This window comes from Henckelia pumila, chromosome 3, assembly GCF_033568475.1.
Source record: "Henckelia pumila isolate YLH828 chromosome 3, ASM3356847v2, whole genome shotgun sequence".
Taxonomy (NCBI): domain Eukaryota; kingdom Viridiplantae; phylum Streptophyta; class Magnoliopsida; order Lamiales; family Gesneriaceae; genus Henckelia; species Henckelia pumila.
The window spans coordinates 35,847,392-35,919,480 of NC_133122.1; the positions used below are offsets into that span (position 1 = coordinate 35,847,392).

Consider the following 72,089-nt stretch of genomic DNA (forward strand, 5'->3'; position numbering starts at 1 on the left):
TCCGCAGCAATATGTTTGCTTTTTTCTAGACCGAAAGGTCTTTTCCTCTGCTGGATTGGTTTTATTCGCTGATCCTCATTAAGATGATGAATTGCTAATTCTGGAGGTATACCTGGTAAAGCCTCATCTCCCCAAACAAAGTCATCGACATTATGCTGCAAAAAGTTTGTCAAAGCCTTTTCCTTTTTGACTGGCAAATTTGATCCGATCTTTAGATTTTTTTTTGGATGTCCTTGCACTATCTCTATGTATGTGAGGCTTTCTGTGGCTTTCATTCTCTTTTGTTCTTCTGATTCTCCCTCGATAAAGTGTATGTTGTTTCCATCCTTATCACAGTCAAGCTATTGCTTCTTTCTTTTCAATGAGTTGTCATAAAGACCTGAATGTCTACGACTTCCTGTAGAGTTTCTTAGGATAGATGCATGGCATTCTCGCAAGCCGAATATCTTCGATCGCCTCACCGATTTCGTAAAAAATTTGAAAATTCAATTTCATGTGCTACGTAGATGCTATTACTTGAAATAGATCCAGACTTGGACGTCCAAGTATGACATTGTAAGGCGAAAGGGCCTCAACAACTAAGAATTTCACCATTTTGGTGGTTCGTCGAGGATATAATTCTAGAGAAAGTGGTAGTGTGAGTTCCCCTGCTGCTTCAACTGTCTCTCCCGCAAAATCGATGAGAGGAGTTTTCACTTGCATCAATTGTGTGTGGCTTATTTCCATTTTCTGGAATGCCCCGTAAAAATGATATCTGCTGAAATTCCGGAGTCCACTAGTATCTTTTTCACCCAAAAGTTAGAAATTGTGGCATAAATTATTAGGGCATCGTTGTGTTCATCTCGAGAGGTTTCCAAGTCTGCACTTCCAAATGATACCTCTTCACTTGGTCTTGAAATCTCATGTACTGTTTGGGTGAAGACTGGGTGTGAGTATGCATGATCTCCTCGGCTGCACGTGCCAAATTTTTTCGAGCATGATTTGTATCACCGCAAGCAGCCCTCCGGTTATGACAGATATTGTGCCTCCTGTGGGCATATTCACTTCTCTCTGGTCGGATTTTTTACTTGTATCCCCTCACTCTTTATGTTGTTTGCGTTGACGGTTGTTGTCGTGGTTCTTGTTATCTCATTGTTGACTGCGAGATTTATCCACGTAATCGGCTAAGAGTCCTTGCTTGATTAACCTTTCTATCTCAGCACGGAGGCTGAAACAATCTTCAGTGGTGTGCTCTTCTATCCTTGTATAAACGACAATACTTCTCCGATCTTTGTCGTTTAGGGTTCTCCTTCATCGGGCGTGGGGGCTGCAATAACCCTTGTTTTTCAGCCGCAATCATTACATGCATTCAGGGGGTGGACTGGAGTTGGGGGTTTGAGGCGTTCTCCTATCATCTTTCCTCTTATTTTTTGGTTTCTCTTCCTCCCTTCTTCTCTTTCCCAAGTACCGTGGCTCGATAGACTCTTCTATGCGGATGTATTTTTCTGCCCTTTCCAGTAATTCTTCTAAGGTGGTTGGAGGCTTTCCTGCAATCGAATATTTGAAATTTCTGTGTCGGAGGTTTTGTTGAATTATTCCTGTTAGCAAGTCATGGTTAACATGAGGAACTTCATGGACAGCTTGTGTAAACCGTTGTACATAGTCCCGTAAGCCTTCTCTTTCTTTTTGAATGATTGTAAACAGATATGCTGCGGTTTTCAGATACTTTTTGTTGATCGAAAATTAATGGAGAAAATGATGGGTTAACTCTTCCAGGTTTTCAATGGTTCCGAAAGGTAGTTTGTTAAACCAAGATAGTGCGCGCCCTGACATAGTGGTTCAAAATATCTTGCAGTAAGCAGCATCGCTTATGTCATATAAATTCGCTTTCACATAAAATTTTTCAAGGTGATCTTGTAGATCACCTGTCCCTCATATTATGGAAGATTGGCGATTTTCATTCCCTTGGGCAATGATTCAGCTAGGATAGCTGAAGTGAATAGGTTGCGTCTGGCAAGTAGAACTGCCAAGGATTTTTCTTCTTCATTCATTGGGGTGCTTTGAGCTTGACTCTGGACCTCATCCTCTTTATGGGTTGTCTTCTTCTTGTAATTAAGTGATGGAGTTTTTGTTTCATTTGCTGTTTTCTTTTGGGCGTTTTCTTTCGGGTTAGCGGTGGATAAACCATTTTCGTCGGCTATCTTCTCGGCCTTGTCATTTTGTTGGGACTCCAAGAATGTTGCCAATGCTTCACTCGCAGCGCGGGCGGCGGTCTCCTCTAACATGGTTCTCAATTCTGCCTGTGTAATCTGCATTGTCGGTTGATGTGGTAGTCCATCGTTTTCAGTGCCTTGAGAGGTGTGAGGCTGATTATTCATTCTCAGTAGCCAAAAAATACAAGTACTGGTACGTAAAGTCTGCAGGCTGAAGCAACGTAGGTACTTAAGTAGCGTAAGTTGAACCTTGTAGCGTAAGGTAAACGCGTAACGTAAGGTAAACGCGTAGCGTAAGGTCTATCTTGCAGCGTAAGGTAACACTTAGTGTAAGGTGTACCTTACAGCGTAAGGTAAACACGTAACGTAAGCTGAAACTTCGTGGATCGTCACCTGCGTCACAAACAAACGTCATAGGCGCCGGGCGGTTCTCCGGCGTAGGTACTCCGACTCTCAAGTCAGCAAAGAGCATGATAATCTCCCAAAATAAGAAAGCTCAAGTTAGGGAGAAAAATGAGAATATACCTTGGATATAAGAGAGACACATTTATTTATTTATAGATATTTTAGGAGTGCTTCGCGGGCTTAGACCCTTGTGTCTTGGGCTCATAAATTTGGAATTACTTTATTAATTAGCAAATTGGGTTTCCATCCCATCAATATATATATCACAGAAAAATGAGTAAGACTATAGTAGTGCGGGCAATATGAACAATTTCAACAAAAATTGGATTTAAAATGTGAATAATTATATACTAACAGAAATACATGCTATACATTGAGATGATATAGAAAATCATGTATGTTGATATATATATATGCAAGTTCATGATAATCCAAGTAAATTGTAGCATTAATACTGTTTTGGATTAATTTATTCATGATCTAATTCTAGCTCTACAATCCGTGCCCTCCTTTGAGCTGCTTGATTCCTGATAAAGATGCCCCACCGCATCGCGGCCTTAATCTTCAGCCAACCCACGATTGCCCTACCAATACCAGAATCCTCCCTGTAACTGAAGCTAGTAGATGCACCTTCATCAACATTTATAATATCATCCAAGCTGAATAATGCATCTTCCGAAAAGAAGTCGTTAATGTCATTTTCTTCCAAAGGATTTATATCAGCTTGGAAGGAATATGGCTGAGGGTCAGGAGCAGAACATTGCCTTTGATACGAAAAGTTTATCAATGGCTGGTTGAGTTGACTACTCCAGGAGGCCGAAACCAAATCGGTACTAGTGTAACCGGAGCCTCCAATCAGCATGCTTGGATCTTCTACTAAAGGCTGGGAAAGAACAGGCACTAACGATCCCTGTGGAATATTGTAGTTTTGAGGCGTGCTTGAGTAGTACTGATTGATTTGCTGCTCCATGGAAGAATCTCCATCATACTCCACAATTTGATTCCAATTATCATAAGCTTTCTTCACCCATGTCTCCACTAGTGCCTTGTTGTGGCTACCAGAAAGGGATTCTGCTGGATAATATCCATCCTCTGTTTTGAGGGCTCTAACCTCGAAGATGCTGTTAAAAACAACACCTACACTTGTTGCATCATCGGGATGATATACAAAAAGCTTTCCGTTCAATGCAAAACTCCTTGCGTGCTCTACAAGGGCTTCCCACATCTTATTCGACATACCACTGCCCAGTACATCCCTCAATTTTTGCCGGTCCTTCGCCAAAAGTCGAAGCAAGTCCTCCACAGTCGATATCCCCTCGTCGTTGAGCCTCTTGTGGAACGGTCCATCTTTCCCGATCTTCTCCAATCTCCACACCTCATCATTCAAAGCAGGCGGGTAGTGTTTCTTGTACAATTCTCCCCGGTGATCCTTCACAGGAAAGGCTTCTGTCTTGGCTTCGCGCACGCGAATCCCCGACGACGACGACGACGACACCTTCAGCCCAAGTCTAAACTGCTTGCTTCGAGTCCAACTTGAATTATCAGTGAACTTGAGATTTCCCAAAGTTCCAACTCCTTCCTTGAGGGTGAGCTTCAGGTCCCCAGCCAACAGAGGCCCCTTCCCTTCACGCACTTTGACGACATGACTTTCGAACTCTTCCCGGCTCCAATCATCATCATCATCGAAGTCGCCTTGCAGAGTAACTAACTCCAATTTCGCACAAGATTCAGGGCCGGTTGCCACCACGCAACCGATGTTACGATCGATCAGCTCGACATTGATCAAAGCACCCTGCTCCCCTTCTAGTTTACCCCCTGTGAACAGAGGCAGAGAGATCCTGGACTTGAAGTGAAGCTGCAAGTTTCTTTCATCTCCCCCTTGTATTCGTTTCGGGGACGACCTTCCTCCGATTCTGGCACGTTCAATTTCTTGACGAACCACTCTCTGAATTATGGGTTCCAGGTATGAGCAAAGCTCCTGGAGGCTACCCACCTCGAAAGATCTCACCGTAACGCTAGATAGAGCAGATTTTTTCCTGTTGGGATTCTGTTCTTCATCGTCACCACCACTGTCTCTCAAACTCCTTTTCCCTCTTCTCCCTCCTCTCATTGAATTATTTCTCTCCATTTACCTCGTCTGAACTTTAAACTTGCCCAAGAATCACAAGCAGAAGAGTGGAAGTGAGCAGAGTTCGTTTGGTATTTTCATCAACGTGATTTTGTCGGAGTATTTGAAGAGAAGAACAGGGGAGGGGAATGCGGAAAGTAGAAAGAAACTTCCTAGGTCCATGGGCAAATTGGGAAAATACACCCGTTGACTTCTTTTAAAAAAAGACCTTCTGTTGGCTAATAACCACTAATACACGTTTACAACGAAATTTATACATCAATTTATACAAAATAAAAAATTCAATACAAAAATGTTATTTATCAAAATTTTATGATACATTGAATACAAAATATCACGATATAATAACAAAATCTCACGATATAATTATTGTAAATATCGTTGTACACGATATTTATTGTATTTTTAACTTTTAATCATTATTAAAAAAAAATCCTCTCCTGGCATTTTTTTAAAAAAAGAGTGACTCACATATACGTCGAAATTATTGAAAACGTGTAGTTCATCTGACACCAAAATTTCAACGGGTTCTCGAGTTTAAAAAAAAAAGGATTTACTCAAATATACGTCGAAATTATCTATAACGTGTAACTCATCTAACACCAGTCTCAAGCATAGAACGATGTCTGAGTTCAAAACCTAACTGTGACACTCCCCCCACTCTATATACGTGGGAGTTCAATTTTTTTTTTAAGATTAAAAAAAAGTTAAACAGATAAAAATCCTTCGTCTCCTCACTTATAGAGATTTTGATTGATGATTTTTCCAAATTCAATATTTAATTTTTTGAACTTCATCTCATATTTAATTATCTCCAAATAAATTTTTTATAAGAATGTTTCGTGCATACGCATACCTAGGGGTATTCAAACGGTTAAAACCGCCCGAACCGAACCGGTTTTTCGGTTAACCGGTTTTTTGGTTTTCCGAAAAACCAAACCGAAAACCGAACCGAATGGAGCGGTTCGGTTAGGTTTTTAACCGAAAAAATTTCGGTTTTTTGGTTCGGTTTTTCGGTTAACCTTTTTCTTTTTTTTTTTTGGAATTTGGTTTGGTTTGGTTTGAATTTTTTTTTTGATGAAATGATATTTGAAAAAGTGAAGAACAAATTATATCGACTCAAATATATGCGCTTAAAATTTAATTACTTTGCAAAATATATTTTGACGTAAACCGTTTGAGATTTAATTTTTAAGAACAAAAATTGAACAAAGATTCCATCATGACGTTTGGTTAATAATAATTTATGAATTTATAAAAATAATATTATATATAATGTAAATATATGCATACATATAATTTTATAAAAATTAGCTTAATTAATTTTTATATTTCTATTTGAAAAAACCATAAGTCCACAAATGTTTTATGGATATGTTCTTTTAAAAATAAGTACAATTTGAGTTTGAGTTATGTATTTTCGATTACTCTAAATATACTACAATAATACTTATATAAACTAATATTTAAGTATTAATCTATTTCCTTCAACTTGGCTAGAAATTTGAAATAATCCTAATCACTAGTCACTACATTAATTCGAATTTAGAAACATAAAAAAAATTGACAAAATCATTGGTTAATATTTAATACAATTCAAATATAATCAGAATCCACAAACTCATACCGTCATACATTCAAACAAATATTTTTTATTTAATGCTTCAAAAAATGTATTTGAAAATAACTGCACTGAGAACCAAAAAATGCTAACGTTTCTAATTTCAATAATAATAATTTATGAATTTATAAATAATGTAATATATAATGCAAATAAATGTATATATAATATAATAAAATAACTTAATTAATTTTTAATTATTTCTATTTAAAAATCAATATTCTTTAAAATCATTAAATCAATACATTTTTCAAGTTGAATCCACAATTGAAGTCATGTATGTTTGAATAATTAGATAAATAATTAAACCAATTATGTTTTTTTTAAAACTAACAAATTATGACTTTTGTTCTTCCATTTTTTCCATAAAATTAATTTTTTGAGCTCACATTGATGCCAATATTAATTAATTAGTAAAAAAATTTAAATACCAAAAACAAAGAAAAAAAATAAAAAATATATAAAAAAATCGGTTTTTCGGTTCGTTCCGGTTAACCGCAGGAAAAAAAACCGAAAATCCGAAAACCGAAAATCCGAAAACCGAAAACCGAATCTAAAATTCGGTTTGATTTTCGGTTCAAACCGAATTTTCGGTTTCGATTTGAATCGGGCGGTTATCTGAACCGTGAACACCCCTATACATACCGATAAAATTTGCCACAAAATATTTGAAGAGAAGAACAGGGACCAAGATCCTCTACAATGGCCTACACACGGCATTCGGTGTTGTGACTTGTGACCTCAAATTGGTACCATATATATTATATTATTATTATTATTATTATTATTTTATAGTAATTCAATTCCTTAGACTAACCGATTCAAATCACATCAAAAATTCTTTTTATTTTACCCTTAAATTTAACACACATCTATTTTATGTTAGATCTTAAATTGCTAAATTATCCTCGCTTTTCTCTAACAATCTTATCTCCTTTTATTTTTATATTTTTTTTCAAATTTCATCATTTATCAATTCGTATTAAATTATTTACAAAATGTTTTTACAACTTCTTTTTAATTTATTTATCAAATTATCAAACACGTAAAAAAAATATATGCCACAGTCGCTAATATATATTATATTGCACCAACTTTGCGGTCACTAAGTATATATTAAGTTTTAATAATGATCATGCTATTCCATAGTCACATCTAAAAATATTTAACCTTTAAATATTATTTTTGTTTAGATTTTATTTTTTAAGTCAATATTTATCATTGAATTATTCTATCCATAGAATTTTGGTTTCAGTTAATTTCTCTGTATGTTTTTCTAATTTTTAATTGTAATACACTTGGCATGAACTAATTGATTGTTTTAATATTAATTATTATTTCCATTGACTTTGTCGTAATTAATTAATTTAGCAAACAATTAAAAAAAAGATATGCAAATAATAAAATAATCGAACCTTGTATAGTATTTCCTACAAAAAAAAGTTGAATGAATGAGAAAATAGAAAAACGAATAAACGAAAATTTAATATGATATATTATTTTTTTAAAAAAATTAAGATAAAAAAAATTAGCGAAAGACAAATAGAGTAAAAAAACAGACAAAAAGCGCAAAATATAATAACAAAAACACTTAGCCAAACGGTATCGTTTTGAAGACACAACACAAAATGCTGTGTATAGGCCACTGCAAAGGATTTTAATACGAAGAAGAACAGTGGAATGCGGAAAGTGGGAAGAAACTTCCTTCCATCGACCATCGGCCCGTCGCTTTTAGGCTTTGATGATTTTTTCCAACTTCAATATTTATTTTTTTAAATTCCCTCGCATAATCCATTCTCTGTGTAAAAAAAAGGTTACATTAATTTTTTGTTTCGACATTTTTCATTTTATTTTTGTAGACACAAGACAATATCCTTTGTAAAACATATTTACAAAGATTAAGTTTAAGAATTTACTATATGTGTAATTATTTATTACACAAATTTTAATTTTAATTTTTTTGAAAATGAGTTTGGGAACCATTAAGATTCGAAAATTAATCGAGCATTACTCGTTCGATAAAACTGAAAATTGAAATCTATGTTTCGAGGAGATAAGTCTGGAATATTAATTTGCTCAAAATTGATTTCGGGTAAATGAGAAATTAATTATTTAATATTGGTGTTCAATAATCAATTGATGTGTTGTAAATGAAATGAGACGTGTCCACATGGAAAGTTTAATACTTTCTATTCTTACAGATATCCTGTTGTGGATTGATTAACTACATACTTCAAGCCAAATCGAAGGTGAGGATGTGCAACACACCAACTTAGTTCGAGAGCGCACGACGAAAATAACGCATTGATGATGAACTTTGTACTTCGCACCTAGGTTAAGTAGGAAATGGTGATGATGATGTGGTGGGTGGTGACATGTCATGTGATCCTAGTAAGCGGATATGTGGCGTATGACTGGATGTCAATAGACGCGTGACATGGAGGCGGGTTGAGTGGCGATCGAATATATATGTTGGATCCCAAAGCCAAGATGAAGGATTGTGATGATGCGTGGATCAAAACCGTTGGATGAAATTTGAATGAATGTGAATTGCTAGATCAGGTTGTTGAGATTTGGTGGATCAAAGGTATAGGATCGAATGCTTACCGTTTTACTAAAAACTATAGATAGTAGTAATGGTGCAACTCAAATCTTTTAAATCGCACAACAATCCAAGCATTATGGTTAGACTGCTCTACTAGCAAGGCCAAGACAATTATTGCACCACAACAATCTCTCTCTCAATAATTACACTTGCAATCAATGTGAATCAAATTCATGACCTTATCACTAATATCAATTGCAGGACAGAGTGTTTGCCGTTTTACCAAAATTTATAGCTAGTGGTAATTGTGCAATTCAAATATTTTAAACCGCACAACAGACCAAATGTCATGGTTTGATCTCTCTACTAATAGAATCAATTATTCCACCCAACAAAAGATCACATCTAAGAGATGTGATCGTCCAGAATGGGAGATCATGAAATGGACACACTAGATTTAATCCTACCATCCAATGATTGAGATCAATTACTCTCATTTTGTTGCATACAATTTAGTTCCTCATTCGAAAAAGTTCAAATAGAATCTTCATGTTTCCCTGATTTTGTAAGGGTAAAATTCATTTTAGTATTATGAATAATTGATAAAATGTCAAATTGATACATGAATTATTGAAAATGGTTTGATTGGTATGTGATCAAGTTATAATGTCAATTTTACATTTCACTTAAATTATATTTTAAGTCCAATATTTTTGTTAAATTCAAATAGATACACATTTTATTTTTTCAAAATTATTTTATTGATTAAAATTATAAGCACAATTTTATATTTATTTAATTTATATTATAAAACATATCATATCATTGTACGAAAATATTATAAATATTAATTAATACAAACAAACACACACATATATATATAACTAATAAATTATATATTCAAAAATAATATATATTAAAAAATATTTATAAATATATAATAAAACGATGTTTTCTCTTTATCTATGTTATAATATTAAAATTTATATTAATAAAATTATAATTCATCAATAAATAATATACATAATTTAAATATAATTTTATAAAATAAATATTTTTTATTTAAATATTTAATTAAGAATAAAATTTAAAAAGTAATGTAATTTGTCATGAATTTCTAAAAAAAAAAAGTACAAAATTTTTTGGCAATCTAAACCGTTCAAATCGTAATCCATGTGATGTTGTGTTGTTGTTCTGATTTTTGTAGATTAACGATTTTTTTTTCCAAGATATATATATGTGTGTGTGGGCGAGTGTGTGTGTGTGTTTTTATTTATTATATATAAATTTCACATTAAATACTTTTTCAGATGTATGATATCTAATTTTATTTTTATTATATAATAAATATCAATTTATTTTTACAATTGTAATCAATACAATATTGGACTTTCTCGTTCGCACGTATTGTTGGAGATAGTGATAACTATAAAACAAATCGAATTCAATTGTTATTAATTATTTTTGAGTATGTGTCATATGAAACGGTCTCACGAATTAATAATTTTAAAATAAAAAGTAATATTTTTTATGAATGACTTAAATAAAAGACGATCCATCTTATAAAATTGACTCATTAAACCGTGAGTTTTTGTGTTTAATAATTAATATGTCATTTGAATCTGAACGTTTCTATCCCAAAAGATGTTGGTTCAAAATAAACACGTTTTTTTACGTCAAGCAGTCAAGGGATGAACTTTTTTTTTCTTTTGCAATTAAGAGACTTCTCTTTAACGAAGTGTTTAGGTTATTAATTGCTATATATATATATATATTTGTATATGATGGACATGGAGTTGAGCATGATTTGTGGACAATATAACAAAACTCATATATCTATATCGCAAATTAATTATTTGTTTCTTATCTTTGCAAATTCGAATATTTGAATTAAAGAAATAAAATTATGAGTGTTTTGGATAAGGCTTTCACGCCTATAAACAAGAAAGAAGGAGAGATCGTGTGGAGGAGATAGAGAGAGCTTTATTGAGAGCGACTTCAGCGTGAGAATTGAGAGATCTTGAATACACAACTGAAGTTCTTCCCTACAGCCGTTGGTGCTAGTCAAGGGCGGATCTAGGATGTAAAATTTGGGGGGCCGACGACCAGAGCCGTACCTGTGTTTGATGGGGCCTGAGGCGGAAATTTAAAAATAGGCCCCTCTTGTTGCGATAAAAAACCATAAAGTTTTGTTTGCAACTAACAAATACACTAAACAATAAATTATATAAAAAAAGCAAGTCGAAAAATATTTAAAATAATTACATAAATATTACCCTTCTAGCTGTTTTAGAGACAAAAATATTTATCAAATCTGTATAATTCAATTGTCGAACCAGTTCTTTCTCAATCGACAACATAGCTAGCCCATTTAGTCTATCTTGTGACATTGTTGATCGAAGATAATTTTTGATTAACTTCAACTTGGAGAAGCTTCTTTCTCCTGATGCAACTGTTATTGGTATGGTTAACAAAACTTTATAAGCAATATAAGTATTTGGAAATAAACCATTTAGTTTCTCCAAACACTATAGCATATCAGTTGCTCTTTGTTTATTTGTTAAATAACATCTCACGACCATTAACTCTGAACACAGCTCATCACCATTAATGTCTGAACGTCCATCGTGGCTCAAAAATTGTTGAAGCTCTATACAAGACTTCATCAAGCTAGTTAAAGACTCACTCTTTAACTTCTCCAAATTCAACAAAAACCCAAAAGTCTCTTGATATTTTTTAAATTGTTCAAACCGAACTTGAAGAGAAGATCGAGCTTGATCAATTATAAATAGAAAATATTCAACTCTAAAAGATTCTTTACCTGATTGTGTCGCATCATCACTGCCACCCTCATCAAATTGTTTTTTTCTTCGAATGATGCGTTCCATTTCACTTGCCATTTGTGTAGCCTCATCCATGGCATTAGCAAACCCCAGCTCTCTAAACTCATCAAAAAATTGAACAAGTCCTTGTAAGAGTTTGATTGCAATATCAATATCCATTTCTTCAGATTGAATAAACTTACTCATAACATTTATTGCATGCAACAACTTATACCAGATCGTCATTCCAAGCAAGAACTCAAAACTCTCAAGATCATATAGTGCCAAGGTCTCAGCATCACTCTTTGTTTTAGAATCTTCAGCAACTTCTGCCAAGTCAAGTAAAGCATCTCTTATTTGTACATCTTGCTCTTTTATGGCTTTTACACTCTCAACATGACTTTTCCAACGGGTATGTGACAATGGCTTGACGGTCAAACCAGACACTTTATCTTTAAAAATTTTCCATCTTTTCGTAGATGATGAAAACAATGTGTAGATGCGTTGCACCACTCCAAAAAAGTACTTGGCTTTAGGACAACATTCCACCATATCAACTAAGGCCAAATTGAGACTATGACAACCACATGGTATGTAAAAGCTCTAGGATTTATTTCAAGCAATCTTTTTTGTACACCTTTGTGTCTTCCACTCATGTTGGATCCATTATCATACCCTTGTCCTCTTACGTCATCAATGTCCAGCCCAACTCTAGTTAACACTTTCAAAAGTTCACTTGACAACCCAAGACCTGATGTGTTATCTACCTTCAAAAACTCAAACCAATATTCTTCTACCTTTGGTGTATCTATTGAATCATCCACGCATCATAACACTAAAGACATTTGTTCTTGGTGACTCGCATCTGGAGTACAATCAAGTATCACAGAAAAATATTTTGCATGCTTAACTTTTGAAATGATTGTCTTTTTCACTTCATTTGCCAAAGTCTCTATCAATTCATTTTGAATTTTGGGACTTAAATATGTATATTGAGATTCCTTTGCCTCACAACGTCGAACATGCTCTTCCATCACTGGATCAAACTCAGCAACCATTTCTATCATTTGTAAAAATAACCTATTGTTCTCAACATAAAGCTTCTCATCATCTCCTCGAAAAGCCAAAGTGTTTTTTGCAAGTCTTTTCACAATGGATATTATTTTTGTTAACAATTACCTCTAATGCTGTCTTTCTTTGTTGATTTGAAGTTGCATATTCTCATCAATCGTTTTATCTTTTTTCAGTGTATTTTCCAATTTAAACAAGGAAAACATGCAATCCATATGGTCTCTACCAGCTTCATGATTTTTAAAACACCTATGCACATTACGCCAATCTTTATGTCCCTCATTACCCAAATTCCCTACTCTACACATTGTTTGTTCAGTTTTGAACAACTTGCAACAAAATCAAAATATTTTATCCAATGAAATAGAATATACAAGCCATCTTCTATCAAATGTCTGTCCATTTGCCATTACCCGTGTATAATGTGATGAATCAAAATGTATGTTGTTACTATCTTTAGGAAACAAGAAACCATCCACTCTTTTTGGACCCATTTCTACTAAATAGTCTCTCATTTTCTGACAAATATTATTCCAATTTTCAGGATCTTCCAAATTTAGACTCGAATTTAATTCTTCAAGTTGGGAGTCATCTTCCAAGTTCTCGTTCAATTCAGCCAAATTGACTTCTTCGTTCGATTCATTCAAATTTCCAGCCTCGGTCATTTCTTCATTTTCATTATGATTTTGTTGTTCTTCAATCATCAAATTATCCACTAATTCATCTCTTTCTGTTGTGCTACTCCTGCTAAAATATTTATTGATATCTCCGGCTTGACTTTGAATTAATGCCACTTCTCTTTGTTTCATTTTTCTTTTTTGAGCTCCAGACCGATATTTAGGAGGCATTTTTCAGTTTCTTTTTATTGTATCTACAAGATATTATAAATGAATAACTCAAATTTTTCAATCAACCAACAAAAAATTAAATTATGTATTAAAAATTTAAAAAAACCTAAAACAACATCAAAATTTAAAATTCAACATGGTTATTCTAGAATCTACTATCTACATATCTCTTCAAAAACATTAGAAACTATATATATATATATATAAACCGTAAAAGTTAGAACACACCATTTATCATATACAAACAAAAAAATTGTGATAAACTATCATAACAAACAAATAAACTATTAAATGATTTAACATAGAAAAAAAGTAATAAAACTTACATTAACAGCCGCTATGATAGTAAGATTGGTGGGTTGCGTGTAATAGCAAATTCCAAAATACCTGCAATTCAAATACATAAATTGTTATTGTTCTTCAACCCTAAAAGTTAATTCCTAATCACACGATATGCTTGAATGATTGTATTAATATTAATAAACTATCAAAGGAGATAAAGTTACTACCTTTCGCCTTTTGGCTTCCGTTAGCAGATAAACAAGCGGGTGAAAGTGTGAAAAAATGATATCATGCCAACAAAGGTCAAAGATTTGGGGGGTAAAAACTAAAATATCACCGTGAAAAAATTAGAGTTATATTGCAGGCTTTTAAAATTTGGGCTAAATTTTGGAGTTGGACTCAATATATATATATATATATATATATACTAAAATAAAAAAAATTTGGGCCCTCCTTTGGACCGGGCGCTGAGGCGGTGGCCTACCTTGCCTAATGGAAGGTATGGCCCAGCCGACGACAATGTGTGGCGATATTAGAGTTACCAATTTCCAACGATAACTATTAATTTCGCTTTTTTGATTTGTGGTTTATGCGTTATTTTTTCTTTGAGTGTGAGATATAAATGGAAAAAATTGAGAAAATTTATGTTCGGAGGCCGCAAAGATCTGACATTATTAACGAAATCAAATTTTAATTTAATAAAACTCCTAATTTTTTGTCATTTTATATTTAATTTTTTAATTTTATTTCAAAGTTCAGAAGTATTTTTTTTTAAACTAATTTTTTAGACCTTTTTTAATACGAGAAAAGTGAGGTAAAATAAATTTTTAGAAGTAAAGTTTTAGTTTTATAAGAAATACTCATGCTTAACGGCTATATGTGGAAAAAAAAAGTAATTCAATTTAATAAATGGTTAAAAAAAGACATTAAAATTGTCTCAATTAAAAAAAATTGAAGATGTGTAAATTAAACCACGAATCCAAGACAAATAAATAAAAAACATTAATTCATGAGTCCAAGACAAAGAAATTTAAAAATTATACATGAAAAAAAAAAGTAATTCAATTTATTAAAGGCTCAATAATAGACATTAAAATTGTCTCATCTAAAAAATATGAAAGATATGTCAATTAATCCATGAGTTCAAAAAAAAATAAATTAATATTTAAGATATTTCAATTAACTCATGAGTCCAAGACAAATAAATTAAAAAATTAAAAAAGAAAACGTAATGAGGGGGAAGGAGGTTCAACCTTGGCCCATTGCCAAAGTAGAATTGTGCATGCCATCTGGGCTAAAGACTAATTGATATAATAGATAGTTATTAAAATAAATATATGTGATTTAAAAAATATTCATATATAATACTAAATTTTTTTAAAATTTTCACCCCCCGGATCCTCACGTAGATCCGCCCGTGGTGCTAGTTTATTTGATCACGATGAAGGTTTGGAGAACACTTGAAGATTGGTTCGAAAGCTTGTGTTGCTCTCAAGTTTAGGCGTCAAGAATCAATCTGACATGTTTTGAGAAACTTTTTTTTTACAATAATTCGTAGTTTTAGAGTTTTGTAAAACTCTTTATTATTTTTCTAGTGAAGCTTTTTGCCCTGAGACATTGCACGAGTACTTTATACGTGTGCTTAATTATTAATTTGCGTATCGTTATTTAATTGTTGTTGTATTATTCACGCTTTTTAATACTTCAGCTGTATATTATGTCAGATATTGTCAACATCTAGTGACAATATCTGAATCTGATATTGTTTGCAACTATTTATTCCTTACAATATGTAACTATAATGTTTATGTCACGAAATCAGAACAACGATCTTGGATATTGACAAAAAAAAATATTTTGTAGATTGTAGAACTCAACTAACAAAGGTGAGAAGAAAACATCCCAATTAAAGCATTGATTTTACCAATTAAGAATACCAATCGACTCAAATTGGATATACAAACTATGATTTTTTGGAATTTCTTAGTTCAGAATGTTAATTAAAATAAAAAAATACATAAGGCCAAAACGTCGATTCTAAGTTTTTATGGCACGAAGACTGCATCCCAATTTATATTTGGATTTGTCGACCGAATCCCATGTAATCTAGCTGAATCTAAAATATGTTCTCGTAAAGTCCATTTCTTACACAAACACGTAACGCAATTCAGAGAAAAATTGGCACAACCCCATTTCCATGTAGCCAAGAGAAAATTATATGATTCGATTTTGATTTTATTTGATGTTCAAGATGTTCTAATCGTACACACACACACACAAAACAGACTTTGTAATTTTTTGTGTGCGAGTGAAAACCAACTACAGAAAAATTTAATAAAGCAATTAAATAATATACTTTCTTTTGGTCGAGTGAGTCAATAGTTAAACTATTTGTCCTTTGATACAACGTTGCCCCGATACAATGTTTATAGTTCATGCCAATTTCTCTCTGAAATTACAATGATAATTATTTTTGTGACATTTACCATTCAAATTTCAAAATCCAAGGACGACAAAATATTTAGAGCACATTCGATATGTTCAACATTATAAAAGATAGTGTTTGGAAACTCTAATAATACGTGATTGTGTTTTTTTTCTTAATAAAACATAATTTTAGAGTTTGCAAATACTACTTAATTCTCGTGATTGATTTTGTCCCATTATTTAAGTATTCGCGATTTTAAGATTTTAAGATCAAGCATACAAATTCGATTTAATTCTCTACGACCTTGTCTTCCAAAAGCAATAGCAATTTGTTGTTTCCAAATTCCAAGAGAAGGGGAAAAAAATAGCATACATATTGGGCTTGGGCAATGGCAAATATATGGGTAAGTAAACTTCAAAAGTTAAAATAAATAAAACCTGGCCAATATTCTTTCGGTCCAAATGGTTTGGAGCCCATGAATTCATTTTTTGAAGTCCGAAAAGTCAATTTATTTATCAATAAGATAGTTATATTTACAATTACTTAAAAAACTAAGTATTTTTTTAAAAAAATTTAATTAATTTTATTTCAACTGATAATGTGATTAGTGGGAGAAAATAAATAAGTGCATTATTTTAGCTTAATTATATATGATCTATTTAATTATATAATTTAATGACTATGATGTGTTGAATATTGGATGACGACGAGGCTACGAGCATCGAACAAATGATTTTAGATGAATGATAGTTTTTATATTATTTTATTATAAAGAGCGGAGAATGGTCTAATGATGATTCAGGAAACTATCAATTATCCATATTTAATTTATTTATCGAAAATATAATGCATGCTATTTAAAGATAGAATCCTTGATAATATTACTATTTAACAAATCATGGACACAATGTTTATAAGCTTAAAAAAATGCCCAAAGAAAAGAAAGAGTGGAGAATGAAACATCACATGCTAAAATGTTCCTTTGCCCTCCTAAATGGCAAACAATGTCATGCTACATTCATTTTTAAAAATAAATCATTACAAAAGATTTTGGATTTGATCAGTCATAAAAGTATGCAATAATGATATTTTTTTTGGGGCAAGTTTCTTGTGAAACGGTGTTACATACATTTATCTGTGAGATAGGTCGATTTGATCCATTTATAAAATAAAAAATAATATTTTTAATATAAAAAATAACATTATTTTTTCATTAGATCAAGCTAAAAATTCGTTTCATAACATTAACCCGTGAAATAATCTCACACAGAAATGAAGTCAAAAAGAAGGGAGACGGTGGGTGCGACTGCCCTCTTCAACTCCTCTCTGTCTCTTACCCCTATTTTATTAAGAAATTTTTATTTTATTTATTTTATAATTTTAACATCCTACCTCCCTTTTAATTTAGCTAAAACTTCTCATAGTTCTACTAATTTTTTTAAATACATGTTTTTAAAATTAATTATTTAATCTTGTAAAAAACTACAGGTCCACTCGATCCACGTGCATAGTTGTAAAATAAAAATTATTTTACTATTAATATTTATTTTAATAATATTTTTAAAAATAACATCAATAAAATTCGCCCACCTCGATGAAACTTTCTCGCTACATCTCTGGTCTCCGAAAGCTCTTGACTCTTGTGTAATTTTTCCAATGACCTGATAGAATTAAATCAAAATTTGAGCGAATAGAACTAAAATTCAAAAAAATTATAGGGGATAAAATTATTATTTTACGCAATGACTAAAAATATATTAATTGTTCGAAAAATTCATATATATATATATGTGTGTGTGTGTGTGTGTGATCTGTAATAATCTATATTTCGAAAGTACAATTAATTTTTTATTGTAGTCATACGTACGATGCAGCTTCCACATGCATGCACGAGAGGTTAAATTAAATATCAATCACCTCACCGATGAGTAATCTTGTGTCAGATTAATAAATGTGATATTAAAGGCAAATAATTAATAAATAGTTTGATATCAAAATTCAACTCACCTCCTTTGTTTGACTTTACGAGATCTTGTCACCATTTTTTAAATTTTTTTTTAATAATCATGAGAAAATTCAACGAGTATCTTTCATTTGCATCTTGTCGGAATTTAGATTTTTGTGTCTACGTAGAATAGTTATTCTATTAATTAACGGTAAGAAAATCCAGAAATCCGAATTTTTTGCTTTTTTTTTTTTGGACAAAATTTTTGCTTTATTTTTTAGCAGATCGAAAATAGTCCGTTGTATCATGTCCAGACTTTTGCATGTATATGGATATTATTAGATTGAATATTGATATCAATTTGTAATATGATCCCTAGATATCTGTTTTGATCATTTTAGAATTTCTCAAGGAATTTATGATGTTCAGAGGGTCATATATATATTTATATAATCTTTATTTTTTATTTCATTTTTTTTAATTTTAACATGAAACTAAAATCATGGGAAATTCGAGCACTAGATGCATGGCTAAAATTATAGGAATGTATATTAATTTTGATTTGTCTAAAGTTTTAGCTTTTGAACTTTGCATTTTAAGTATAATTCATTTAAATATTGAAATCATAATATATGCAAATGCTAATCAGATCGGATGATACACATGGTATTCAATATGAAAAAAGCTGATCATATCTAAAATTTTAAATATCTTACGGTGAATAGATGTTGGTTATGATTTTGGTCGTTTAGATTGTTAAAATACATTGGATAAACTATGTGCGCGGGTTCGTCTAAGAAAATATTGATAAAAGAAATCTAACTCTTAATCATTGGTCAAACACTCATCTACTCCATGAACTCGACTGTGAAATTAGTCTTTTAAGTTGAGCTCATTCCTATTTTGGTTATTTAGATCGTTAAATTTCAACTTTATATAGCTCATCATATATATATATCAAGCTAATTATTTTCACAATTATTTTTGTACCTTTAGTGGGAGTATAACGCCATATCACTAATATTATAATGATCGATTATATCAACGTCACATCAACACTTCGATAGAAAAAATGACTAAAATTATAAAAACAAATCAAGATAATGGACTAATACCAAAATTTTATCGTCATCACATAAATGATGCTAAACTGGAACAAAATTATAATTTTTCATAATATTTTATTGATACTAAAACTTTGGATGACTTTTATTTATATACGTATAGACTTATGATCACCGAATAAGCAACTCAATATATTTTTGGTAGGCCTTATGTGAGATAGTTTCACGAATTTATTTTCGTAGAATGGATCGACAGTGATATATAAAAAGATACTTTTGGCTTAAAATAATTAATATTTTTTAATGAGTTGAGTCGAGTAGAAGATCAACCTCACAAAATTAATCTGCGATAAAGTCTCACAAGAATTTGTTGGGTGAAATAATTATCCCCACTGAGTAAAACAATCGAAATGTGGCATTTGAGATGCTGCACGGTTTAAAAAATTTAAGTTATACAATTATCACCAGCTATAATTTTTGGTAAAACGTCAAGCGAGATCGGTCTTATGGAGTTTTTGTTATCTATCTATATTATTATAGTACAGAGCCTTTAACTAACTAAATTTTAATTAATTGGTGAAATTTGTGGTGAAATTACGATTATATCCTAATTTAATTCTCAACAAAACCAAAACTATTAGAAAAATTAGTCATTTTATATAGTTTCCTTTTTTTTTAGCCATGAGATTATATTTTATTTATGAAAATGACATTTCGTTATCTTTTTTTGTGTTTTTAAATTTTTTAGATTAGATAGTTATCACTTTTAAAATTTTGAATATCTAATTCATCACGTGACTTTTAAAAATAACATAAAATCAATTAACATAAAAAAATTATATATATGTATGCATCGCGTGCAAGAGACGCTAGTACATCTTTAAATACATGGTATATGTATACACTTACTTTATGCATGATCCATAAAATTAATTATTAAAATAATTTACAATATATCAATCTTTGGTAACATGCATGAAGTACACTATATCACCGTCTCATTAAAATAAATATATCTGAATCTACAATAAAATTCTTTAATTTCCTGAAAAATCATATAAAATAAAAAGGAAGAAGCTTAAAAAAAAAAAAGAAAAAAAACAAATAATTAATAAGCATTTGAATATCAAGGTGAAGGTAAGAGCACATGCCTACGATTTCTTCCTAGCAATATCGCACTGATTCCAATTCAAATAATATATTAATCCACCCATCTTGAATCTTGGCTTGCATCCTTTTATTTGTCTCGGATTACACCCCCAGAAGAACATAATATAATATTGTAATTGGCAACGCAATTAGCATTCCGAAAATAACCCTGTAATTAAAATTCAATCAATTATAAGTTCAAATTAAATTTAAAAAAAATCATTTTATGATAAATATTCATATATAAACAAAATATTAAAACTTACGCAGTGCTAAGTATGTCGGGATGGACGTTGTATTCTTTTGCAAACACAAATGGAACTATTCCTTGAGGAAGGGCAGCCTGTTATCATCATATCCAATAAATTTTGTAAAAAAAATTAGATTTTTTATTCAAATTATTTTGTTCGATTGTTCTAACTTATTCCTAACAATTCATTTCCAGATTCTCGGTTACGCCTCTAATTCAGAACCCGGGCCGTAACAAATCAACAAACAAGAATGTAGAGGTAGGTACCTGAACAATGGCTACATGCAGGAGAACTCCTCTAAGACCAATGACAATAGAAGTGGCAGCAATGACCGCTGGACCTGTCAAGAATCTCACGGCCATAGAAAATGTGGCCACTGATCTCCCACAAGCTATCAACTTTGGCTGCAAAGCCATGAATAAACCTAGGCTGAACATGGCCATGCCGAGGCCCGCGTCGGATAAAATCGATATCGATCCCTTAACAATCGTAGGCATTTCAATGTTCCACCTGTGTCATTGATCAATGGCAACTAGTTAACGGGATCGATCGGAGTAGGGATTCACACTATACGATGATCGGACTGAAGTTCGAGGATCGAGTTTGAGCTATACCTGAATGAAACAAGGGACCATATAAGGCCTATAAGGCTTGAATAAGTGTTGGGGTTCCTTATAAGTTTCCTCCAAACCATGATGAGTATGAGCCTAGTCATGACACTTGCAGGAGGCATTTGTGTTTTCTTCTCTGATCCTTCATCAACTTTCTTGTGGCATGAATAAGGAGAAACGCTGCTCGGAAACTTCGCGTCGTCCTCGATCTCGATCTCTTTGTGATCTACACTAATCTTCTTCCCTGCAGGGCTTCCATTATTTTCTGTCAGAAAACCAAGTACTATTAGAATCATTAATACACATATATACACAGTAGAAGTGATCATAAAAATGAATAGAAAAATGTCTCATAAGATCATATATATATATACCCAGAGATGAAACATGATCAGTGGTTGGAAGTACTTCATTTGAAGCTGCAGGTTTATTCACAGCGTTCTTCATATTATCCTCAGAAACAGGGGAAGCACTTGAACTCCAAACAAACATATGAAGCTCCTTGCTTGGATTTGCACTGCTACTGTTAGTGTTCCCACTTTCCTTCTTCCTCGGACCAGAAAACATAGGATTCGGAGGTGGATAAGAACACTGCAAGCCTCCATGATCACTCGAAAGCTCGGTGCTCGGACCGGATCTCCTCCTTCCAAGTTTCGTCATCTCCTCCTCCAAGTTGGACGTCCTCGGAGTAGGCCCTTTGGAAGACTGCAGAGAGTAAACATCACCTACAATATGTCTAGGACTCGCGGTTTTGTTCGAAAACATGGCGTAGAAGTCTGACTGGTTGAAGCTGGAGGCACGGGGAGTCGGCTGCCGGGACGATTGGACAGAGTAAATCTCCACACCGGTCAGGTTTGATGCTCTAGGTGTGATGGTCGTAGAGTGCATCCCTTTGTTATAAGAAGAGATCATGGACGCAGAAGTCGACCTCCGAACCACGACGTGTAGCTTCCCATCATCTCCTATCTCAGCATCCGCCTGCAACGGCTCGAGCCCGTTGAGCGAAATCACGTCGGATTCGACTTTGAAGGAAGTGATGGAGGCAGCAGTCTCAGGAAACTGATCTGTTATGAGAAGCTTTGCTCCCCTGTACTCAAACATGAAGAGCATTAACGTGTACCATATCACGCTTTGCATGACCACAATTTGCACCATTAAATCGCCTGAGAAATCTCCATACATGGCCCTGAGTAAAGGGATTCCCATGACCAAAGTGTTTGGGAGAGTGGAGAGCGAAAAAAGCGTGATCATCCATTCTAAGCTGCCATTTTTGCTGAAAGCATGCCACAGGAAAAGGGCACAAAGTATGACCACTTTCTGCAGCGAATCCGCCGCGATGAAGCGGAAGTTCATGGCGTAGATGTTGTTTGTGGAGATGAAGTGGAAGCTTAGCAAGGGGACCGCGAACACAGCGACGAAACGGTTGATTCCGGAGCATTGATCCGGGGTGAAGATCTTCCACCACCTCACTGAACCGTAGGCAAGAATCATGGCTGCATATAATGGGACGATTGCTGCAAGAACATCGTAGATATCTCGTCCGGTGATCATGGTGGAGACGTTGTACAAGATTTCGAGTGCGAAATATTGCAGAGAATCTCAGGGAAGATGAGTGGAGATGGAAGAAGAAGGGATAAACAAATGTAGAGTGAAAGGCAAGCACAGATCCTAAGTCACATGCAAGTCAGGCAGCAAAAAATGGTATAAAATATTTGTTTGCCGAGGTACTTGTAAATTGTAACGTGTGTTCAAATATAATTTTTCACCATGAAAATAAAAATGGGATTTTCAGTAATGTGCAATCTTTTTATCAGATCAACTTCGCAAGTTGTACTTTCTTTTCCATTTTATTGAGGAGACAGAATAATTTTTGAGGATTTCCAACTCTGACCATCATCAAATTTTCCTGCTTTCGTTTAGGAGAGAGCCCCTTTAATACCTTTTTTCCATTTTATTCATGAGGACTACCCGGCCTCTCAATTAATTTTTCGATTTTATGAGAACCTAATGTTGCGAATCATTGTTTTTAGGATCGAGATCAGTAGGTTCGATCGTGAACCGGTCACAGATTCGGTTCGAAATAATCCCGAAAATCGTTTTTCCGGTTAAATCGATCGGAACCGGTCAAACCCGATCAAAAACCGGTTAGACCTTGCCTTGAACCGGTAAACCGGTTCAACTAATTTTTTTTGTTGTTGAAAAGATGTAATTATTTCTTATTTCTCATAAAATAATATATATTTTCATATTTAAAATTTAAAAGTTTATTTTTGTTAAATATACATAATTAATATTTTGTTTTAATTTTTTTTAAAATAATATTTTAGCAGTGTTTGAGATTATTTTGATTTATGTTTTGTTTATAAAATATATAACAATTATATTTCATATTTTGATCGATCTAGAATTTAAATTTTGTTAAATATATATATTTATATTACAATATATTATATTATTGTTTTATACAATATTCCGCGCACCATCGGAATTTCGAACCTACCCATGGGGTATTCCATGGGTGGTGTGGAGCGCCGTAATTGGTCTAAATTATGTGGACCCCACACAATTTATGTGAGATCCACATGATTGGATTAATCAAATACTTCCACACCACCCATAGAGTAATATCCCGGAAAATTCTTAACTGCCCTCCGGGGTAGTGCCCGGAGGGCAATCCAACGGCCCGGGCATTGTGCACATCACCATGATGTGATGTGCACAATGGCCCGGGGCCATTGGATCTGACAGACCGGGTATAGCATAGAATTTTCCTAATATCCCATGGGTAGGATCAAAGTCCCCATCACCATCCCAATGGGATAAAAATTCTCAGTGTGGGTTAGGGGTTGACCCATAGAAATTAAAAAAATTTATAGTTAATTAAAATTTTTATTTCATAAATAATAAAAAAAATATCAATAAAATTTTTTATTATTGATTCCGCAAGAATTTTTTTATATAAAATAATTAATAAAAAAAATTTCGCAAACTTCATTAAAAAAATACATATAAAACCATATGCTGTAAAAAAATATTATTTTCCTTCTAAGCCCGTGAATCAACCCAAGCCTATATTTAATTGGATTGAAAAAATTCAAATTCAACTCACTCAATTATTTAATTGTGTGCCGGAATGAAACGACCCGACCTAATAGACTCAATCCAAATTCAAGGCCCTACTCACATATAAATTTTCATGATACCATAGATTCTCAAAACCAAAATATTATTTATGACCGCAATTAATATTTTTTTTTTCCTTCCTTCACTTTCGTCTCTAGCCAAATTCTATTCATCAAAAACTTTTAATTGGTAATGAATAATGAGATAGTAAGAAAGGCCTTTAAATATAAATATATATATATATATATATATATATATATAGTAAGATATGTTTGATTTTAATTTTTTTATTTCATTAATTTTTTTTACAAGAAATTAGTATAATTTTTAAAAACAAATAGATTATTATTATTATTATTATTATTATTAATAATATTATTATTGCAGCTTATTTTTACAAACTTTTTTTTTAAAGGAGTTTTTACAAACTTTTAAATAACACAACTTATGTTAGTTTGTCAAAATTAACCGATACACACCACACCGCACACAAATTGACCGAAGTCTTGTGCTCTCCTCAATGCAGTATTTGACAACGAATATTAGCATTGTTCATGTTTGATTTATTTTTTAAAAAAATGAGAAAATGACGTCAAATACTCCAGTGAAATTATCAATGAGCTGATACTATGTAACAAATTTGAGCATTTCAATCCCTGTCTTTTTCTTTTTTGTGCTCACTTTCCCCAAAAAAATATTTTGGCTCATAAATATATGAAAAGACGAAAGAACCCTCAATTTAAAATAATCTATCATCTCAATTCCAGAACATAAACATGTTTTTTAGATACTTCCGCTTAAATAATTTATCTTAGTCTTCTCTTTAAACTTTAGTCATTGGCCCAATTAGAAAACATAAACTAAGGTAATGTTTGCAACCTCTAAAAATAAGTGATTATGGAGATTCTTTTAACAAATTTGTTAAAAAAATCTTCATAATCACTTATTTTTAGAGGTTGCAAACACTACCTAAAAGTGCTACTGACGATTCCCAAGCTTTCATCGTTATTTTCTTTCTTAGTTCAAAAATCCCATTTGCCTACAGCATGCCCTAGCTTTTGAATAGGAGAAAATCAAAACCAATAGACCAGAAATCGAAACTTGTGAATCTCACGTAGCTAAATCTTATTCTCAACTATTGTACATCGAAAAATTTCTCTCTAAAGCAGATGAGTTTTATATTTTTGTCACTTAATTATTAATACATCATTTTCTCAATTGATATATTATATATTTGTTTCCATCGAATTAATCTTGCAAGGATTTATTTATTTATTTTTATTTTTATCACTTGGAATCATACAAAATGTGAAATGATACAAATAACATCGATTGAATTCTTTTTTTAATTATTATTATTATTATTATTATTCTTATTATTATTATTATTAACTACATGTAAAAAAATCTGATTTTTTTTTTAAAAATACAATGTTGAAATACACATTATGCAGTAACTGACACCAAATGAATGTTTTTTTTAGTTAAATTAAAATTAATAATTATTAAAAAGAATATATAATATGTTTGATATGTTTTCCCATAAAAGTGTGGATAGTATCAAAACACGATTCTTAAAAAATCTAAAAATAATGACTAAAAATATACGTTTCATAAAAAAATATTTTTCTATTAAAAATATTAAAAGAGAATATTATGTAATCTATTTTACCCATTGTGTAACAAATTTGAGCATTTCAATCTCTGTCTTATTTTTTTTGGAATTGTATTTACTAAATACATCAAATACTTGCACATCCAGGAGCGTGCATTCACAATTGAAAAAGGAGAAATTTACATGCTCCAAAAAAAAAAAAATAGAAATTAAAATGCTCAAATTTGTTATACAATGGGTATCAGCTCATTAATAATTTCACACGGCTAATTGGTGCAATTTCCTCTAAAAAAATATATATATAGTCCGGCATTGTAATAAATCAAACACAATGTGTATATGGGTTTTTTTTATTATTAATTTATAAAAATGGCAAAAAAATAATAATTAATAAACCGTACGGCTGAAGTCTCAATCCTTGCAAAGCCAAATGGCAAAAATTTCATACGTTTAATCTGTATAAATCCACCATAATAACATGATACAAATTTGATAGGATCTTATCACGATTTAGCGTGTCATCGAGCCAAATTTAACTTCGACAATCGATAATTAAAGAATTTAATTAATTGTTTTTATTATTACTTCTACACGTTATGTTGATTGTTTATTTATTATTTATTATTTATATGGTACATGAATAATATGATGAACTTTAGAACTTTATTCTTGTTGAAAATATATTATATTATATTAGAATTGTTGAAAATTGAGTTGTATTATTTTGAAAATTAGTGTGTGATGATGTAGATGATGATGATTTAATTTTTGGACTAATCTTCCATTGAGATCTATAAATAGGTCTCTCCATTTGTGTAGAAAAACACAATTTGAGAGAATAAATTTAAAGTGTGGAGTTTGAAAATATTTTGAGTTTTTGAGTTTTATAAATTTTACTTTTCACAACACGTTATCAGCACGATCGCTCGAAGGTTCTCTATAATTTTCGACGCTCCAAAATACAAAAAAAAGTCAAAAAATATTCAACAAGTAAGAATTTTTATTTTACTGTTTATATATTTTTATTGTGTATATATTAATATATAATATCATGTTATGAATTTTTTTAAAAAACTTGTTATAAATCCTGAGAGGATGTTAAGACGACATCCCACACTCCCGGTAAGGGATACGACAAGTATAAAAGCCTCTAAGGTTTTTAAACATTATAATCATATTTGTATAATGTCATGTTATTATAGAAAAGGTTGTCTATGACACCGATCTTATAATAATGTGATATGATATACTATACCTGACTTTATACTAACTATATTGGTATAATTTCATAATATTATATAAAAGGCTGTCTACGACACCGATCTTATAATAATGTGATATGATATACATAATTATTTAATTATGATTATCATTATATGCATTGTATCATTATCACAAATTTTTATTCAATACATACTCGATTTTTCTTTACCCCCAACGGTCACAAACGGCTAGTTTTTGGCCTATAAATATTTTCACTCAAACTCATTTTCAATCACACCAAAATTCATTCTTCATCTCAAAACATTTTCTCCTCGGTTTTTTTCGAAAAAGAAGAAGATGGAGTTTTTGGCTTTTTTAAGGATATTTTTCATAAGGATTATGATCATCATGCTCACGAGTTTTGCACTCACCAGCGATTTTTCACCACATGCTTTTTCTCTATTTGTACAATTACTTGTACTCATCGTTTATCCATTATTTTGTATTGTCATATTAATGAAAATTAACTAATAAAATGAATTGTTATTTTTCTAGTACCACCATGTCAAACTTGGCAAAGCTTGAATTCGTTGCACTCGATATCACTGAAAAAAATTATATGCCATGGACTCTTGATGTTGAGATGCATCTTGAGTCATTGGGTCTAAATGAAAGCATTAAAGAAAATAATATATCAACCTCACAAGATAAAGCAAAAACTATGATTTTCTTGCGCCGAGTCGCCGACATCTTGATGAAGGGTTAAAATGTGAGTATCTCACCGAAAAAGACCCAATGACTTTATGGAAAGGGCTGAAAGAAAGATTTGAGCATATAAGGGAAGTGATACTCCCGACCGCCCGTGATGAATGGAATACGTTGAGATTCCAAGACTTTAAAAAAGTCAGTGATTATAATTCTGCGATGTATCGAATAGTCTCGCAATTAAAATTCTGTGGACTTGAAGTCACAGAGATGAAAATGCTTGAGAAAACATTTTCCACTTTTCACGCATCGAATATAACTCTACAACAACAGTATAGAGTGCGTGGATTTTTGAGATATTCTGAACTAATCGCATGTCTTCTTGTGGCGAAAAAGAACAACGAATTGTTAGTAAGAAATCATCAATCCCGACCCACTGGATCAACGGCATTTCCTGAAGCAAATGTCGTAATGAAAAATGAAAACCAAAATCAAAGGAATAGACCAGATTTTGGTCGTGGTAGGGGTGGGCAATGGTCGGTTCGGTTCGGTTTTAACAAAATTCGGTTCGGTGTTTCGGTTTACGGTTTCTCAAATTTCTAATCCTAAACCAAACCATTTTATTTCGGTTTGGTTCGGTTTTTTTATTACGGTTTTGGTTATTATGGTCGGTTATTACGGTTTGTGTAAAAAATTGAGCTAAAACTTAAAAATAAAGTTGTATGTCAAAACTTTAAACAAATAAAAAAACCAGAGATCAAACCAAATTTTTGATTATCTTATAACATCAAAATCAAGTAATAAAAACTAGGCATAGCATATCTATGATTCTTGTAACCAATTTGAAATTATCTTAAAAACATCAAAACAAAATAATCAAAAATATATAACAATGACTCTTGTAAGCAATTTGGATATTTTGAATTGCTGACAATGAATAATTCCAGCATCTGATCCATATCACTCCTGCAACAAAAATCGTCACTTGTAAGGAAATAAAAATATCAAGTATCAACTCAAAAAAAAAATGTATCCACATAAATTAATTAAACTTAGCATACCTGATTACATGTCACAATTATATATCAATAATGCATGAATCTGTTCCATTATTGAGAAAATCTGGGAAAACAATTAAAAATTGGCATCATCAACCGATAGGCGATAAGGAATAAAATAATTATAACATAAAAAGATATGAGGTACACACCAGATTCAAGTCGCTCAAGATGATCCAACTCCTCCTCTGTTTTAACTGGTGAAGATTCATTTCGAAGCCAATCTTGAACACAAACAAGAGCTTGCACCAACCTAGGAGTCAATGAACTTCTAAATGAATCAAGAACACGTCCTCCGGTACTAAACGCACTTTCCGAAGCCACAGTAGAAATTGGAATCGCTAACACATGACGAGCCATATCAGCAAGAGAAGGAAATCTAGGTGAGTTCATTTTCCACCAAAGTAAAATATCAAATTGCTCATTTGCAACCTCAATTTCTTCACCAAGATACCTATCCAACTCTGATTTAGCATCCATACATCCACTTTCTGCTTTATGTTTTAAATATTCTTGTTGTATTAGTGTTCCTTTGTGAATGCTCCCAAAATTTATTCTTGATGATAAGTCCATTGTGCTACAATGTGAATCAGACAAGACTCCAAAAGTTTTTGAAGTTACCTTTCGATATTCATCAAATAAACTAGTCATATATGTCTTAACTTCATCTCTCATTTTCTCTCCCTTTTCTTGCCCATACATCCTCAAAAGAACAAAAGCGACATAATCAAATTTGAATCGAGGATCAAGAACACATGAAACAAAAATCATCTTATTCATCTTTTGTGGAACACCCCAGTACTTGTCAAATTTAGCTTTCATTTTCCTTGCCATCAAACTCAAATTAATATCATCACCCTCTGTCAACAATTTCAAAACACAATAAAGCTCACCAATTTCGTGGAAGTGAACATTTGATGTTACATATAATGAACCCGATACCCTCAATGTAAGGTTATAAAATGTTTCAAGAAACTTCTCCATCCGTCTTACATTAGCCCAATCATCACTTGTAAGGGCACCTGCAATCTTTCCATCTTCACAAACATAAAGAAGAAGATATTCTAACAAACCGGGATCAAGATTGCCATAACTTACAAAAGCGTTTTCAAATTCTTGAGCTGCTTTTAACATCAAATAAGTGGAATTCCACCTAGTGGCAACATCTAAACACAAGGACCTTTTACTTGTTATTTTTTCAATTTCACAGCAATCTTTAAATCTTTTGATCCTTGCTGGAGATTGTCTGATATATCTCACAGCTTGTCTAACACGTCTAACAGAATCACCAATTTCTTTTAAACCATCTTGAACAATAAGATTGATCACATGGGCCATACACCTAACATGAAGGTGATGACCATCCATCAAATTTGTTCCCCATTTACTGAATTGTTTTGACAATTCTTTCACTGTAACATCATTTGAACTAGCGTTATCAACTGTTACAGTAAAAACTTTATCCAAACCCCAATCAAGTAAACACTTGGTTATTGCAATTGCCATATCATCACCCTTGTGGCTACTTACTGGGCAAAAATTCAGTATCCTCTTATGCAACTTCCAATCTTTATCGATAAAATGACCAGTGAGACACAAATAATTAATTCTTTGAATTGAAGTCCATGTATCTGTTGTCAAACAGATTCTTTGATTGTTCTCTTTGAAAAATGTCTTAAGCTTTTGCTTTTCTTCAGAAAAAAGTTCAAAACAATCCCTTGTCACTGTTTTACGAGATGAAATTCGAAACTGAGGTTGTGCCACACTTAAAAAGTACCTAAATCCCTCTTTTTCAACAGAACTAAAAGGTTGCTCGTCTAAAATTATCATTTTAGCTAAAGCTTTCCTACATAGTTCCTGATCAAATTTCCAAATGCTCATTGAACCTTCACCCTTCTGATCTTTTGGAGCTTGATGAAAACCTATTTTAGCTTGGCTAGTTTCAACATTATTGGGATTTTTTTTACATTTTTGCAAATGACCACTCAACGTTGAAGTTCCATTAAAGCTTGTATTAGCAGCATAATTAGAACTACAATATTTGCACCTTGCTCTAGGAGCCCCATCAGAATCATCATACTTCTCAAAATGTTCCCAGACAGGAGATCTAGTTCTTACCGCTTTTCGTTTTTTTCCAACTTCACTGGTAATCGTAGATACCGAAGAAGGTGCGTTAGCATTTGAACCATTACTTTCATCAAGTTTACTTTCTTCAGCCATCTATTAAGATAATATAAAAGGTTTATGAGAAACAACATCAAGAAAAAAGCAGAGAACCAATACTTTTAGAAAATAAAATATTATTTGACCTTGAAGTTGGACCTACAATGAAGGCAAACAAAAGTGATGGACGCTGGAGATTAGAAACTTTTGAATTTGAGTAGAATAGATAAAATGCGAGCCGCTGAAGAGTGGAGAGTGAAAGAAGAGGGGTCACCAGGTTAGGGATTGAAGGTGAAGTCTGAAAAGTAAAGACTGGAGGCGGCCATAAATCTCTAAACCTAAATAAAATTACGTATATTAATTATTTTTAATATTTTTAATATTTTAAATGGTCGGTTTGGTTTTTTCGGTTTTTAAAAAACCAGAACCGAAAACCGGACCGAAAAACCAAAATTATAAAAATCAAAACCAGAACCGACCAAAAAACCGTTTAAACCGAACCAAAAAACCCGTAATTTGTGGTCCGGTCGGTTTTTTCGGTTTAAACCGTTTAATGCCCACCCCTAGGTCGTGGACGAGGTCGAGGACGTGGGCGTGGACGTGGACGTAGAAATGACTGTGGTCGTGGACGCGGTCGTGGATATGAAAATAATCGAGATAGTTATTTCAGTAACTCATCTCAAAAGAGCGTCACGCACCACCCACTAAAAAGGCAGCATGAAAACATGAGTGAAAATGAAAATCACTCAAAAAGAACCGAGAGTGTTTGTTATAGATGTGGCACTCCGGAACATTGGTCACGAACTTGTCGAGCCCCCGAGCACCTTTGTAAGCTCTATAAAGAATCGATAAAGGGAAAAGGAAAAGAGACCAATTTTGTTGAAAATAGTGACCATTTAATTGGTTCAACTAGTTTCAGTGCTGCAGATTTTTTGAATGATTTCGAAGACATTGATTAAAAGATTGGTGAGACTAGATTGTAACAAATTTGTATTTTTCATGCATTTTTGTATTATAAAGCATGTTATATTTTACATTTGTATTGTACTTAATTTTTCTTACATTTTTGTGAAGTTTGATATGAAAAATGCTATGAGCAAACATGGAAATAATATCATGAAAATTTGCATATCGGATAGTGGTACAACGCACACTATTCTGCGAGATGAAACATATTTCTTGGAACTAAAACCAACAAAAACAATGGTGAATACAATATCAGGTCCTGTAGACTTGATTGAAGGTTTTGGTAAAGCGAAATTTTTGTTACCTAATGGTACAAAATTTTTGATAAATGATGCTTTATATTCACCACGATCGAAAAGAAATTTGTTGAGTTTTAATAACATATATTCTCATGGATATGATACTGAGACAATGACTGATGGAAATCAGAAATATATGTTTCTTACCACATATAAGTCAGGAAAGAAATTTGTAGTTAAGAAACTACCAATGCTCCCTACTGGATTGCATTATACACATATAAGTCCAATTGAATCAAATATGGTGATGGATAATTCATCAATATTAACAAATTGGCATGATCGATTGGGACATTTTGGTTCAACAATGATGCGAAGAATTATTGAAAATACACATGGTCATCCACTGAAAGACCAGAAGATCTTTCAGAATAATAAGTTTCAATGTAAAGCATGTTCACTTGGAAAACTTATTATAAGACCATCACCAGCTAAAATCCAAACTGAATCACCCATATTTCTTGAACGTATTCAGGGTGATATATGTGGGCCAATTCATCCATCATGTGGACCATTTCGATACTTTATGGTATTGATCGATGCCTCGAGCAGATGGTCATATGTATGCTTATTGTCAACTCGGAATGTGGCATTTGCAAGATTGATGACTCAAATAATAAAATTGCGAAATCAATTTCTCGATTATACAATTAAGAAAATAATATTTGATAATGCTGGAGAATTTACATCCCAGACTTTCAATGATTATTGTATGTCAATGGAAATCACTATTGAACATCCTGTAGCTCATGTTCATATGCAAAATGGATTAGCTGAATCATTGATTAAACGTCTACAACTGATTGCTAGACCAATGATTATGAAAACAAAACTCCCTATTTCTATATGGGGACATGCAATTTTACATGCTGCGACATTAATTCGCATCAGACCAAGTGCATATCATAAATTCTCCCCATTAAAACTTGCATTTGGTAAAGAACCAAATATCTCTCATCTAATAATTTTTGAATGTATGGTGTATGTGCCTATTGCACCACCTCAACGATAAAAAATGGGTCCTCAAAGAAAAATCGGTATTTATATCGGTTATGATAGTCCATCAATCATTCGATATTTTGAGCCTCAAACAGGCGATGTGTTTACAGCACGCTTCGCTGATTGTCATTTTAATGAAGAAATATTCCCAGTGTTAGGGGGAAAAAAGAAACATATCGAAAAAGAAATCACATGGTATGTACCATCATTGTTACATTTGGATCCAAAGACCAAACAATGTGAAAAAGATGTACAGCAAATTGTACATTTGCAAAGAATAGCAAATCAAATGCCAGATGCATTTGCAGACACAAAAGGGGTGACAAAATCATATATACATGCTGTAAATGCCCCAGCTCGAATTGAAATTCCAAAGAAACAGATTGAAGACACTCATGATGTCATTAAACGCCTGAAGCGTGGAAGGCCAGTCGGTTCCAAGGATAAAAATCCTCGGAAAAGAAAAGGCATAGAGAAGCACGATGATCATAAAATAGAAAATGGTGTTCCAGAAAAAATACCTGATGATGAAAATGTTCTGTCAGAACCACAAACTGACGAGAATCGTGAAATCTCTATCAATTATATTAATACTGGAAAAATATGGAACCAAAAAGTCATAGAAGATATTGATGAGATATTTTCTTATAATGTGGCTTGTGACATCATAAATAAAAATGAGGATCATGAACCAAAATCTTTTGGTGAATGTAAAACTCGTCATGATTGGGCCAAATGGAAAGATGCCATCCAGGTTGAATTGGATTCGCTGAATAAACGTAATGTTTTTGGACCTATAGTCCTCACACCTGAATGTGTAAAACCTGTTGGATACAAATGGGTTTTTATTCAAAAGCAAAATGAGAAAAATGAAATAGTCAGATATAAAGCTAGACTTGTTGCACACGGTTTTTCTCAAAGGCCTGGAATTAATTATGAAGACACGTATTCTCCTGTTATGGATGCAATTACGTTTTGATATTTGATTAGTTTGGCAGTGTCTGAAAATTTGGAAATGTGTCTTATGGATGTTGTTATAGCTTACTTATACGGATCACTTGATAGTGATATATACATGAAAATTCCTGAAGGATTTAAGATGCCTGAAGCACAAAGTTCAAAACCCAGAGAATTTTATTTTGTAAAATTGCAAAGATCATTATATGGGTTGAAACAATCAGGCCGAATGTGGTATAATCGGCTAAGTGATCACTTGATGAAAAAGGGATATGTAAATGATCCAATATGCCCTTGTGTTTTCATCAAGAAAACAACATCCGGATGTGTAATTATTGCTGTATATGTTGATGATTTAAACATCATTGGAACGAATAAAGAAATTCAAGAAGTTATGATGTACTTGAAAGAAGAATTTGAAATGAAGGATCTTGAAAAAACCAAGTACTGTCTGGGTTTGCAAATCGAACAAAAAGAATGTGGAATTTTTGTTCACCAGACAAATTATACAGAAAAGATCCTTAAACGTTTTAATATGGATAAATCAAATCCATTAAGTACTCCAATGGTTGTAAGATCATTAAACATAGAAAAGGATCAATTCCGTCCATGTGAGGATGATGAAGTTATTCTTGGTCCAGAAGTACCATATCTAAGTGCCATTAGTGCCCTTATGTATCTTGCAAATTGCACTAGACCTGATATATCTTTTGCTGTAAATTTATTGGCAAGATTCAGTTCATATCCAACAAAGAGGCACTGAAACGAAATTAAACAAATATTCCGTTATCTACGAAGAACGACAGATTTGGGACTTTTGTACTCAAAAGACACCAATCAAAGTATCATTGGTTATGCTGATACTGGATATTTATCTGATCCACATAAGACACGTTCCCAAACCGGATATGTATTTACTTGTGGAGGCACCACAATTTCTTGGCGTTCACAGAAACAAACACTCGTAACAACTTCATCAAATCACGCCGAGATTATTGCATTACATGAAGCAAGTCGTGAATGTGTGGTTAAAATCAATGACACAACATATCCAAACTTCTTGTGGATTATCAGTAGACAAGAAGCCTGTGACTTTGTATGAAGACAATGCTGCATGTATTTCTCAAATAAAAGAAGGATACATCAAAAGTGACAGAACCAAACATATCCCCCCAAAGTTCTTTGCCTACACTCAAGAGTTTGAGAAGAATAAAGATATTGATATCTGTTACATTCAATCAAGTGAGAACTCATCAGATCTCTTCACAAAGGCACTTCCTACGACGATATTCAGAAAGCATATATACAACATTGGGATGCGCAATCTACGGAATATGTGAAGAATCACTCATATTAACATGAGGGGGAGTTTACGTGGCTGCACTCTTTTTTCCTTGCTATGGTTTTTATCCCACTGGATTTTTCCTAGTAAGGTTTTTAACGAGATAGCATAAAACACGTAATAAAGACAATCATCATATGATGATCATCATCACAAAGAGGAGTGTTGAAAATATATTATATTATATTAGAATTATTGAAAATTGAGTTGTATTATTTTGAAAATTAGTGTGTGATGATATAGATGATGATGATTTAATTTTTGGACTAATCTCCCATTGAGATCTATAAATAGGTCTCTCCATTTGTGTAGAAAAACACAATTTGAGAGAATAAATTTAAAGTGTGGAGTTTGAAAATATTTTGAGTTTTTGAGTTTTATAAATTTTACTTTTCACAACAATTCTTAATTTGTTTCCTTGTTGACTATTTAGCTCAATTATTTCTTTATTAATGCATACGTCAATATATATATAATCATATCTTGTGGTGGATTTAATTTTCTACTTTACACATTGATCAGTGTTATTTTTCATCAGTAATGTTGAGAGAGCTTCTTAAAAGCACTTATCAGCTTTTTCGTTAACAACATTTTGAAATTTTGTAAAATTTTATTAACAAAAAGCTGAGACGTGCTTTCTAAAAACTCTCTCAAACACTACTTTCATGTGAATAGTGAAGTTTTAGCTTTTGGATCTCAACACATGATATGAGTTTTTATTAAAATACGAGGAACTCCCGTAATCTAACGACATGAACATGAACTTAATTAGATGGACTCGATCGAATGATAGTTTTTCTTTAGTAAAAATTTAAGACTAATTAAATGACCAAAATCCAATACAGACTAATTACGGGATGATTTTTTCGAGTTTCCTCAAGACTAATTAAATGTATATTATTTTATATGAAATGTACACATACTTCAAACTTAACAAGCTCCGCCGGCTAAGGGCGGCATTGCCAGTTCAAAGAAGATAAATTGGCATAGGTCATCAGTGAAAATGATGCATAAAAACAATCAAAATCTCTAAGAAAACTTGTCTGAATTCAGACTCAGAACTCCTGTAAACCAAACTAGCTATGGGATCATCCCTCAGTTGCTGCAATTCCGAAAAAGTTGAGGAAGGGTATGTGCAAAAACAAATTAATTATAATTTTGTTTTATGTATCTAGTTTTGTAACATATATATAATATGATCAAAGAATATAAACATTTTTTTTTTTTTTGGGGATTTTTTAGTTTGACATTTGGTGGAGGAAATAGCAAAACATGGAGAATTTTCACGTACAAGGAGCTGCATTCTGCTACAAATGGTTTCTGTGAAGATTACAAGCTCGGAGAAGGAGGCTTTGGAAGTGTGTATTGGGGCAAAACATCGGATGGACTCCAAGTAACTAAACTTCCATTTTTTCTTTTTGTTATGAAAAAATGATCAATATTAGGATTGTTTTGGATGTCATGTGTGTATAAATCCAGATAGCGGTCAAGAAATTGAAGTCCATGAATTCGAAAGCCGAAATGGAGTTCGCGGTGGAGGTCGAGGTACTTGGTAGGGTGAGACACAAGAATCTGCTAGGCCTAAGGGGCTACTGTGCCGGGAATGATCAGCGTCTCATCGTGTACGACTACATGCCGAATCTCAGCTTGCTCTCTCATTTGCATGGCCAGTTTGCTGGAGAAGTTCAGCTTGATTGGAAAAAGAGAATGAAAATTGCACTTGGATCTGCTGAAGGCTTGTTGTAAGATATTCATTGTGCTATCATTTTAATAATTAATCGCTCTTTTGAGCATTTGCTATGTGTATAACATGAACTTGCAAGAAAATGTTTGCAAGTTAATTAACTCCCTCATGATATGTAGGTACTTGCACCACGAGGTGACCCCGCATATCATTCACAGAGACATCAAGGCCAGCAATGTACTATTGGATTCAGATTTTGAGCCACTGGTGGCAGATTTTGGGTTCGCCAAGCTCATCCCAGAAGGCGTTAGCCACATGACTACGCGGGTCAAAGGGACGTTAGGATACCTCGCGCCTGAGTACGCGATGTGGGGAAAGGTTTCCGAGAGTTGTGATGTCTACAGCTTTGGAATTCTGCTGCTAGAGATTGTCACCGGAAGAAAGCCTATTGAGAAGCTCCCCGGAGGCGTTAAACGGACCATCACGGAATGGTCGGAGCCATTCATAACTAGAGGGAGGTTTAGAGATCTCGTAGATCCTAGGCTGCGGGGGAATTTCGACGAAAATCAGTTGATAAGGATGATAAATGTCGCTGCATTGTGTGTTCAAACTGAGGCAGAGAAAAGGCCTAAAATGAAGGAAGTGGTAAGCCTTCTTAAAGGGCAGGAGCCAAATCCCAAGGGGTTGAATGCGAAGATCAAAAGTTTTCGGTACGGTGAAGATCTGATGGATCTTGATCAAGCTAGTGACAATGAACATAATGGCTACGAAGACGAGAGCGGCGTATACGGCGTCTTCGGCGCCTTGGAGACACAGAAGATGAAGGATACTTATAACAGAGGTTATGGTAAAAAGATACAAGGCATGCAGCAAACTTGAGTTGTTATTATCTTGATTCACTCATAAGAAGTATTTTCAACCCATCAATCATTTTTCTGACAGATTTTATCCACCAACATTGTCAAATTGTATTTCATCGAAGTGCTTTAAGATCTATAACCAAACATCGTTTGGAACTCAGTACCATGTATGTATTCGTCGGTCGACTTTTGGAAGTATTAATTTATTTAATTTATAAAAAGAAAATATTGTTGTGTTATATTTCAATGATATTCGAAGAAAATGTACATACAACATAATAAATTTTGGAGAATTTATTCTCGTAGCTTCAAATTGGTAACAACGGAACTAAAATACCTCTCCAGCCAACATTTGTCCCCATCAAAGCGCAACTTAAAGCTTAGTTGGTTGAAACACGACATGCTGCAACATAAATAAACCAGCAAAAGGTCAGATTCCTGTTTTAAAAAGGAAAGAAAGAAATCCATTTACAAAGATTTATTTATTATGCCATGCTCTTAATGTTAAAATACCACTAATCTCCAGAAATTAAGATAATGGCCATGGAAAATGGGCAACCATAATTTGTAACATCATCTCATATTTTAGCTGATGATTATGAAATCTCAGCCCTAGTATTAAAATATCCAAGGACGCAAAAGCAGCAGGCGCATTGGTAAACAAAAAAATTCCAAATGTACGTTTAGTTTTTAGATGGAACAAGTAGCGTCCACTGAATCGAATTCTTCAATACACAACATGATAACCTAGCACAAAGTAACAGTCCCAATAGAGAACCACAAAAAACTAGCTAATAGAAATATTGCCTGGGACAACATATGTACCAAGGAACTATTGCTTTAAAACCATTTGCTATATCCAATACTAAGGTGCACAAAAAACTCCGAATATCCAAAAATCCTCTGTATCCGTTCCAAAAAAATTTGATCAATCAGATATCTGCTAACGGCGAATTAAATTTTCCAAATGTCCTATAAAGACCTGAAAATTTTGATACTATGTCAAACAGAAGAAGAAATGACTTGAGCGGAAGATCGGAGTTAGCTAATAGAGGTGTATAAAACTAGTTGTGACAAATGCTTGTAATATTCAATCCAAAAAGGATAACAAAGAAAATATTCGATTACACAGATATTCTCTTTTAGATGATAAAGTACCGTTCGCAAAATGTAATATCAGACTATGCCAGATCGAATAATTAGAATGGCAGAAGGACCAGATATCTGAGTTCTGACCCATGTGCACCTCTTATCACTAGCCACGAAGCCTACACTAATTGCCACGCTATTTTTTATCTGACTAGAACCAAATAAACTTAAAGAACTATCATAATAAAATTAAAATAGTTCGTAGATCGTATCTCCAATCCGATTACCTTGATTTGTGTCCTATTATACGTATAGGTGATGTGAACTAATCCATCACTTGATTGGATTACAGCAGGATAAGAGAACTCCATTCCTTGGGTCTCCTCTAAGGTAGCCACGTCTGTCCACGAGTCCCCATCATCTAGAGATATTGCAACTTTGAGTACAGCTCGGGAATTTGTGTTGTACGCAAGGACAAGACGCCCATCTGTAAGCTTCACACCATCGATTCCTGTTCACGGATAAGGCTACATATGATCAACGAAAACCGTTGAGCAAATAATTTCAACAGTGTCATTACACATTTTAGCTACATGGTTTACAGAAGATTTCTAGTAAGGTTGAAACCTGAATTTGGATTTGGCAGTTCTGTTGGCCTCACGTAATCCCAGTTATGGCCACCATCATAAGATTCTGACATGCAGATTTTATTTATCCCGTCAAAGGATCTCAAGAGAACACGAATATTTCCATTTGCAGTCTGGTAAGGAACGGGTTGAATGACACTAAGAGACTCGTTTTTAATGTATATTGGCCCATATTTTCTCCATGACAAACCCAAATCTGAAGTTATCTGTTTAACAAGATTACAGAAGTCAATACCAATGATTCATTGAAGTTTTTTTTACCTGAGAATAATTGAGATTGAATAGTTATTAAACCTCCATCCATGCACCCCAAGAATTCCAGCTCTCAACGGATGATCCACACAGCAAATCTCCATTCTCTAGCAAAATAGGCTGCATATCAAGATTCATCACAAGTCACAGAAGGAAGCATATTAATATCAAGGAATCAACTGCCTTCTAACAGCCACAAGCATCATGAACATGACCATACCTTATTTTTAATTGGTCCCAATATACCAGGAGGAAGCTGCTGTCTTTCTGACCAAGTGATGCCACCATCAAATGACCTCTTCATGCATCCGCTCCATCTAATTAGCAAACCATATTAAAGAAAAAAGAATCGTACGTGTAATTTGATGCACATTTACAAAGTCCTATGGATTGTGACACCTGATTATCAACATTTATTTAATCCATGAAATGCGGAGAATGTTGTTACTAACGGAATCATTTTCTATTGGAAATTAGTGAGGAAATCTGAAATGAGAGTAACAAGGTCTAGGCTTGAGGAATTACTTTTGAACCTCTTGACCGATTTTATAGAATAGTAGCAACTCGTTGGAAGGGTGTTTAAATAGCACGGGATTCCACATAGGAACATTAGGTTGTTCATCAGCAATGAGAGGAGAGCTCCAATAACCATCCTGCAAACAAATTTAGCATTATAACTATAGTTCCAAAGGGTATCAACCACAAAAGGAGGGATAGGAATAAGGTTCCCGTAACTTAATTGGAATCGAAATAAACAATTGATCCCTGAGAAGTTTCTCAGTGGAATTGGGGGAAAGACAAGCGATTACATACAATCTTGCAAATGTGAACATTTAAATTATCTCCTCGGTATCGATCAGTGGAACTGGTTTCAAGAAAAAAGTTCCAATGTACAAGTTATAAGGTAAGTCATGCACCTTGTAAGTCTGTATCCAAATCTTAACATCAGGTGCTCCCTCTGCTGTGCCGCCAAAATAAGCTACCAAAAAATGATCTGTATCAACCTAACAGAATAAAAAGTAAAAACTTAAATACTCAATCAACTCATAATATTCATTTGATGACTGTGTATCCGGTAAGAAATTTGGTTGTTAAGAAACACCTCTACAATTGTAGAAGCATGGCAGCTATTGAAAGGGACTGAATTTGCAGGAAAAGTCAATTCCTCGACCAACGGTGTCCAAGACCAGCTATCGTTCTTCATGTTTGGAGATATTGTGGTATTTACTAGTACACTTTGTGCATCACAGGATAAATTAATAGAAGCCAAGATAATCTACGAATGAAATAATAAATCATTAATAACAGAACGAATAAAACAGCTATTTTGCAGCATATGTTAATTATTTTTCCAATTTCACATTTTCAAGACTAAGAATATATAGTCAAAATGAATTAATAGTCTCAATCATACTTAAGATTTTAGAACACGTATCTTTCATCTTTGATGCATATAAGTTAACACTTTTAATGTGTAAATTAAAAGGTAAGAAATCACCGTTTTTTGTAATGCAAAAAAAAAAAAAAGGTAAGAAATCAGACGGTAAAACTTATTGCTCCACAAGGTTGACTTATGCATGAGCTCTACATAATATATGGGTATCTCACTTGATTCAATCAGGACATGCAATTTCAAAAACTTCTCTCTGGAAAAAATAACCAAGTACCATTATTAATTTCAGAAAAAGGGCTTGTGCAATTGGTTTACTTTGTTGACCCATTGCCCCATTCATAAGCTGTGCATAAGAACAGATAAAAAATGGTAAAAATATGTTTCATTGCTTTACTCTTCATAAAATTATCAGACATGAAATACACGATATAAATCTTGTTAACTACCACCTTCAGTCTACTCGCAGGTGCATTCCATTCTTATCAAAATTAACACCATCATCACAAACTCTATCTAAGGAATGACAAGTGTGAGCAACGAGTAACATGCTTTTCTAATTTTGCGAAGCAAGAGATACAAAGCTGCTTACTTTCGTTCATTCTCATATCCTATCTCATTTCCATTCTATTGTTTGGTTAGCTTCGCTCGCAACTATATAAAACAAGTCAATCAACAATGTTTCAATAGCTCTCTTACTAAATTAACCACATCTACAAAATCAAAGACAGCTCTACACTAAAAAGTGTGCGATTGTCCTTCAAAACCAGCACCCCCTGACTCATACAGAAAATCGATTTATGGCTTCTGAAATTCAAGAAATTAAGCTTGACACTGATTACAAACCAAGAGAGAGAAGTATCTCACAGAGAGAACCAAGAAAACACAAACAAGCAATATTTAACAAATCCCAGAAACTAATATCCCCACTAGCACAACCAAATATCACCACAATCCGGACACAACCACTTTCCCAGCCAAGCTAAGATACATGTGCATCCATTCAAAAGCCAGTAAAATAATGGGAAGGTGAGCTGCCACTTTGACTCTCCAATTGCTAAAAGACATATTCAAATGTCAGCAAAATTAAATAATGAGAGGGTAACCTTCAACTTCAACTGTCGAATTTGACAATGTAGTAGATCAAGTACAATACCGTTGGAATATATGCGACGCATCAGATTGCATCCATACAAATACGGAGTTGGACTCTTCTCGGATATCTGCCACCGCGAGTCAAACATAAGCTTTCGGGTTAGTTTAATTTTGAATCAATTATATTAAATTTTATATATTATTATTTTATATACAAATTGACATCTTTGAAAATTTGTTAACCAAGTATAATTCCCAAATTTTCCATATTTCAACCGCGGCGTAGGAAGAGGAAGTGAACAGAGGTGTTGCAGCAGTTGTGTGGAGCGGCGACGGCGAGAGGTGGCCGAATGTGGCGGCGGCCGCTGAGCGGTTGATCAGTGGCGCACGAGTTAATTGGCTGGTGCTGGCGTGTGGGTCCCAAACAAATGAAACGAGATTATTGAATAATTATAAATGAAGATAGTTTGATCGGGTCATAGTTGAGATGAGAAATATGGTATAAAATGTAAAACGTTCTAATATTTTTTCATAAAATTGAAGTATGAACAATTTCATAAGAGTTTTTATGCTAAAAAAGATGTAATAAGGAAATATATGTTACAGAGGAAAATTTTGCAAATTTTTGAATGTGTTTTATCCGTGATGATATCATTTTATTCAGTGAAGAGCGGACTTGTAGTGGTGGAACAGAAAAAAAAAAAAAAAAAAAAACGTAGCAGCTCAAATGGTTGAAGGACTCGCATACCGAACCCGAAATATCGTATTTTCGGGATACCATATCGAATTTTTTTTGATATTCATATATTTTTTCGATAGAGTATCAATATGAATTTTGGAATTTCAGTATCAGTATCGGTATGAATTTTTTTCATACCGATATTTTTTATACGGTATACCAAAAACCCACCCCTAGATGGTTCTATTTCTCAATTTTTCTGACTTGCATTTAACTTGAGGTAAGGTTTCAATAGTATATCCTTGGTATGGGGAGCTTTACCTAATTGTGTTTGGGAGAACTTTTATAACGCATTTATCAAATTTTCTTTTACATTCATTATAATTATTATTTATTAAGCTCAATGTATGAATTAGATGGAAAATTGCATTTAAATCTCCATTATCAAACTTCAATCCTTCTCCAATCTCCATATCAAATTTACTTTCTTACAACTCTCTGACACACATAAAATATTTGTCTTAGCTCTCTATTATATTATTTTATTCATTTTTATTGTTTTTTGAGTCTCATATGGTTATTATATTCATTTTTCTATTTTTCAGTGTCTTCAATTATTTTTTATATTATTTCACTTTCTTCATTTACTCATGTTTGTTGCTATATCAACTAATGGTGGAATTGCATTGACCATTTTTTTATCATTAATAAATTTATTATCAACCATTTTCCCTATTTTTTTATCATTAATAAATCCACCATTTTTTCATATATAATGAGATCCATGGTTGTGTAATACTATATGATAAGAACTTGCTAATTTATTTATTCGTTTATCGTAGTGGAGTATTACTTGAAATCCTTTAATAGTATTTTAAGGTTCATAAATTATTTTTTAGTTCTTTGTTTTCATATGTTTATCCCCAATTTTTATGTTGTTGTTCGTGAATTTGTTATGTGATTTCTGTTTTTATTTTTGGTCGCTTCAGTTAAATAATTATTCATTTGAAATGCTTGAATGATTATGGTAAATCAATTTTTGCCCAAAATTTATTTTATTTTTTGAAATTTTTCTGAAACTACTTGTTAATATATTTTGTGGTTGCATTGAAATGTTTAGCCCATGACACAGATAAAATATGGAGATATGGAAAGACAGTGAAGATGGAGACTTGTCGAGCTCGTGTTCCTGTGAGTATACTATATGATGAACATGGATTGCTGAAAAATAAATTTGAATGATTTTTATTATGTGGTTATGCTTTTGGGGTTGATGTAAGTGCGTAATTAATTAGCATGAAGATATTTTGTAAACTAAAGATGGTTTAATATTTATTTAAGCTTCAGTGAAACCAATTTGTATGTATATTCTATATTTTTGGTACAAAAAATTAAGATAATAGTACATACTTTGTATAATTTAGTATGATTATTTGTCTTTTCGGGTTGATAAATTGGTCTTACTAAGATTGAACATGACAACTAAATACATTTATGATTGTGTGTGTATGTGTATATATATATATATGTATATATATGTATATATTCGATTGGTTTTATCATTTATGTATGATCCTTGAAAATGAATGATATGTGAAAGGTGTTAAGTCTTGTATAACAGTTAAGGATCGCAAGATATATATTGACATAAATTGATTTCAAATTAATATTGAATGGTTAATACTTTGGAAAAATTTTGACTTACTAAAGTCAACACATGAATAATAAGAGTAAACATGCGGCTTAATTGATTGTAAGTTTTTGTACTTCATGGGATAAAATTTTGGACCACTAAGATCGATCTTTCCAAGTGAAAACAAATTAGGCTTGAATTCTCCCGGCTTCAGAATAAATTCAAATTAATTTGGAACAATCTCGAATATTTTTGGAACAAACAGATCATAGGTAATTGGGTATGAGAAACTCGTTGTTTGTACATGCACGAAGAGGTTATGATTTTGTGCATAACACACATTATAATGCTTATGATGAGTTGTCGTCCAATTAAATTAGTACTGGTATAATGTCATGTATACTATTTCGGTAAATGTAGAAGATGAATACATTATTAATTTTTCAATTAGATCACATGTGGTGATTGAAAGGGTTGATGCCCCGCTAGCCAACTTGTGGCTAAGGGCTTTGAGAGTCTCTTTTTGTAAACAATCTTTGTTTAATATAATATACGTTCTTTAAATGACGTTCACTTTATCTTATTATTATATAATGATATACTGTTGCTATTTTGATAAAGACCTTGAATATACTAAAGTAAGATGAGATAGTGAATATAGAGAGATCACTGTCATGAAACACATCTTATGTTCACTGTATATTCTAAAGAGTTCCTAGTCAATTGAGCCGTCCACAAATAAGGATAAGGATCGCTCGAGATTGAGACTAGCATTTGCGATGTCGAGTACCACGTTTCATTGGTATGGAACATAGAGATGTTCGAAGCATGCAAATGGATATTCATATGATAAATGATCGAACTATCCTATTCGGACTTTCCAAGTGGTTATTACTTATCGAGTGGATATAGTCCACGGTTTTGGTTGTACACCATTAGTCCTTATTACTTGAAACATCATTGAGACTCTATATGCTAGTACTGTGCTTTGACTCGTTTACCGACTCTATTAGGGTCATCAGGTGTCGGGATTGGGTACAGTTATGACATATATAGGAGTCGATGCTTTGTTGTCAAGGATTCACCGCACACTTGCGAGTGTGGATATCCTATGCAATCTGAGGAGATATTAGTGTGACGAATCTCTGGCCAGAGTACATGATGTGTTTTAGGTTACTTGGTTTCCTAGTAGCACATGCGATGTTTCAAGATGCATTGCATAGTTATCAAATCTCGAACGACTTTCGATGTACCAATGGTTGTTGATTCGATCGGGATATATGGATGAAGGGACCGTACTGTACGCTAACCAAAATCTATTGGTTCTTGCAGGCACTATCAGTGATACCTAGGAAATCATGGGGCGATGTTGCTAGACGCTCTTACCATGATTCGTTGGGTAAGTCGGAAATTGTTGTTCCGAGTCACAAGGAGTTGTGAGCCCACGGCTAGCTGTATCCCTGAACCATTGAGGGTCACACAAGTAATGGATTTTTGATCCCTGTTGAGATAATTAAATTTAAAGAGTTAAATTTAGTGAATAAAGAAGTGAGACTTCTTATTTAAGAGTAGAGAGAGTAAGATTTCCTAAAATGACATAGTGATGGACATTTTTGGAAATCACTGAATTCGGATTCAGAAAATTTATCTTGACTTTAAAAGATGCAGAAATGGTTTCTGTGCACATTGGTGAAATTGGTTTATCAATCTGAGTCACGATGAATTTTATATTAATTTCTGAACATGCGGGCTTTGCTTGTCAGGATTGAACTTATGACTAATGGGCCCTAAGCTGTTAGCAGCCCACATTATAAATAAGTTATTGCAGTGCAGAAATTACACAACACAAGGCATAATTTTCGAAAACACTAGAGATTTTTTCTCTAGTTTCGGCCGCCCACTTCCCTCTGTCTTTGAGATTTTTCATTCTGCAAATTTCGAATTTGCAGTCTAAATTAGCAGATCAAATCTATTATTTCTCTTCGTAGAAACTTCTGATAGACTTTTTAGTGCAATCTATCAGAGGGATTAAACTTCTGTTCGTGGACCTGATTGAAAAAACGTTCGTTCATCAATTCCTGGGATATACAACAAGAGCAGTTTAATCTGTTGATGTCCATAATCTCGCTTCGAGATTTTAAGGTAAAATTTACATTGTTTAAATTTTATGTTATCAATTTTAATCGTAGGAATTTGATACCCATATGGAATCGTTCCATATAACAAAAATTTTAAAACTTCCGCTGCACCGGGTATCACTTTCTTTTTCGATCCGGAGAACGACCGTGTTTCAACAGTGGTATCAGAGACAGGTTGCTCTCGGATTTTACGATTAAAATTTATTCGATTGTACCGGCCTCGATTTTTCAGAAAAATAAAACAAAAATTTTAAATTAAATTCCAGGGCAATCGAGCAGCGATTGGCTGCCCTCCTCCACGTGGGCAGCCGTATCCCACGTGGAGGCCAGGCTGCCCGAGATTGTCCCGGGCAGTCCGAAAATTTTAAAATTTAATTTTTGATTTTTTGAAATTTTTGAAATTTCAGTTTTTGGTCCGATTGAAAATTGTTTTTGATTGGTCCACGAGGCATCGGATCAAATTGTTTGAGTCCGAAATTTTAAAAATTTATTTTTGGATAAATTTAAATTTTTGGAAAATTTATAAATTTTATCCATTAAATTAGATTTTATAAAATTAATAATTTTGGTACAATTGATAATAAAATATGATTTTATGTATAAAATTGGATTTTATATGTAAAATATGATTTTATGGATAAATTAGATAAAATATGATTTTATATATAAAATAAGATTTTATGTATGAAATATGATTTTATCTATTTATATTTATTGCCATTGCATGATATCCAATAAATTAATTTTTGAATTAAAAATTATTGGATAAGGATGATCGATTGCCATGACCAATATTATAGGTGTATGTTAGGTTGTTTACATTTGGTTTTAATTATTGTTGTTGGATTTATTAATGGGCCTGGTTTATGGCCCAATATGAATTGTCATATGTAATAAAAGTGGGCCTGGTTTATGGCCCGTTCCCACCCCTTAAATATGTATCCCCTGCTTGTCATCGAAATTTATTGTAAATTTTAGACTTAGTGGGAGATGAAGATTTGAAGACAAAGGTGGGCCCAGCAGACAATAAAGACCAAAGAAATGTAAATTGGAAGGTCAATGTAATAGGATTGCATTGCATACTTGCATATGACCTAGGATTGGACTTAGACTCGTGATTAGTAATCACGGGTCGATTAGTAATGGAATCGATCATCCTAAAATAATATATGATATTATTGTTGTATGCATGTTTAGACTAAATTGTATGAATCCCGCAAGCATACAAATTTTAAATGATGAGACAAATTTTCAAAATTAAAAATCCCTCATTTTAAATATGATTTAAAATTGATATCAAGATAAATAAAGGAAATTTAAATATTGTTTAAATGTTCCTACCTTCCATCAACGATCAATGTATGAGATGCTACCCGCGGATACGATTCGGCTCATATTATTGGGGGGGCCCGTTCGTCGGAAAGCTGTACATTGGATCGACACATGTTGTAAGTTGGATGGAACTCCCATGGGATTGGCTCATATTATTGGAGATCCACATGGCGACCGCCCATCACAACTTAATATTGATGGGTCATCTTGACGTGTCACAATAAACGGCGTCATATTATTGGGCCCTTATTGGACATGAGGTAAAAACATGGAGGTTGCTTTGGAAGCAATTGAGATCTACCATTTGAAAATTATGGTTGGCTGATATTATTCGGGACTATAGTTTGTCAATTAGACTCCATGTTCCCACTAAAGAAAATGTTTCTCGTTTTCACTAGGGTAGTGAAATCGGTAAAATAGTGGGAGTGAGATTCATAAAATAAATTTTGCCTTATTTTATGTCTTAATAAATTAATTAAACAATCACTGATTATTGTCTGTTTCTTTTCAGTATTTCATTAAGATGAATTCACGCAATCCACTATTCTCTATTCTCGAACAAAACAAACTGACTGGCACAAACTATACGGAATGGTTCCGTAAGTTGAAGATTGTCTTGACCTCGGAGAAGATGTTCTACGTGTTAGAAAAATCTCCTCCGAAGGAAGCACCAGCTGATATAAGTCCGGAAGAGTTGGCCAAACTTGATAAATGATGGGACCATGATATCAAGGCCAAATGCTATATGCAAGCTTCGATGTCTGATGAACTCCAGAGGCGATTTGAGGATACCGTGAATGCTGCTGACATTCACGCACAACTCAAGGAACTTTTTGGGGCTCAATCGAGAGCTGAAAGGTTCGCTACTGTAAAAGAGTTAATGACGTGTCGCATGCGTGAAGGGACTTCGGTTCGTGATCATGGGGTACGCGTGATTTGGCTCATTCAGAAGTTGGTAACGCTTGAATTGGTATTGGAGCATGAACTCAATGTGGACTTATTACTTCTCTCTCTTCCTTCATCGTTTGACGGTTTTGTGGTGAATTTCAATATGAACAAGATAGAGGCCTCCCTTGAAGAGATGGTCAATATGCTTGTAACTTATGAAGCCACTTTAAAGAAGGATAAACCGGTTCTCTTGGTGGGCTCCTCTTCTTATGCTAAGAAGGGGCCAAGTACAAAGGGTAAGAAACGTTCTGCCCCATCCAAGAAAACCGGACCCGAGAAGAAGAACAAGACAAAGGCTTCAAACGTGGAAAAATCCAAGGATGTTTGTCATCACTGCAAGAAACCCGGTCATTGAAAACGTAACTGCAAGGAATATCTCGAGCAGTTGCGAACTGCGAAGGGTATGTTTTATATTGAAATAAATGTTTCACTTAATACTACTTCTTGAGTATTGGATACCGGATGTGGATCTCACATTTGCAATGATTTGCAGGTGTTGACAAGAAGTCGCAAGCTTATGATGGGTGAGACCCAGCTGATGCTCGGAAATGGTTCTCGAGTTGAAGCCAAAGCTGTGGGAGACATTTGTTTAATTTTGCAGAATGATTTTAAGTTATTTTTGAGAGATGTTTTATATGTGCCAGATTTGGTTAAAAACATTATTTCTATTTCTATGCTTGATAGAGATGATTTTTCTTGCAATTTTGTGAATGAGATTTGCAATATTTACAAGAATGAATGTTTAATTGGATGTGGACAACTTGAAAATGATCTATATAACTTAAAATTAAAAGACGTTCCAATTAATTATATTGATAAACCGGTAACAACAAATAAAAGAAAAATTGATAATCAAAACCCGGCAAACCTTTGGCATGCTAGGCTAGGTCATATTTCTTCAAGGATGATGAACAAGCTAGTGGGAGAGGGCATGTTTGATATGTCTAATATTAACTCTCTACCTACTTGTGAGTCCTGCCTCAAAGGAAAAATGACTAAATTTCCTTTCAAAGGGAAGCCAGAGCATAGTCAAAATCTATTGGATTTGATCCATACAGATGTTTGCGGACCATTTAGTATTGGTACAAAATTTGGTCACACCTACTTCATTAACTTTACTGATGATTATTCTAGGTATGAGTACTTATATTTAATGAAATATAAATCTGAATCATTTGAAAAGTTCAAAGAATTCAAGGCTGAAGTAGAAAACAAACTAGGTAAGAGTATTAAAGAACTTCGATCAGATCGAGGTGGAGAATACTTAAGTACCGATTTCTTGGATTATCTAAAAGAGAATGGGATTCTCTCTCAGTGGACTCCTCCTATGACACCTCAGCTGAATGGTGTTTCGGAGCGTCGTAATCGAACCTTGTTGGACATGGTTCGATCTATGATGAGCTTCACTGAGCTCCCACCTTTGTTTTGGGGCTATGCTCTTGAAACGGCGGTATTGTTGTTGAACAATGTCCACACTAAAGCAGTGGACAAAATACCATACGAGTTATAGAACGGCAAAGCTCCTAAGTATTCGTACTTGAGGATTTGGGGATGTCCTGCTTACGTAAAGCAGACAGTGGGAGATAAGTTGGATAATCGATCCACCTTATGTTATTTTGTAGGGTATCCGAAGAATTCAATCGGATATTATTTCTATCATCCCACTGAAACAAAAGTGTTTGTTTCAAGGAATGCCACCTTCTTGGAGAAGGAGTTCTTATTGGATAAGAAAGGCAAGATGATGGAACTCGAAGAAATTCTAGAAGAACCCGAGATACAAAATAACGATCCTATACCTCAAGAATCAACACAAGACATGCCTATTATTAAAAGATCCGAGAGGACTTCTAGGCTTCCTATTAGATATGGTCTTCTTCTTGAAGGGGATCAAAGTGAACCCGACATTGGATGTTATCCAAGAAACTTCAAGGAAGCAATTTTTGATGCGGATTCGAATTTATGGCTTGAAGCTATGCAGTCGGAAATAGATTCGATGTACACAAACCAAGTTTGGTCTTTAGTAGATCCTCCCGATGGAATTCTTTCAATAGGGTGTAAATGGATCTACAAGAGAAAACTTGGGCCTGATGGTAAGGTACTGACCTACAAGGCACGATTGGTTGCAAAAGGTTACACTCAAAGACTAGGTGTTGAATATGATGAAACTTTTTCACCAGTCGCAATGTTCAAGTCCATAAGAATCCTTATTGCCATTGCTGCATGGTATGACTATGAGATATGACAAATGGATATGAAGACTGCATTCCTTAATGGAAACATTAAGGAAGAGATCTATATGATGCAGCCCAAGGGATTCACATCCATGGGAAGCGAGCATAAGGTATGTAAGCTTCAGAGATCGATCTATGGTCTCAAACAGGCATCAAGAAGTTGGAACCAGAAATTTGATGAAACAATAAAGGATTTTGGTTTCATCAAGAACCCGGAGGAACCATGCGTGTACAAGAAAGTAGTTAAGGATGCGGTAACATTCTTAGTACTTTATGTTGATGACATCCTACTCATTGGGAATGATGTAGGGATGTTGCAGTCAACAAATATATGGTTGTCAGGTAGATTCTCGATGAAGGATTTGGGTGAGGCGTCCTATATTCTAGGGATACAGATCTATAGAGATAGATCTAAGAGAATGATAGGACTTACTCAAGCTACCTACATCGACACTATATTGAAAAGGTTTTCAATGGATGAGTCCAAGAGAGGACATCTACCTATGTGTCATGGAGTCTCTATATCCAAGTCTATGTGTCCCAAGACTAACGAAGAGATAGAGAAAATGACACACATACCATATGCGTCAGCCATAGGGAGTATCATGTATGGGATGATATCTACCAGGCCGGATGTGGCATTTGCTCTGAGCGTCACGAGCAGATATCAAGCCAATCCCGGTCAAATACATTGGAAAGCCGTGAAGGACATTCTTAAGTACTTGAGAAGAACTAAGAATGTATTCATGGTTTATGGAGGAAGAGAACTGAAATTGGAAGGCTATACCGACTCTAGCTTCCAAAGTGACGTGGATGACTTGAAGTCAACCTCTGGATTTGTGTTCATGCTCAATGGCGGTGCTGTCTCTTGGAAGAGTTCCAAGCAGGACACCACAGCGGATTCCACCACTGAGGCAGAATACATTGCGGCATCAGCTGCTGCTAAAGAGGCCGTTTGAATGAGGAATTTCGTCCAAGAGTTGGGCGTTATTCCTGAAGTTGTTGGTCCAGTCCCGGTGTACTGTGACAACACGGGTGCCATTGCTCAGGCAAAGGAACCAAGGTCTCATCAAAGATCCAAACACGTACTGAGAAAATACCACGGAGATCGTGGAAAGAGGAGACATCACTGTCGAGAGAGTGGCCTCTGCAGACAATATCACTGATCCACTTACTAAGCCCTTGCCAGGACCATTATTTGACAAACATTGCGAAGCAATATGACTACGTAGTATGACTAGTTGGCTTTAGGGCAAGTGGAAGATTGAAAGAGTTGATGCCCCGCTAGCCAACTTGTGGCTAAGGGCTTTGAGAGTCTCTTTTTGTAAACAATCTTTGTTTAATATAATGTACGTTCTTTAAATGACGTTCACTTTATCTTATTATTATATAATGATATACTGTTGCTATTTTGATAAAGACCTTGAATATACTAAAGTAAGATGAGATAGTGAATATAGAGATATCACTGTCATGAAACACATCTTATGTTCACTGTATATTCTAAAGAGGTCCTAGTCAATTGAGCCGTCCACAAATAAGGATAAGGATCGCTCGAGATTGAGACTAGCATTTGCGATGTCGAGTACCACGTTTCATTGGTATGGAACATAAAGATGTTCGAAGCATGCAAATGGATATTCATATGATGAATGATCGAACTACCCTATTCGGACTTTCCAAGTGGTTATTACTTATCGAGTGGATATAGTCCGCGGTTTTGGTTGTACACCATTAGTCCTTATTACTTGAAACATCATTGAGACTCTATATGCTAGTACTATGCTTTGACTCGTTTACCGACTCTATTAGGGTCATCAGGTGTCGAGATTGGGTACAGTTATGACACATATAGAAGTCGATGCTTTGTTGTCAAGGATTCACCGCACACTTGCGACTGTGGATATCTTATGCAATCTGAAGAGATATTAGTGTGACGAATCTCTGGCCAGAGTACATGATGTGTTTTAGGTTACTTGGTTTCCTAGTAGCACATGCAATGTCACTATTTGATCTTCAAGATGCATTGCATAGTTATCGAATATCGAACGACTCTCGATGTACCAATGGTTGTTGATTTGATCGGAATATATGGATGAAGGGACCGTACTGTATGCTAACCAAAATCTATTGGTTCTTGCAGGCACTATCAGTGATACCTAGGGAATCATGGGGCGATGTTTCTAGGCGCTCTTACCATGATTCGTTGGGTAAGTCGGAAATTGTTGTTCCGAGTCACAAGGAGTTGTGAGCCCATGGCTAGCTGTATCCCTGAACCATTGAGGGTCACACAAGTAATGGATTTTTGATTCCCGTTGAGATAATTAAATTTAAAGAGTTAAATTTAGTGAATAAAAAATTGGGACTTCTTATTTAAGAGTAGAGGGAGTAAGATTTCCTAAAATGACATAGTGATGGACATTTTTGGAAATCACTGAATTCGGATTCAGAAAATTTATCTTGACTTTAAAAGATGCAGAAATGGTTTCTGTGCACATTGGTGAAATTGGTTTATCAATCTGAGTCACAATGAATTTTATATTAATTTCTGAACATGCGAGCTTTGCTTGTCAGGCTTGAACTTATGACTAATGGGCCCTAAGCTGTTAGCAGCCCACATTATAAATAAGTTATTGCAGTGTAGAAATTACACAACACAAGACATAATTTTCGAAAACCCTAGAGATTTTCTCTCTAGTTTCGGCCGCCCCCTTCCCTCTGTCTTTGAGATTTTTCAGTCTGCAAATTTCGAATTTGCAGTCTGAATTAGCAGATCAAGTCTGTTATTTCTCTTCGTAGAAACTTCTGATAGACTTTCTAGTGCAGTCTATCAGAGGGATTAAACTTCTATTCGTGGACTTGATTGAAGAAACATTCGTTCATCAGTTCCTGGGATATACAACAAGAGCAGTTTAATCTGTTGGTGTCCATAATCTCGCTTCGAGATTTTAAGGTAAAATTTACATTGTTTAAATTTTATGTTATCAATTTTAATCGTAGGAATTTGATACCCATATGGAATCGTTCCATATAACAAAAATTTTAAAACTTCCGCTGCACTGGGTATCACTTTTTTTTTCGATCCGGAGAACGACCGTGTTCCAACAGTGATATAATTCATTGTTCAATGTCTTCAATTGTGAGATGTATTTTTAAGTTTCAACAGTTGTTGAATGTGATAATTAGGCATCGATTAGCCAAATTTGTAAGACGAAGCTTGTATTTGAATGTCACTATTAAAAGGGCATGCGTGATAATGGGGTCTAGCACAACACATGAGCAAAAAAAATACAAATACGGGTTAATCGCCCATATAATGTTCTATTTCTCGGGATAAAATTTTGGGTCACTAAGATTGCTTGCCAAGTGAAAGTAAATTAGGTTTAATTGTCATCGATTTGGAATAATTCTAAATATTTTGAATAAACTCATATATATGTCCATGCAATCGATGACAATTTGAGATTGATTCAAATATATTTGGAATTATTCCAAATCAATTATAATTTTAGCCTAATTTACTTTCACTTGGCGAACAATCTTAGGGACCCAAAATTTTATCCCGAAAAGTAGGACATTATATACGCAATTAAGCCGTATTTGTACTCTTGCTCATGTGTTGTGTCAAACCCCATGATCATACATGCTCTTTTAATACTGGAGTTCAAATACAAGCATCGTCTTTCAGATTTGGTTAATCGATTCTAAAAATCATATTCAAATGTTGGATTTTAAAAGTACATCTAATTACGCAATTGTAGAAAGTGGACAATAAATTATATCACCACATGTGATCTCATTGAATAATGAGCAATATATTCATCTTCTACATTTGTCAAAGTAGTATACACGATATTAAATAATCAAACATTAATAGAATTGGACGATTATTCATAAGACAATGAAAACTCATCATTAGCATCATAATATGTGTTATACACGAAATCATAAAATCTTTGTGTGTGCGCAAAGAACGAGTCTTTCATTCCTAATTTCTTTTTTTTTTATGCCACATATATCTGAGATTGTTCCAAATATATTTAAAATTATTCCAAATTGATGACAATTCGAACCAAATTTAATTCAATTGGCAAACAATCTTAGTAACCCAAAATTTATCCCGAAAAGTAAAACATTATATATGCAATTAAGTCGTATTTGTACTCTTCTTGCTCATGTATTGTGCCAGATCCCATGATCATACATGCTCTTTTAATAGTGGAGTTCAAATACAAGCATCGTCTTACAAACTTGGTTAATCGATTCTAAAAATCATATTCAAATGTTGAATTTTAAAAGTACATCCAATTACACAATTGTAGAAATTGGACAATAAATGATATCACCACATGTGATCTCATTGAATAATGAGTAATATATTCATCTACTACATTTGTCAAAGTAGTGTACATGATATTAAATAACCAACACTAATATAATTGGATGATTATTCATACGACAATGAAAACTCATCATAAGCATCATAATTTGTGTTATACACGAAATCATAAAATCTTTATGTATGTGCAAAGAATGAGTCTCTAATTCCTAATTTCCTTTTTTTTTTCTTGTGCCACATATATCTGAGATTTTTCTAAATATATTTGGAATTATTTCAAATCGATGTTAATTTGAACCTAATTTACTTTCACTTGGCATGTGATCTTAGTGTCACAAAAATTTATCCCGAAAAGTAGAACATTATATATGCAATTAAGCCATACTTGTACTTTTTTTGCTCATGTGTTGTGCCAGATCTCATGATCATACATGCTCTTTTAATATTTCACTTTAAATACAAGCATCATTTTACAAATTTGGTTAATCGATTCTAAATATCATATTCAAATGTTGAATTTTAAAAGTATATCCAATTACATAATTTTAGAAATTGGACAATGAATGATATCACCACATGTGATCTCATTGAATAATGAGTAATATATTCATCTACTACATTTGTCAAAGCAGTGTACATGATATTAAATAACCAACACTAATAGAATTTGACGATTATTCATACGACAATGAAAACTCATCATAAGCATCATAATGTGTGTTATACACGAAATCATAAAATCTTTGTGTGTGTGTAAAAAATGAGTCTCTCATTTCTAATTTCTTTTTTTTATGCCACATTTATCTGAGATTGTTCCAAATATATTTGGAATTATTCCAAATCGATGACAATTTAAACCTAATTTACTCTCACTTGACAAGGTCGATCTTAGTGACCCAAAATTTTATCCCAAGAAATAGAACATTATATGTGCAATTAACTTGCATTTGTATTTTTTTTGCTCATGTGATGTGCTAGGCCCCATGATCATGAATGCTCTTTTAATAGTGAAGTTAAAATACAAGCTTCGTTTTACAAATTTAGCTAATCGATTTTTAAATATCAAATTCAACAACTTTTGAAATTTAAAAATACATCTAATTACACAATTATAGACATTGAACAATGAATTATATCACCACATGTGATCTCATTTAATAATGAACAAAGTATTCATCTTTAACATTTACCAGCGTAGTACACATGACATTAGACCAGTACTAATTTAATTGGGAGACAATTCATATGACCATAAAACTCATCATAAGCATCATAATGTGTGTTATGCACCTATCTGTTTATTCCAAAAATGTTCGAGATTGTTCCAAATTAATTTTGAATTATTCTGAAGCCAGGAGAATTCGAACCTAATTTGTTTTTACTTGGCAAGATCGATCTTAGTAGTCCAAAATTTTATCCCATAAAGTATAAAAATTTACAATCAATTAAGGCGCATGTGTACTCTTATTGTTCATGTGTTGGCCTTAGTAAGTCGAAATTATTCCAAAGTATTAACCATTCGATATTAATTTAAAATAAATTTATGCCAATATATATCTTGCGATCCTTAACTGTTATTATCAAACCAAACTCGATATATATACAAGACTTGACACCTTTCACATATTATTCATTTTCAAGGACCATACATATTGTATTTAATTGTCATTTTCAATTTTAGTAAGACCAATTTATCAATCCGAAAAGACGAATAAATATGCTAAATTATACAAAGTATGTACTATTATCTTAATTTTTTTGTACCAAAAATATAGAATACACATACAAATTGGTTTCACTAAAACTTAAAAAAATATTAAACCACTTTAAGTTTACAAAATGTCTTCATACTAATTAATTATTGTCGCATTTACATCAACCCCAAAAGCATAACCACATAATAAAAATTATTCAAATTTTTTTTTCAGCAATCCATGTTCATCATATAGTATACTCGCGGCAACACGAGCTCGACAAGTCTCCATCTTCACTGTCTTTTCATATCTCTACATTTCATCTGTGTCGTGGGCTAAACATTCCAATGAAACCACAAATTAAATTAATAATTAGTTTAGAAAAATTTCAAGAAATAAAATAAATTTTGGGCAAAAAATAATTTACCATAATCATTCAAGCATTTCAAATGAATAATTATTTCACTGAAGCGGCCAACAATAAAAACAGAAATCACATAACAAATTCAAGATCACAACAACATAAAAATTGGGGATAAACATATGAAAACAAAGAACGAAAAAATAATTTATGAACCTTAAAATACTATTAAAGGATTTCAAGTAAATACTCCACTACGATAAACGAATAAATAAATAAGCAAGTTCTTATCATATAATATTACACAACCATGGATCTCATTATATATGGAAAAATGATGGATTTATTAATGATAAAAAATGGGAAAAATTGTTGATAATAAATTTATTAATGATAAAAAAAACGGTCCATGCAATTTCACAATTGGTTGATATAGCTACAATGCAAACATGAGTAAATGAAGAAAGTAAAATAATATAAAAAATAATTGAAGGCACTGAAAACTAGAAAAATGAATATAATAACCACACGAGACTAAAAAAACAATAAAAATGAATAAAATAATATAATATGAAGCTAAAACAAATACTTTATGTGTGTCAGAAAGTTGTAAGAAAGTAAATCTAACATGAGGACTAGAGAAGAATTGAAGTTTGGTAATGAGGATTTTAAGGCAATTTTCCTTTACGAAATATAAAAGCCCAATCTATTTTTTTTTCAGCGAACTATGGTTCAAATAAGAAACCAAAATAATGTAAAACTAAACTAAAAGCACAACCACATCTTACTGACTAATTGACTATTGGCTTTCTTTTTGTACTCTATTGGCTCCATGCCGTGCTTATTGGCAAAACTTGAATATTTAAGTAGTGTTTTGGAGAGTTTTTAGAAAACTCAAATTTTCTTTCACAAAATTATTATTGGCCCAACTTGAAATTTCTTAACTCAACAACAAATAATAATAATAATAATAATAATAATAATAATAATAATAATAATAATAATAATAATAATATGGCAAGTGAATTCTACCTCAACATTTTTAGGAAATTTGTTGGGTTTTGGAACACAAGAAATCCTGATTTTGATGATAAAAAAACTTGTTATTGTGTTTCTAACATATTTACTCTAACTTCTAAGTGTGAAGTTATAACTCAAGATGGAAGCCAAAACTCAAAGTGAGCAAAACTAAATCTCTGGCGAGCTCTACTATTTTGATTATATCTCATAGATGAAATATGAAAATGATTATCCGCCAAAGCGACTACAAATAAAACGTAATTTGAAACATTTTTTATTTCACGTCAGTTGAGCAAAAACGGATGTTATCTTGGTTAAACAGACGTCTCAATACCAAACTGAATCCGATGAGTTTAGCAAAAAATACACCATCAGTTTACCTCGAGCAGTTCCAGTATTTTGGCCATATCTTGCAGCTCGATAATCCGAACGGAACGATTCACCATGATTTGTAAAGATAAGAGAATGCTATAAAAATCATATTCACAAGTTAAAGACTGAATCGGATCCTAATGAGATGCTAAACTGCTTTGAAGTTACTAGTTTGGAAAAGAAATTCTGCAGAGCATAATTTCTGGCACAGTTTGGTGTATTAAGCATAACTTTTTCATAAGAACTACAAATTGAGTGATTCTTAATTTTATGGAAATCTAAGAGAAAGATCTACAACTTTCATGTTTATCACTTTGCCCATAAATCAACGAATCAAGAGATATAACACTAAACTGATCGTATGCACTCAACTGATTCTGTGCTAAACTGATTTTGAGCAGCTTTGGTATTTAGAGCATAACGTTTGTATATGAACTTCGAATTGATTGATTCTAGTGGCGTTGGAAAGAGAAGATCAAGGGGTACAACTTTTGTGTTTATCACTTTGCTCAGAAATCAACGAATCAAGAGATACAATACTATACTGATCACATGTCTTGGAAGTTGCTAAACTACTACCTAAACTGAAGTTGGCCAAGAGTAGTTTACCCACCCAAACTAAAGATCGCTCAATTGCTACAGTGCCGAAACTGCTACAGTACCAGTTTCGCACCAAATTCAATTTACCAAGATCAGTTTAATGGAACTCATTTTAACGTTCAAGAAAAGGTACAGAAACAGTACAAAAGTATTTTAACAACTCTATTTCTGTGTCTAACGGCTATATCACTCTTGGAGCCTATAAATACAACATCTTGGAGTTCAAACGCAAGCTTTTGAGAGAGATTCAAAGCATGAGCATCCTACTTGAAGAAATCAGCTAGTTGAGAGCAAAGCCCAAGGTGTGAAGAACATCATCAGAATTCTTGAGCGTGAACAGCCTTAGTTCTTCACACCCAACTCAGTCACATATAAAAGAGAGATGTATTTCATAGATTAATTGAGTGAGAGTCTTTACACAAAGACGTTAAAGATTGTGTTTGTAGTCTTGACATAAAGACGTTAAATATTATGCGGATTGTGAGTTTGCGGCCTAAATCATTTGAGTGGCTAGGAGTTCTTGTTTAGGCAGTGGGTAAGTCCTAAATCGGATCGGGGTTTTGCAAATTGCTTGTAAAATTCAAAGTCTCCTAGTGGATCCTTTCGAGGTGGAAGAAGGGGTGACGTAGGAGTTGTTAAAATCTCCGAACATCCATAAACAAATCCTTGTATCTTTATTTTTTGCATTTATTCATTGCTACTGTTTTGATTGCATTAATGAAGCATTTTATGTGTTTTATAAAATACCTAAATGTTGCATTCAAAGTGTTTGATAAAATGTTTCAACTAAAATGTTTTCATATATCAACTTGCATCCTTTTAAAATGATTTACAAAATCATAAATTAGTTTCTACGAAGGATTATTTCGGGTGTCTTCCGTTTGGTTTGAAAACCAAACCCGATATAATTCACCGGTGCTCAATATTTCAAGAACCGAGCTATTGTAGTTTAAAATGTTTTAAAAGTGTGTATTCACCCCCTCTACACACTGTATTCGATCCTAACAAAAATCAACTACGTACTGCTTGGGATTCTTGATGGTACTTTTCCTAAAATAAATTAACCGGATTTAGGAGCTTACAATAGAATTGATTTTATTTTTTTATATATATTTTAATTGAATTTCTAAACAACCAATAGGGCATGATATGATATGTTAAATTTTGGTCGATATTTATCTATTATGATTTGCTAAATTTGTTGTATATCTTGACATGATATTTTATATTGATGAATTACTCACATAAAAATTTATAATTTATTTAGTCTGGTCTCTCCATCCAAAATCTTGAGTTCATCCCTGAAAATATTTTTATATATATATATCGATCATGGAGAAAAATTTTCTACAATATCGTCTTCCGATGGAAATATGAAGTAGCACAATACAAGCGTATGTTTAATCCTCTTGAAAATAAAAGTTGCACGATGTTAGATTCCACGTTATATATATATGTTGAAGTATGCTTCTATCAGATTGAATGGGAATAGAGAAGAGATCGGATCAAATAGTACTGATCAGATGAGCTCGGTGATCAGATGAGTTCATGGCCAGATCGTATACTGGGATTAGATCGATGTGATGGTCAGACGAGTCTTCGGATGAGTTCATGCAGATAGATTGCTTGAGTATTGTGACTTGGTTAGAAGTTAGATGAAGTGTCCAAGAAGCTATACGCTTGCAGGCAGATCGATGCAGATCGAAATACAAGAGCAGATCCAACTGATGAATGAAGACTTATCGGGCTGGACCATGTTGACTTTATAATTGGGTCATAAGTTACTGTTGACCTAAAGCCCAAGATGAAAGTCGGTCTAATTCTCTATATAAGCAGATGGAAGCTGGCCGAAACGAAGAGGACAAAAAATCAAATTCTTCAGAATATATTGAGAGAAGAAAAGAGAGATTTCGGAGGAGAGAAACAAGCGAAGATTGTGATGGGAAGAATTCAAGTATCAAAAACTTGAATTGAGTCTGTATCTAGTTTGAGAGTTTTTCGTTGTCCATCTCTGTAATAAGCTCTGTTCTTGAGCTTGGATTGTTCTGTTGTTGATTAATAAAAGTGTATGTGTTGCTCTCCCGTGGACGTAGACAAATCTTTGCCGAACCACGTAAATACTTGCGTCGTTTAATCGCTTTCACGTGAGTTGGTTGATTGATCTGTGTGCGTTGATTTTATCTGCTTTTTGGGATTATTGTTCTTATCTGTGTGTTTCGTTTGCCTGGTGAATTCTCGATAACCAAATTTCGGATTGATTCCTTACAAGTGGCGCCATCTGTGGGAAACGAGTCATGGTATGATAAAAAACAAATGTTGGGTGGAACCCTCGGAAACTCATGGAGAAGAATTTTGAGACCCCGATTAAAGATCCGTGAAAAAGCTCTCGAGGGACGCTCCCGGAAATTCATGTAAGGCGTGTGCTGCAATGCATTGAAGGTGAGTAGGCTCGATTGGAGGGACGGATTGAGGGGGGGCCTGTGGAACTTCGTTTGAGGGAAGGATTGTTAAGAATAGTCAACCAAAGTCCCACATTGGATGACCAAAAAAAGTCCCACATTGGAAGTTTAAGTAAAAAGATCATGAATTAAAATATGGAATGATATCTCCATTGGTATGAGGCCTTTTGGGTGGGTTCCCAAAATCAAAACAATGAGGGCTTGTGCCCAAAGTGGACAATATCATACCATTGTGGAGATATTCGGATTCCATTGACTTAACAAATGGCGCCGTCTGTGGGAAACCAAGCAAAGATGGTGGGATCAATGAAGTTTGATATTGAGAAGTTTACGGGCAAAACGATTTCTCACTCTGGAAGATTAAGATGCGTGCAATCCTGATACAACAAGGATTGGTGGAGGCTCTTAAGAAGAAGGAGGAGATGTCCGATTAGATAAAGAACAAGGATGAATTGCTCGAGAAAGCACACAGTGCAATTATTCTCTGTCTGGGAGATAGACCTCTTCGGGAGGTGGCCAGAGAAGAATCTGCAGTGGCGGTGTGGCTAAAACTTGAAAATTTATACATGACGAAATCTCTGGCTAATCGTCTGTACATGAAACAGAGATTGTATTCCTTTGTGATTAAGGATGAGAAGAACCTTGAAGACCAGATCGAAGAATTCACCAAGATATTGGATGACTTGGAGAATATTGAAGTAAAGCTTGAGGATGAAGATCGAGCTTTGATACTTCTGAATGCTCTTCCTAAAGCATATGAAAATTTCAGGGATGCTTTGCTATATGGAAGAGAACAGACGATAACATTGGAAGAAGTTATGTCTTCTATTCAATCCAAGGAACTTCAGAGAAAATCGAACACAAACACTGAATCACATGGAGAAGGTCTTACGGCGAGGGGAAAAAGTGATAAGAGGACATCCAGTGGGAAATACAGGCCAAAGTCCAGATCGAAGAGTCAAGGAAGATACCAGAACAGAAACTTGGGTAATATGAAGTGCTATGCCTGTCAGAAGGTTGGACATCTGTGAAGAGATTGTCCTGAAAGGAAAGGGAAGCAACAACCCAAGGATGATGGTACTCTGGCCATAGCTACAGATGGATATGACTCAGCAAAAGTATTGGTGGTTTCTAAAGGTGATCAAAATCACTAGTGGATACTGGATTCAGGATGCTCCTTTCACATGTGTCCTATAAGATCTTGGTTTGAAAAATTGGAGGAATCAGATCAGGGCATGGTACTGTTGGGGAATAATCAATCATGCAGGATAAAGAGCTCTGGAAATATCAAAATAAGGTTGCATGATGGGATCGACAGAGTACTCACCAAGGTGAGGTATGTGCCCAAGTTGAAGAAAAACTTGATATCATTGGGAACGCTTGATGCTCAGGGATATTAATTCAAATCAGGAGCAGGAAGTATCTCAGTGTCAAAAGGATCTCTTGTTGTGATGAAGGCTGTCAAAAGGAACCTCCTGTATGTACTACAAGGTGATACGATTATTGGAAGTACAACAAGTATTCAGGAACAGCAAGACAGAACCAAGCTATGGCATCTGAGGCTTGGACATGTAAGTGAGAAGGGATTACATGAGCTGTCTAAACAGGGTCTGTTAGGTGGAGATAAGATCGAATCACTTGAGCTGTGTGATAGTTGTGCTCTTGGGAAATCTAAAAGAGTATCGTTTGGTCAAGGAAGTCACACAACTGAGCAACCATTGGCCTACATTCATTCAGATCTATGGGGTCCTTCTCGAACAGAAACTCATGGTGGAGGCAAATACTTCATGTCTTTGATAGATGATTACTCAAGGAGAGTATGGATATTCATCTTAAAGACTAAGGATGAAGCTTATGAAAAGTTCAGAGAATGGCTGCTGGCAGTTGAGAACAAGAGTGATCGAAGAGTGAAACACCTGAGAACAGATAATGGGCTGGAATACTTATCAGATAAGTTTGTCAAGCTATGCAAGGATAAAGGCATTACTAGACACAGAACAGTGGCAGGAACGCCACAGCAAAATGGCCTGGCAGAGAGAATGAACAGAACTCTTCTGGAAAGGGTCAGATGTATGTTGATCAATGCTTCTCTTCCTAAGTCCTTCTGGGGAGAAGCATTATCTACTGCGTGCTATTTGGTCAATAGGTGTCCATCCAGTGCGATTGGTTTCAAGACACCAATGGAAAAGTGGAGTGGAACACCTGCAGACTACTCAAACTTGAGGGTATTCGAATGTCTAGCATATGCTCATCTGAAACAGGACAAGTTGGAAGCAAAGGCAGTCAGATGTATATTCATTGGGTATTCGGATGGTGTGAAGGGTTATAAGGTTTGGAACCTGGAGTCAAGAGGTCCAAAGTGCTTCAACACTAGGGATGTGAAGTTTGATTAATCCAAACTGGGATATAAAATGAATACAGATGGAAAGGATAGTAAGATCAGTGTGAATGATAAACTACCGATTGAGGTGGAGTCTTCTGTGCCAGATGAAGAGGCAGATGAGATGCAAGATGATGATATGACAGCGAGTGATCCAAAAGAGGACTTAAGAACTTATAATCTTGCAAGGGACAGAACCAGAAGGGAGATCAGAGCTCCTAAGAGGTTTGGTGAAGCTTATCTGTCTTGGTATGCACTGACAGTAGCTGAGGAGGTGGAGTATTCAGAGCCAAATACTTATGATGAAGCTATGACGAGTAAACAGAAAAACAAGTGGATTGAAGCTATGAATGAAGATATGAACTCACTTGAGAAGAATCAAACCTGGAAGCTAGTAGATAGACCGAAGCATCAAAAGACATTGGGATGCAAGTGGATCTATAAACAGAAAGAAGAAACTCCTGGTACAGATCAGATCAAGTATAAAGCAAGATTGGTTGCAAAGGGTTTTGGTCAAGTAGAAGGGATAGATTTTAATGAGGTCTATTCTCCAGTGGTCAAACATTGTTCCATCCTGATTATGTTAGCACTGGTGAACCAGCTCAACTTGGAGCTTGAGCAGATGGATGTGAAAACTGCGTTTCTACACGGGGACCTGGAAGAAACCATTTATATGGAACAACCAAAGGGCTTCATACATCAGAAAGCCCAGAACAAAGTCTGCTTACTGAGAAAATCATTGTATGGGCTAAAGCAAAGTCCTAGGCAGTGGAACAAGAGGTTTGATGAGTTCATGATTGATATTGGTTTTGTGAGAAGCCAATATGACAGATGTGTCTATCTGAAGAAGGATGATGGGCAGGTTATCTTGTACCTACTGATTTAAGTTGATGATATCTTGATCGCAAGTAAAAGTAGGACAGAGATATCATCCTTGAAACAACAGCTCAACACAGAGTTTGAGATGAAAGATCTGGGTGAAGCGAAGAGAATTCTGGGCATGGACATAGTGAGAAACAGAAAAAGACTGGAGATTCATCTGAGTCAGAAGCACTATTTGAAGGAGGTTGTTCGGCGGTATAATATGAATCATGCAAAATCTGTCTTGACCCCTCTGGGACAGCATTTGAAGCTATCTGCGAATCAGTCACCTGAAAGTGAGGAAGACAAGATGAAGATGGTTGGTATTCCATATGCTAGTGGAGTGGGGAGTCTCATATATGGAATGGTGTGTAGTAGGCCTGATCTGGCATACACAATCAATGTAGTGTCAAGATTTATGGATAATCCGAGAACATATCATTGGGAAGCTTTGAAGTGGATTCTCCGATATCTCATAAACACAACTGGGCTGGGATTGAAGTTTGAGAAACAGCAAGATGGGATTGATCCGGTAGTTGGATATGTGGATTCAGATTTTGCTGGGAATTTAGACACGAGAAAGTCGTTGACTGGTTATGTGTTCACCTTTTATGGCACAGCGATCACCTGGAAGTCTAATTTACAGTCAGTTGTTGCTCTTTTTACCACTGAGGCAGAATTCATAGTTGTGACTGAGGCCATAAAGGAAGGATTGTGGTTAAAATGGATGATAACGGAGTTGGGTGTAAAACAAGATCAAGTTGTAGTACACTATGACAATCAAAGTGCAATACACTTGACGAAACACCAAGTCTATCATGAAGATCGAAACACATAGACGTGAAAATGCATTTTGTGAGAGATGTAATTGAAAAAGGAGATGTGATCCTTGTGAAGATAGCATCAGAAGAAAACCCTGCAGATGCTATGACTAAGTCACTGCCGTATGCTAAGTTCAAGAAATGTTTGGACTTAGTTAATGCGGTGATTGGAAATTAGCCAAGGCGGCTAGGATGGAGAGCAGCATTCCTTCTGAAAGAATCAAGGTGGAGATTGTTGAAGTATGCTTCTATCAGATTGAATGGGAATAGAGAAGAGATCGGATCGAATAGTACAGATCAGATGAGCTCGGTGATCAGATGAGTTCATGGCCAGATCGTATACTGGGATCAGATCGATGTGATCGTCAGACGAGTTTTTGGATGAGTTCATGCAGATAGATTGCTCGAGTATTGTGACTTGGTTAGAAGTCAGATGAAGTGTCCAAAAAGCTATACGCTTGCAGGCAGATCGATGCAGATCGAAATACAAGGGCAGATCCAACTGATGAATGAAGACTTATCGGGCTGGACCATGTTGACTTTATAATTGGGTCATAAGTTACTGTTGACCTAAAGCCCAAGATGAAAGTCGGTCTAATTCTCTATATAAGCAGATGAAAGCTGGACGAAACGAAGAGGACAGAAAATCAAATTCTTCAGAATATATTGAGAGAAGAAAAGAGAGATTTTGGAGGAGAGAAACAACCGAAGATTGTGACGGAAAGAATTCAAGTATCAAAAGCTTGAATTGAGTCTGTATCTAGCTTGAGAGTTTTTCGTTGTCCATCTATGTAATAAGCTCTGTTCTTGAGCTTGGATTGTTCTGTTGGTGATTAATAAAAGTGTGTGTGTTGCTCTTCCATGGACGTAGGCAAATCTTTGCCAAACCACGTAAATACTTGCGTCGTTTAATCGCTTTCGCGTGAGTTGGTTGATTGATCTGTGTGCGTTGGTTTTATCTGCTTTCTGAGATTATTGTTCTTATCTGTGTGTTTCGTTTGCCTGATGAATTCTCGATAACCAAATTTCGGATTGATTCCTTACAATATATATATATATATCGATCATGGAGAAACATTTTCAACAATATCGTCTTCCGATGGAAATATGAAGTAGGACAATACAAGCGTATGTTTAATCCTCTTGAAAATAAAATTTGCACGATGTTAGATTCCACGTTACATAGTTCTTTTGACTAATACCACATTTTTTTTTGTGTTTGGATATATGTTTCTATTTCAAGATTCGGTTCATATGATCATGCTTTAGTTCTCCTTACCCAACAAATATCATTGTTCTAGTAGCAAATGGTTTCTCTGAGCGATTCCAAACATGAGTTTATGAACCATAAATTTCAATCCAACACAAATTATGTGTATAATGTATATATAATATAATATATATTATTATAAACACAAGGTCTCACATTCATAAATATATATTATATATATCAATAAACATAAGGTCCCACATTCATAAATATATATATTATATATATCCAACTCGAAAAAATTAATTAAACCCTTTTAATTAATTTTGTTCTCAAAATTTCTATAAGCTATTATAAACAATTTATAAGTTTATCTATCGATTCAGTCAAATTTGTTTATCATAAATTCAACTCTTTTAATTTATTATCTCAACGGGAACAGGAAAAATCAGTACTTGTGTGACCCTCAATGGTTCAGTGATACAGCTAGTCGTGGGTTCACAACTCTTTGTGATTCAGGACATTATCTTTTATATGAGCTTACCCTTATTAGCCTCATTCTACGCATCAACTCTTTGATCATAAGAATGTCAGAACTTATTTCTGATTTGACCCAACGAATCATGGTAATAGCGTTAAGTAGCATCACCCCATGATTCCCTATGTATCACTGATAGTGTCTGCAAGAACCAATCGATTATGGTTAACGTACAGTATAGTCCCTTCATCTCATATATCCCGATTGAAACTGCAACCATTGGTTCAACGAGGGTTGCATTTAAATTTTGATAACTATGTGATGCATATATCTTTGAGAATACATAGTGGTATCACATGTGTAACCAGGTAAACACTTATCCTACTACACGTCTTATACTCTGGTCAGAGATTCCATGCACTATTATCTCACTATCACATAGGATATTCACACCCGTAGGTGAGCGGTGAATTCCTGACTGCAATGCACTGGCTCCTACATGTGTCGCAACCGTACCCAATCTCACCACCTGATGACCCTCATGGAGTCGGTAAACGAATCAAAGCACAGTCCTAGCATAGAGAGCCTCAGTGTTGTAAATCATAATCACGGACTTATCCACTCGATGAATGATAACCACTTGGAAAGTCCGAGGGAGTGTAGTTCAGTGAACTCATCATATGAGCACCAATCTTTATGATCGAACATCTCTATGTCCATACCAATGAAACGTGTTACACATCATCACAGATTCTAATCTCGAGCTCGAGCGATCCTTATCCTTATTTTGGACGGCTCAATCGACTGGAAACTTGATTTAGAATATAAAGTAATTAATAATATGTGTTTCATGATTGTCATCACATATACAACCTCATATTTTTACTATAGTATATTCAAGGTCTTTATCTATACAGCTTGCATGGGTATGTAGATAAAGAAAATGCCAAATAAAATATTAATTACATTAAAATAAAGATTGTTATTAAAATTGAGTCAATAAAATCCCTAACCAACATTTGGCTTGAAGGGCATCTACTCTAATAATTGCATTCTGATATTGCATATTGCGACAATAGGTGCACGACTGATAAGTGTGTTTAGTATGCATTAGTTTATAGCATTTCATGTTTAGTTTGCATACATTTAAGTGATTTTCGTAAGTTTTGTTAGAATTTTATGTTATGTGTTTGATTTGGGTTCACCTGGTTGAATTTTGTAGGAAATGAAAGAAAATTTGGGATTTCTGTGCGTCCAAGCCGCGCGCGCGCGAGAAAGAGTCTCGCGCGTGCGCAGAAGGAAAAGTCAGAGGTTTCCAGGGCGAGGCGCGCGCGGGCGAGCTCATGGCCCGCGCGCGCGCCGAAGAAAATTCCAGAGAATCTCGAGAGGAAGCGCGCGCGCGCGAGCTCTTTCCTCGCACGCGCGCGAGGCATTTGACGTCACTGTTATTTTAAGCTGCGCGCGCGCGAGACTGCTTAGGCGCGCGCGCGCGTGTCCGTGACCTAGTTTTCGATTTTAATATTATTTTTATGTCTATTTTGTGTACACTCATATTATTTTTATGTGTTTTTATGTGTTTTAGTGCATGTGTGTGTATTTCACTCATTGGGTTAATTTTGTAGGAAAATGGATTTTTGAAGAGTGAATTACGGAGCAGCCTTGATCGCAGAATCATATTTAATTCTAGAGACATTTAAATCTAATCTTCACCTTCAGATTAAAGTTAAAGATGATTTGAAGCTGCTGTCCAAATTTCAGCTCAATCCGACGGCTAGATCTTGAGATATGAATTTTTGAAAATTGTCGCTCGGTGCAGATTTTTTGTACTGCGTGCGCGCAAGAATCAAGCTCGCGCGCGCGCGAGTCCGACGTACAGCCTTCTGTTTTTATGTGCTGCGCGCGTGCAAGGCCTATGCCGCGCGCGCGCGTGTGTTCGGGGGTCATATGTGTTCCGAAAAATCCTTATTTTGAGAGGAAATTAACTAGTAGGCGTTCCGGACCATATATATAGAAGATATAACATATTTTTGAGGGTTTCGAAAGCTCCAGAGCGCAGACAACGCAAGAGGAGGCGGCTACAAGGCTTGGGATAGAAGATTTCTTCTTTCTTTTCTTCTTTTTATTTTTATTTTTGAATTATTGTTTTTAATTATTGAGTAGTTTATTTTCAACCAAGACGACGTGATTGGGCCGAACAAATTCATGTAGAAAACTTGGATGTTTGTTTGGGATTTTTTAGAGTTGATTTTATTTTATTGATTGTCAGATTTATATTTATCTTGTGAATAGTCTGATCAACTGTTTGCTTGCATGTTAATCAATTCCAAATCGACAGAGGAGGTTTTGATTTTGATCACTCTGATAATTAACATATTGTAAAACCGACTAGAAATAGAATTCGGTTTTAGTGTGCGGTTTAGGTGTAAACTGAATTTTCACAAATATTTAATGCATTCAAATTTGATTAGAATTACGAAAGATTAGTTCATCAATATTTGAATAGGTTTGATTGTTCTAGAAATAGACCTTTGAACAAATTAGGAGAATTCCCGTAAATTAAGATTAAATCTGAGTCCTGAATCGACTACATGTTACGTGATTTGTTCGGTACCTACGTGTGTCTTGGTTGTTTTTTTTTAATTATTTTTATCTTTAGTTATTTTCATTCGTATTTCTTAAGCAGTTTTTATTTTATATTCTTATTTTATTTAATTCAAAATATTTTCTATTATTTTGTCTAGATTAAGTAAAATAATTAAATCTTGAGAATTGACAACAGTCCCTGTGGGATCGATACTTGGACTCTCTGTCCACTTTACTATTACTTGACCTGGTACGCTTGCCAGTAGATTTATATCACACCAATTTAGCCGGTCAAGTTTTTGGCGCCGTTGCCGGAGACTGTTTAGTTGATATTATGATAGATTATTTGCTTGAGGCTAGACATTTTTTTTTTATTTCTATCTTTTCGTTTTTTTTTATTTTATTTTTATTTTGATTTTTTTTCTTTTCTTTTGCTTGTGAAGTACTTGGAGATGGATCATCATCAGGTGTTCACAAGATTTGGCCAGCAATACTTGGAGCCATTCTATGCTGTTTGGGGGAGATTCAATGATTTGGCGAACAGATTTTGATGCCATAAATTTTCAAGCTACACCCTCACTCAATTTTTTTATGGTGGTTTGGATGAGATTACAAGAAGTTGGGTGGATTATGGAGCGTTGGACACTGGCAGTCAATTGTTTAGAAGAGATGAAGACAGTGCGATGCACTTGTTAAATGATATGGCAGATTTTGACTACTATTGGCATTGTGATCCTTCACTGCAGGGTTGGAGTCACCAATATCCTCCAGATATCAACTCTAAAAATTTTGCGAACCAGCCACCGGAGCATCAAGAAGAGTGCATAGGGCGTTCCGAAGATTATGTGGCTCAGTTGGAAAATCTTGTGCGACAGCAGACAGAGTCAAATAAATTCTTAGAAAGCCGCATGAGTCTTTTGGATGAACAGATTGCGCTTCTTAGAGAACCAATTTTTGAGATCTGTCAAGAGAGTGAAGTAACTGAGCCAGAGCATGAAGAAATCATTTTTGAGGAATCTTCTTGTGAAGAAGAGCCAAACGTAATAGTGGAGGAGGAAGAACTATACAAGGAGAGAGATTTTACCTCGTCAGTGGTCGTTTTATGTACACCGTTAGAAGATATTTTTTTGCCATTGACGCC

The 72,089-nt window shown here is 34.2% G+C and overlaps 5 protein-coding genes and 1 long non-coding RNA gene across 25 annotated transcripts; 1 reads left to right on the forward strand and 5 right to left on the reverse strand.

Annotated features, from left to right (window-relative positions):
• Positions 1-2,981: 2,981 nt before the first annotated feature.
• LOC140891434 (calmodulin-binding protein 60 C-like) lies at positions 2,982-4,821 on the reverse strand. Its single transcript, XM_073299917.1, has one exon. The coding sequence runs from the start codon at positions 4,723-4,725 to the stop codon at positions 3,067-3,069; it is 1,659 nt and encodes a 552-aa protein (XP_073156018.1). The 5' UTR covers positions 4,726-4,821; the 3' UTR covers positions 2,982-3,066.
• A 6,223-nt stretch (positions 4,822-11,044) lies between these two features.
• LOC140892075 (uncharacterized) lies at positions 11,045-14,198 on the reverse strand. 3 transcript variants are annotated; one of them, XR_012152732.1, is made up of 4 exons: positions 14,142-14,198; positions 13,959-14,019; positions 11,917-12,042; positions 11,045-11,831 (listed from the first exon to the last, which is right to left on the reverse strand). It is a non-coding gene; the product is annotated as an uncharacterized lncRNA (long non-coding RNA). The 3 variants fall into 3 exon arrangements; XR_012152731.1 differs by having other exon boundaries at positions 11,917-13,655; positions 14,142-14,177; XR_012152730.1 differs by lacking the exon at positions 14,142-14,198 and having other exon boundaries at positions 11,917-13,655; positions 13,959-14,069.
• A 6,367-nt stretch (positions 14,199-20,565) lies between these two features.
• Positions 20,566-22,913, reverse strand: LOC140891486 (auxin efflux carrier component 2). Of its 7 annotated transcripts, none has more exons than XM_073300001.1 (5): positions 21,771-22,913; positions 21,366-21,598; positions 21,018-21,261; positions 20,767-20,843; positions 20,566-20,669 (listed from the first exon to the last, which is right to left on the reverse strand). In XM_073300001.1, the coding sequence occupies exons 1-5, from the start codon at positions 22,911-22,913 to the stop codon at positions 20,603-20,605; spliced, it is 1,764 nt and encodes a 587-aa protein (XP_073156102.1). In that variant the 3' UTR covers positions 20,566-20,602. The 7 variants fall into 7 exon arrangements, with proteins under 7 accessions (XP_073156102.1, XP_073156101.1, XP_073156098.1 ...); XM_073300000.1 differs by having other exon boundaries at positions 21,366-21,601; XM_073299997.1 differs by having other exon boundaries at positions 21,366-21,629; positions 21,745-22,913.
• A 6,204-nt stretch (positions 22,914-29,117) lies between these two features.
• On the reverse strand, positions 29,118-31,286 carry LOC140888460 (zinc finger BED domain-containing protein RICESLEEPER 2-like). The gene has a single exon (XM_073296145.1). The coding sequence runs from the start codon at positions 31,284-31,286 to the stop codon at positions 29,118-29,120; it is 2,169 nt and encodes a 722-aa protein (XP_073152246.1).
• A 5,588-nt stretch (positions 31,287-36,874) lies between these two features.
• LOC140893234 (PTI1-like tyrosine-protein kinase At3g15890) lies at positions 36,875-38,417 on the forward strand. Its single transcript, XM_073302298.1, has 4 exons — positions 36,875-36,921; positions 37,035-37,185; positions 37,272-37,534; positions 37,656-38,417. The coding sequence occupies exons 1-4, from the start codon at positions 36,875-36,877 to the stop codon at positions 38,353-38,355; spliced, it is 1,161 nt and encodes a 386-aa protein (XP_073158399.1). The 3' UTR covers positions 38,356-38,417.
• Positions 38,418-38,531: 114 nt separating this feature from the next.
• LOC140890573 (uncharacterized) lies at positions 38,532-43,262 on the reverse strand. Of its 12 annotated transcripts, none has more exons than XM_073298454.1 (11): positions 43,086-43,262; positions 42,871-42,937; positions 41,992-42,060; positions 41,427-41,600; positions 41,242-41,328; positions 40,850-40,977; positions 40,545-40,641; positions 40,367-40,444; positions 40,053-40,278; positions 39,713-39,936; positions 38,532-38,739 (listed from the first exon to the last, which is right to left on the reverse strand). In XM_073298454.1, the coding sequence occupies exons 3-11, from the start codon at positions 42,055-42,057 to the stop codon at positions 38,710-38,712; spliced, it is 1,110 nt and encodes a 369-aa protein (XP_073154555.1). In that variant the 5' UTR covers positions 42,058-42,060; positions 42,871-42,937; positions 43,086-43,262; the 3' UTR covers positions 38,532-38,709. The 12 variants fall into 12 exon arrangements, with proteins under 12 accessions (XP_073154555.1, XP_073154553.1, XP_073154550.1 ...); XM_073298452.1 differs by having other exon boundaries at positions 43,053-43,262; XM_073298449.1 differs by having other exon boundaries at positions 42,821-42,937; positions 43,053-43,262.
• Between the last annotated feature and the right edge of the window lie 28,827 nt (positions 43,263-72,089).

Excerpts from the sequence above, each read along its gene's own strand:
- LOC140888460 (XM_073296145.1), bottom strand. The coding sequence starts at position 31,286 with ATGGCTGAAGAAAGTAAACTTGATGAAAGTAATGGTTCAAATGCTAAC.
- LOC140891486 (XM_073299996.1), bottom strand. The coding sequence starts at position 22,913 with ATGATCACCGGACGAGATATCTACGATGTTCTTGCAGCAATCGTCCCA. Across the intron at positions 21,646-21,736 it reads TGATCATGTTTCATCTCTGG|TACTTGGTTTTCTGACAGAA; the intron begins GTATATATATAT and ends TGATTCTAATAG. Across the intron at positions 20,670-20,766 it reads CCCGACATACTTAGCACTGC|GGTTATTTTCGGAATGCTAA; the intron begins GTAAGTTTTAAT and ends TTTTAATTACAG.
- LOC140891434 (XM_073299917.1), bottom strand. The coding sequence starts at position 4,725 with ATGGAGAGAAATAATTCAATGAGAGGAGGGAGAAGAGGGAAAAGGAGT.
- LOC140893234 (XM_073302298.1), top strand. The coding sequence starts at position 36,875 with ATGGGATCATCCCTCAGTTGCTGCAATTCCGAAAAAGTTGAGGAAGG. Across the intron at positions 36,922-37,034 it reads TCCGAAAAAGTTGAGGAAGG|TTTGACATTTGGTGGAGGAA; the intron begins GTATGTGCAAAA and ends GGGATTTTTTAG. Across the intron at positions 37,186-37,271 it reads AAACATCGGATGGACTCCAA|ATAGCGGTCAAGAAATTGAA; the intron begins GTAACTAAACTT and ends GTATAAATCCAG.
- LOC140890573 (XM_073298449.1), bottom strand. The coding sequence starts at position 42,892 with ATGCGTCGCATATATTCCAACGGTATTGTACTTGATCTACTACATTGT. Across the intron at positions 41,329-41,426 it reads ATGCTTCTACAATTGTAGAG|GTTGATACAGATCATTTTTT; the intron begins GTGTTTCTTAAC and ends TTATTCTGTTAG. Across the intron at positions 40,978-41,241 it reads TTTGGATACAGACTTACAAG|GATGGTTATTGGAGCTCTCC; the intron begins GTGCATGACTTA and ends ATTTGTTTGCAG.